Source organism: Lynx rufus, unplaced genomic scaffold, assembly GCF_022079265.1.
Source record: "Lynx rufus isolate CCGP_SWC_20201006 ecotype Redwood Valley unplaced genomic scaffold, mLynRuf1.p SCAF_8, whole genome shotgun sequence".
NCBI lineage: Eukaryota > Metazoa > Chordata > Mammalia > Carnivora > Felidae > Lynx > Lynx rufus.
In genome coordinates, this window is record NW_025814896.1 from 91,856,982 (window position 1) to 91,929,070 (window position 72,089).

General features: G+C 43.1%; 1 protein-coding gene across 1 annotated transcript; it reads right to left on the minus strand.

The window, feature by feature from the left end:
* Positions 1-25,327: 25,327 nt before the first annotated feature.
* Positions 25,328-41,667, minus strand: EVA1A (eva-1 homolog A, regulator of programmed cell death). Its single transcript, XM_047069194.1, has 2 exons — positions 41,445-41,667; positions 25,328-25,867 (listed from the first exon to the last, which is right to left on the minus strand). Exons 1-2 carry the CDS (start codon positions 41,665-41,667, stop codon positions 25,494-25,496), a joined length of 597 nt encoding a protein of 198 aa, XP_046925150.1. The 3' UTR covers positions 25,328-25,493.
* Between the last annotated feature and the right edge of the window lie 30,422 nt (positions 41,668-72,089).

The following is a 72,089-nucleotide window of genomic DNA, read 5'->3' on the forward strand; positions in this document are numbered from 1 at the left end:
AGAAAAAGCACACCCAGAGCAGCAGAGATGTCGCTGCTTCCCCAAAGATGGGCAGGGCTTGTCTACATCATGAGGAGCTATAGAGACAGTGCTTGAGGCCTAATGGATTTTCAAGTGCTTATTGAAGTTGGGGGTATAGCTCAGGGGTAGAGCATTTGGCTGCAAGAGCTTATTTATTTTTTGTTAAGTGCTTGAAAATAAACTTAAAGTGGCATAGGCTATGAAATATGAAAGGAGGGATGCCAGGGTGGCTCAGTCGGTTAAGCGACCAGCTCTTGATTTCTGCTCAGGTCATGACCCCAGTTCAGGAGTTCCAGCCCCACATCGGACTCCTTGATGACAGTGCAGTGCAGAGCCTACTTAGGATTCTCTCTCTCCCTCTCGCTCTCCCTCTGTCTCTGTCCTCTCTCTCTCTCAAAAATAAATAAACCTTAAAAATATGAAGAGAAAACTACAAAATAAAATAGTAATCTCAGCAAACACCTGCCTGGTACTTGTTATGCTCCCGGCTCTGTTCTGGGCACTTGTCTCACACTAACTCATGTGCTGTTCAGCATCCCTCTGGTACTACTTCCATTTCCATGCTACAGCTGAAGGTCCTGAGGCCCATAGTAATCACTCTGCTAGTAGGTGGTAGGGTCAGGATTTGAACCCAAGAATTTGGTTCCTGTTTCCTCAATTCTGGATCTCTAAGTCAGGACACCTCTCTAAATATTACATCTTTAATTTTAATATCTACAAAATGTAACACCATGTCAACTAGAAAACTGCATTCCATCTTAATTTTTATAATTGTACATAAATTACATTTATTGAGAGATGTACAGTTGACTCTTGAACAACATAGGTTTGAATTGCACAGGTCCACTTATATGTAGATTTTATACAATACAGTACTATAAATGTATTTTCTCTTCTCTATGATTTTCTTAATAACATTTCCTTTCCTCTAGCTTACTTTATTGTAAGAATACAGGATATAATGTATATAACATACAAAATATGTGTTAATTGACTATATCATCCGTAAGGCTTCTGGTCAACAGTAAGATATTAGTAGTTACATTTTGAGGGAGTCAAAAGTTGTATATGGATTTTATACTGTGTTGAGGAGTCAGAATCCATAATCCCTGCATTGGTCAAGGGTCAACTGAAGTACATTTTAATAAAGTTTGATGTAGTAGAGAAGAAGGGGCTAGAGCCTTCAGAGTTTTCAAGTGTCTCTGACCCCAGGCCATCATAACCCCAGCAGCCTCAGTGGAGCACCGGAGAAGAAGGTGACAGAAATTCACAGGAGAGAACTCACTGTTCACACTCAGGGACCCTGAACAAGTACCATCCTTTGCTCCGTGGCCCAATAACATCCTTGCCGATCAACCTACACTAAAAATTTGCAAACTATTTCAGATAGTAAATATTCCAGGCTCTAACAAGAATGGCAGAGACAACTTTGAAGAAGAAAAAACAGGATATTTACCTACAAGATCTCAAACCTGATTGTCAAGCTATATTAATTAAGATTGTGGTAATGGTGTGTGGGGTAGACAAATAGATCAATGGGATAAAAGAGTAAAAGACATTCCTGATAAGTAACACAGATGGCCTTACAGAGCAGGGGGAGAAAGAATGGACCAGTTAATAAATGATACTAGGACAATCGGTTATCCCTGGGGGGAAAAATGAAGTTAGATTTCTAACTCATCTCAGCAATAAAAAATCAATTCTAACATGAGGAAAGCATGAATAAAGAATATTCATAAAGAATAAAAGTTTTAAGCTTTTTAAAAATTTTTTTAAATGTTTTATTTATTTATTGAGAGACAGAGCATGAGCGGGGAAGGGGCAGAGAGAGAGGGAGACACAATACAAAGCAGGCTCCAGGCTCCAAGCTGTCAGCACAGAGCTGGATGTGGGGCTGGAACTCGTCAACCGCCAGATCATGACCCGAGCCAAAGTCAGACGCTTAACCCACTGAGCCACCCAGGCACCCCGAAAGTTTTCAACTTTTAAAAGAAAATACAAGAGAGTATCTTTTTTGCTCTCGAGGTAGAGGACGAATCTTAAATAAGACATGAAGAAAGCACAAATCATAAGAGGAAAGACAGATAAAAAGCTGACTCCAGTAAAATAAAACTTTATGTTCAACAAGAGATAACAACAGCAAAATTAAAATTCTACCTACAGACTAGGAGATCTACAAAGCATATAACCAACAAAGGATTCTATCCAGAATTTATAAAGAGCTACCACAAATCAGCAAGAGTAAAAAAAGCAAAGAATATGAATGGACATTTCATAAAAGAGGAACCCTGAATAGCTAGTAAATATGTGAAAAGATGTTCAACATCACTAATAATCAGGGAAATGCAATTTGAAATAAGAAAGTGCTATTTCATATACCAGAACAATAAAATTAACACAGCTGATAATACCATGTGTTGGCAAGGATGGGGCAGAAGGGGAGCTTTTCTGTGCAGATTATGAGAATATAAACTGGCACAATCATTTTAGAGAAAAATTTAACAATATCTGCTACAGTTGAAGAGGCACAAACCTATGACCCCAAATTCAACTTCTAGGAATACATCTTAGAAAAACTTGCATACATGTTCCAAAAGAATATATATAGAAGAATTTTTATAGCAGCATTGTTTGTAACAGCAAAAAATTACATATACATAAATGTACATGAATAGGAGAATGGATACCCGAATTGTGGCCTATTAGAAAACACTTCAACACAGTGTTTAAAGTGAATGGTAGAGTGACAGATCTCTAAAAACATAGTGTTGGTGAGAACAGGCAGACTGTGGAATAACACATACAGTTTTAAAACAGGGAGAACAATGCAGACATTACTTGTGGATTCATGCCTACGTGGTAAAGTGTAAACCATGCAAGTGAATAATAAATTCAGGAATATGTTGTAATAAAGAGAATTTAAAAGAAGACTAGGGTTAGATGTAAGACCACAAACCTTCAATCAAACACTGGAATGTCAAAAGCTTTTGTAGTGGGTGGGGGAGAAAGAAGTTTCAGAGAGACTTTGTCACTAATCAACAAATTCAAGGAATAGGGGTTTGTGGTGGTAGAGGCTTAGTGAGAATTAACAGAATGGATATACAAAAGGGTTTGCCTCAGTCAGTCCCAGTTTATGCCTACTATTTGGAGTGATTATTAATAGTGCCCCCTTTCAATTTCAAAGGATCAGTGATATGGTCACCTAATAATAAAGCACCTTTACTTTCTCTGCCTGGCAGATGATGGGTACCAGGTACAGACCTTGTCCATGAAGGCCAGGGGAGCTCATTAGATGAATGAAGAGCTGGGCATCAGAGAAATTCGAAAGGACAATAATAGTAGCCAGTCTTCAGTCGATTTTTTATCTGAAAACTGAAGACCCCAAGGTTCTCACCTTTTCTTTACAATCATGTCAGATTAGAGGCACCTGTGTGGCTCCGTTGGTTAAGCATCCAACTTCAGGTAATGATCTTATGATTTGTGAGTTCAAGCCTTCTGCTGTCAGCATGGAGCCTGCTTCAGATCCTCTGTTCTCTCTTTTCTCTCTGCCCCTCCCTTGTCCCCTCATGCTCTCTGTCTCTCTCTCAAAAACAAAAAATAAACATGTAGAATCATGTCAGATTAGAACATAGGTCTACAGTCTTCTAATCTTCTTGGAGACATGGCTGATGGAGTAAAAAAGGCCTACAGAGTTAGCTTACAGACCAGACATGAGCAAAAATTACCTGAAGAGTTTTGAAAAATAGAGATTCCTAGGTTCCAACACTAGATTATTGGTTTGAGATCTATCGAGTTATAGTTACAGAATCCATATTTTTTCCACTCTCTGGGTAACTCTGGTACATGGATCCATGGAATCTTGTCATGAATACCAGAGCTCTAACAGTTGTGCTACTGTAAATAACAACTTATTACTGATAGCTCGTCTTATATATTCAATTTAAATCTTCAGGTATCTGTCATAAACCATCCTCATCTCTTGCCTTAATGTAATAATTTTCCAGTCTCGTTATATACAGCTTGCAATCAGTCCCTTCCTGTGGATGGGTCTCCACTACTCAGATTTAAAAAGGGCTGGGACTTGCTGGCCGAGTTCTCTCCTAGCCTTGATGAGGAGGCATACAGGAATGCACTGAGAACAATGGCAGGTAAAGGAACACTTCCTTATTACCTGAGTCCAAACCCTCCTGTCAGAAACTTCAGCCCTGGTCATTTGGTAGAGGTATCCTGCTAACTGGATGAGGCAGGCCAAAGTGGACTCCTTTCCCAAAGCTTCATGCTAGTTCCTACTGGGTTTCTAGGAGAGTGAGCTGAAAATTACAGACAGAAAATTCATCCAAGCTGCAGCAAAACTTACTGAAAACTACTAAAGAATACTTCTTTGCTTTTTTTGCTCTTAATTTTTTTTTGTTTGGTTTGGTTTCATTTGTTCTTTTTTTAAAATGTTTTTTAAATTTATTTTTCTTTTTGAAAAGCATCCTTAGATTTTTGCCAAGGGTTTCCAGATTTTCTTTTGCATGTATTGAGGGATATCTTAATATAAGGAGAATGTAGTCGGTAGCTGGGGATGGCGCAGTCAGCAATGGAAGGTACACACCATTGAGGCATCAGCTGAGCCTGAGTGGTGGCCTTTTCAGTTTGAATTTTTAATTCATTGGCATTGGATTCTTGAGGAACCAGATGTTATGGTGTAAGATACATGAGTTCCTAGAAATTGTTCTCATCTAATTTTGGGGGGATTTTAAGAGCAGTATCAGGTATATCCCTATGATGAATTTAGTTATTCAATTTTGTTGGATATTCTCTTTTCCCTGTTTGGCACTTTTTGCTTGTTTGAGGACTGGGAGAGTGCTAAACCACAATTACCTGTATTTCTTTTTTTTTAAATGTTTACTTATTTTTGAGAGAAAGCAAGTAGGGGAGGGGCAGAGAGAAATGGGGACAAAAGATCTGAAGCAGGCTCTTCACTGACAGCAGAGAGCCCCATGTGAAGTTTGAAATCATGAACCATGAGATCATGACCTGAGCCCAAGTCAAACACACAACCGACTTAGCCACCCAGATGCCCAAGTACCTGTATTTCTGAATGGCCTCTGAGAAACTGGGTCAGGCTAGACATCTATTAGAGGACACATCATGTCCTAAGAGAAACCTTTTTTTCACCGGCCTGATCAAAACTAACTGATCGTATCTTAGAGGTGTGATCTTCAAACTTCATTGAGCATCAGAACCACCTTGTAGAACTTTTGAACCACATTGATGCCCAACCGCCCCATGCCAATTAAAAGACACTGTCTGGAGAGAGGTGTTCAACATCAGTGTTTTTAATAAAGTTCTTGGGTACAGTAGGGTGAGTATGTGTCCCAATATACCTGAAATTGAGGAGATTCAGTACGAAGTCCAAGATAGTCCTGGGCAAACCCTGCTAAAGGCCACCTTGATGAAGACCAAATTGCCATTATGACCATAGATTCTAAGTATCTGTCCTGTAGGACAGATACAGACCTTTCACATCTTTCTCATTAATGGGATTCAGAACTCCTGGGGATGGGGATAAGGACCTGGAAACTTCTAATGCTGTTAACTGTAACCTAACAAAAAAATGTGAACCAGATGTTGGAAGGTGCAATAAACCTGGCCTAAGGAGATGGAAAAAATGGGTCTACATTGCCTGTGACAAGAGGGAGAACAATGGCAAATTATTTGAGATGACAAGAAAAGAAGGATTTTGCAAATAACACTTTTTCCTTATTCTTGTTTTTTCTTATTGCTTTTTATTAAGAGATTAGGGACTCCCTTTGCAGATCTGATATTTTGGCTGTTCTTCACCTTGGGAGAGCCAGGTTTGTTTTGTTTCAGGTGTTCTGTCCTGGTGTGCTCTGTGTGAGTCAGCCAGTGGGAACATGAGTTTGTGCATGTGGTAGAGCTGGCACCATCCCCACATCTGGGCTCCATGATCTATGCCTAACTGTGGTTCACTTTAGTCTCCCCTGAGGCCAGGTTGGAGTGTTTGGAATTTATTGCACTTCAATGTCAAGGGCATCTGGGCATAATAGAAGAGGAAGCCTGAGTCTTTTAATATGAAAACAAACTAAATGTTAGGTAGATTTATAGAAAATGCAAATGTACTTGGGGTGGAGGTGATCTAGATTAGGTATCTGCACCGAGGGCCGAAGCTTCTGCAGCTGATGGCTCATGCCTGCCTAGGACTGCATCCCTCCACCATTTAGAATAGAGCCTTTGTGATGGTTTGTTCACCACACACCATGTTCTCCTCTTGTGACGCAGATATATTTTTCTAATATTGGTATTTCCCAGACACTGTGGAAAAAATCTCCTAGAATCCTCTGGACCCACCACATGGATTTCTTGGTGCTCATAAGCAGATTTTCTATGCCACAAAATGCCAAAATTATACCCCTAAGGGCAAACAATTCTGAATCAGGGCAAAGATTGCATTTTTATTTTTTATTTTTTAAGCTTATTTATATATTTTTGAAAGAGAGAGAGAATCATGTGTGTAAGCAGGGGAGAGGCAGAGAGAGAGGGAGAGAGAGAATACCAAGCAGGCTCCATGCTCAGTGAGGAGCCTGACTTTGGGCTCTATCTCACGGCTGAGTTGGACACTTAACTGACTGAGCCCCTCAGGCGCCCCAAAGATTGCATTTTTAGACACAACTGCTGCTTTTCCTTAAGGTACCTCTTCCATTTATTAAGGGATATGAGTTGTTAACTATACTGGAATTAAAATTAAAAACTTAATATAAATTAGGGGCACCTGGGTGGTTCACTCGGTTGAGCATCCACCTTTGGCTCAGGTCATGATCTTGTGGTTCGTGAATTCAAGCCCCATATCAGGCTCACTGCTGTCAGCCTGTCAGCTCAGAGCCTGCTTCAGATTCTCTGTCCCCCTCTCTCTGCCTCTCCCCTGTTTGCAGTCTCCCCAAAAATAAATATAAAAAAACTTAATAAAATTAAAAAAACTTTTTAGAAAAGGGATACGAGTTGTTAGTGATAAGCAAAGACCAAACTGGGAAGGATTGTGCAATGGGTGGGGAGGTTATAAGCTACATGCACTTCTGTGAAAATTTCCTTTGACCTGGACTTGAGACCTCACAATGCCTGTTCCCATGATACGTGCAGACATCAGTAAAGCTTCCTAGTCTTATGCGAATATGACCCATCTCTGCCCTCCACCTTGAAGGTTCTATATCTAGAAGCCCACAGTCTTAGTGAAAGAAAGAGTCCTGGAAATACAAAAGGAGACAATAAGCAATATTTCTTAGGTTTGTATCATATTCTGGACTCTATTCTTATCTTCCTTTGCATTAACTCCTTTGACCATCATAATAGCCCTACAAAGTAAATGTTATCACCCTCGTTTTACAGAAGGATACTGAAGCAAAGAGAAACAAACAAACAAGCAAACAAAATTTGCCCAGAGTTACATAGCCAAGAAGCAGAGAGCCCCGGGTTCAGAGCCCAGCAGCTCCTACTTCTGATCTCTGCTGGCTGTTGCTACACTCCAGGGCCCTACCTCACAGTACAGCATAAACTCAACTGCTGAGAGTGAAGGGAGGCAGGTTGACCAGTCTTGTAAATGTTTGAAATGCTGAAATTGGAGAAATAAAGGAGAGAGACAGAGAGAGAGAGAGAGAGAGAGAGAGAGAGAGAGAGAGAGAGAAAGCGAGAGAGAGACAGGGAGGGAGACAACTAGTGTGGATCTCAGAGACTGTGGGGCAGCACTAGGGAACAATGCTTTGTAGAAGCACCATTTTGCACATTCAGGTGATTTTTGTTTTTCATCAGGGGATTATATATTAGAACAAAAAGATAAACATTTGGGTTTCTCCAGACTGGTACACAGCCAATGGCATATACCTCAAAGATGATGGGACTTCTTCTTGCCTGTCTTGCATTTCATGGGACTTAGGAGAACAAGAAGCCTCCAACCCAGGGGGCCGCAGGGAGAAGTGACACATAGATTGAAGTCTGGTTTCCATTAAAACAAGATGTGGAGAAAACCCTCAGGAAAGTGGTGGATAATATAGGACAATCATTTTATTTTTACCTTATAATGAGGCTTCCACAAGGCAGAGTAGAAAGGTTTGGAAGTGAGAGAAAGAAAGCAAGGTGCATGTAGGATCAAGAGGCCAGGAGAGGGTAGCCCACCAGAGGGCTTGCGTTATGGGCATTAGAGGCATTTGGTGGCGCCCCCCAGCTTCTCTGGAGCCCAGGGGGCCCAGTGTTATCCTGGCTAGTTCAGGCGGAGGTCCCAGGTGCTGGCATCAGGCCCACACATGCTGAGGTAGGGTCTGAGTGGGGCCACGGGGAGATGGTTCTATCCCTCATTTCCAACATGTGTTCTTTCTAAGAAGGATTGAGGGTGAGACAGGGAAATTGTGTGAGGTAGAGAAAGCCCAGGAGAAAATGGTGCCTTTGGGCTGCCTACCTACATGCCTCAATTCCAAAGAATGTGAAGAGCATGAAAATACATTTGCCATCTACTCACTGTCATATATGTAGGTAAAAAGCAGATGCTTTGAGCCAGAAGCCAGTAGATACACCCTGGCTTCTCAGTAAAAAATATGGCACAAGCCTCTTTCCTTTTCCTCCCAGAGACTTCTCTGATACCTGGTTATTTATGCCAACAGAGGATTAATGCCTCAGGGCAGGACATCCTTTGTTGATTTAAGGCAGAAGTCAGCCAGTCTCTCACCTGGGATAAAAGACAGTTTCACCTGCTTTTATTATTTTTTTTAAAACTGTTTCACAACTCGCTGCTGTGCCGAGAATGTCACTTTGACCCAACCCACCATGCTCCTGACCCCATTCATCAAAATTCTACTCTCAAGTTTCTGACACTAGGAGACCGGACAAGATGGCTCCAAGTGTGGTCTGAGGACCACCCACAGGAGAGAGCCCCTGCCCCATACCAGCCTCACACTCCCTGGAGCTGGGCTGAGAGTCCACATGTTTATCAATGCGCTCTGAGGCACATTCCAGTTTGAGAACCACTGTTGGACTGTCCTGACCCCTTTCATTGCTCTTTAATTAACTCCTCCTTGTTGCCTCCATGACCATTAGTTATTCACTTACCGAAATCCGGGAGAATGTAGGATCTACAAGGAAAAGCAATTTGTCCATTTGTTTCCTCGGGTATCTCAGATGCTTAGAAGAGTGCCACTCCTGTAATAGTTGCTTAATCAATCTTTGTTAAATAAATGAAATGGTTTTTGAATGCTCATTTTGTGTCAGGCATTGGCTAAGTGCCGGAGATGCCACAGCAAACCAGACAGGCACAGGCTAGCCCTTTCTGTTCGTAGCTTCTGGTATTTGGGGGGGCGGGGGGGGGGGGGCGGGGGGCGCTGGCAAGCTGCAGACAGGTTGACTAAACAAGCAATTACAATGAAGTGTAAAGAGTATTATGATAAGGGGTGGTGAGAATAATATCAGGGTTTGTGGATGGAATTCACGAAGCCACTGAAGAGAGGGAAAGATCCTATGCCCCTTCTTTATCCTTCAGGTAAAGATGGTCTACCAACACAGACATGTGAGAGCTCACGTGGCTAGTCAGACCCGATGGGACTCAGAGGTCAGGGAAGGTGGGAGGCAGGCTGGGTGCCCATCCCTGTGGTGAAAATGAAAGAGGGATACAATAGGGTGTGTAAGAGCTCTACCCCATCCACTAAAGGCATCGGTGAGGACAGAAGTCTGTTTCAATGTCAGCAGGAGACAGGAAAACTTTTCTAGTCTCTGTGGTATCTGAAGTCTCACCCAAAGTAATACTCAGTAAAAGCCAGAAGGTTAAAGGGTGTGGGTTTGTTCAGAGCATAGCAAAAAGGCGGTGAAAGGCTTACATCCATTCTCTGGTGCCTCAAGCAGCCATATGGGTGGAAAGAAGATGGACAGAGGGTGAGAATCTTATGGCCAGAAGTCACGAGGGTGTGGAGCCAGCATGAGAGGGAGAATGGGACCCAAACAGCAAGCAGCATCCTCAGTTTCTCTCTCTGCTTTTCACTGGGTATACTCCATCTCTTGCCACAGGCAGGTTCTGTTCTCTTTATTCTGAATAAAAGAGAAAACTGGAATTTAATCCTACTTTCTTTTGATTGCCAGTTATGAAAAATTTCCTCTTCTTTTCCTTGGCTACGAGATTCAGAGCTAAAGTCAATGTCCAATTAACATAGCCAGATTTTTCCTAAGCGTTTAGTAAATTTGTTTCCTGTTACTTCTCCTTTTTAAAAAATATTTCTCTATTCTGTTTTAACAGCTGCACTGCAATTGTTTCTATTCTTGAAAGCCGCCTTAAATTTTTTGGAAGTGTTATGCAAACATAAATTATGAATAAATAGAGCACATGTGTCCATTTTCTCCCACATAGCAATCCCTTAACATTCGCTCTGACTGCCATGCAGTCATTGCCTCTTCTTTGGCCTTTCCCCAGTCCTCATAATAATCCTTTGTTACTACTCACCACAGGCACCAACATGCGCCTGGAATCTCTCATTCCCTTCATCCTTGCCTTAATTCCCACTTGCTGGCCTTGCTTCTGGCCCCCACCTCTGCCCTGACCCCTAAGTTTGGCAGTCATTGCTTCCCCTGGCTCCGAGGCCTCACTCTGCCTCTCGGATCCTGACCACCATGACACCCATTCCACCAGGGTGGGATCAGAGCTACCTTTCCCTTCAAAAAAGGTTCCCCCAGGGAAATCAAGCACTCAGTTGGGGGACCTAAGTGGGACTTGGTTCAGGGATTCCTACACTCTGGCCCCAAACCCCAAGCAATGAAATAACTTTAAAGCAAGGTGTCCCTTTGTGTATTTCCATCCTGCTGTTGGTAAAAGCGTGCTCACTCATTCATAACTAAGGCTTTCAAACCCAGCCACGCTTATCCTGCTGTTTGACAGTTGTGTTTCCCAAACCCTTTGAATCTTAAATTAGTGTCACTACAATGTTATGATTCATTGCTCTAACTCTCGCTCAAGATTGTGATTGTTTCTTTTAAGCAGCTCTTCCATTAAAGTGGAAGAGCCAGCATAGAACACACACATGCGGGCCCAGATCCCCAGCTCTGTGGGTGGTCCCAGCCTTGCATTCCAAATACAGCCTCTGAGAAAGGGAGGAAGGGGGAAGTTGTGCTTGTTTATCTTTTCTGAAAACCAAGTTTCAGTGGATATCTGTGCTTGTATACACGGGTTATAGGGATTCTACTCTCCTTTCCTTTCACTAAGAGACAGTAAAAATCCGAAAGGGGTGCAACTGCTCATATGCAATACTGTCTCCGAGTTCTCCAGTCCCAAAGATGATCTTTATCACAGTCCAGTATGACTAACACAGAGCATGAAAACCATTCATTCATTCATTCATTCAGTTAAGTGTTTGCTGAGGACACTGTTTTAGGAGCAGTGAAATCCTTGTGCATCTTATAATCCAGTGAAGAGAAGATAGACAATATAACATGTAAAAATGATGTAATATTGGATTGTGCAAAGTGTTGTAAAGAAAAATAAGAAGATAACCTTAAATAGAATGATCAAGGAAGGCCCCTCTGAAGTGTTATTTGAGCAGAGATCTGAATGAAATAGAGATTTACCCCCTTCCCTTGCCCATGCCAGACAGCAATAATCCATCAGAGCCATCGACTCTTTTCCATGGAGCCATAAAATCCTCTTAGCAATCCAAACTATCACTGCCATTTGGTTGGTGTTAAAATTCATGATTAGGCTTATTTTCCATCCTATTCCAAAATGCCTTCCTTTTCTAAAGCCAGGAGGAAAATGTAAAGAATGAAAAATAAAGAATGAATCTAGGGACCAGGTTTTGCTGATCATTTAGAGCCTAATGATAGAAGATGGATTATCTTCTTCGATTTTCTTGTCATAAATACAAGGTGCTTCCATCCTTTTACAATGTTTGCTTTGCATGTTTGAGTTCATAACTCAAGTCTCCTGTGTTTTATGACTCATTCACAGTCACAGGGCTCTGCAGCTACCTAGGCTGATTTATCCTACGTGCCAGCCTTAAATTGTGGATGTTGTTATGCTAGAGGCACATTCTCAGATTTCAACTTGAAGCACATTGTAAATAACATGTTTTCCCTGACAAAACCCATTTCCTAAATAAAAACACCTATACATACATCTGCCAATTTTCTTTTTATTCATTCATTTATTGAGTACCCACTGGATGTCAGGCAGAGTGGTAAAGATGGATAATATACATTATGTCTTACTAAAATCTATAAATGCCAATGGAGGATAAAGTAAAGTACTATATAAGGGGAAATCCATATCTTATCCTCTAGTAATCATTTTTAAGACCCATGACCTTACAAATCACTACCTAAATGGTGGCTGGTGACTTCCAATTGCTAGCCCAGTGACAAACTTCATTCTATTTAACTTCTACTTAACCCTGAAGACCATTTCTTTTTTTCTCTTTTTGTCTCTCAGTTCCTATGACTAAGCATTGTTCTGCCCTCTGTTCCCTCCCACCTTTCTCTGAATTCTTGCTCTTGAGGAACTCAGTCACTTCCAAAGATTTAACATCCCTTTCAAGCAGGTGAGTTTCAAATATATATCCCTGGTTATAGCTTCTCTTCAGAGTTACAGTCCACCAAGATATCATTCTGGAACCTGAGATTCTATATGTTTGAAGCCAAACACATCATCACTGCATTCACCAGGGTCTTTTGCACTGCATATGACAGAAATCCAACTTAAAGTAGCTGAAATGGGGAAAAGAGGAATATATTTCCCTACGTAATTGTAAGAATCCTGAACTGGATCCAGGAACTCAGTATTGTTAGGAATTGAATCTCAACATCTTCCCTCAGCTTCCTTCAGCTCCCCTCCCCTCCCCTTCCTTTCTCTTCCCTTTCCCTCCCTCCTCTCTCTTTTTCTTTCTCTTTCTCAGTTGTGTGTGTGTATGTGTTCACTTCCTTCTTTCTAAGTCAGGGTCTCCCTATTAGAATACATTCATATTATAGGTGTCATAAGTACCAGGCCTACTTTCACTGCCTTAGTAAACCTAGAGAAAGAAAGAACTTCTTTTTTCCTATATTCCATCAATAATTCTACAATTGATTTCATTGGGCTAACTTGGGACACTGACCATCCTGTAACCAATCACATGACTGAAATGTGGAAATATGCTAATTATTGATCCAGGTCCTTGGAAGCTATCAATTGACTTCAATGACATGAACTGTAGTCTTTTATAGAAAAATTGAGAAAAAGGAGAAAGTATGCTGGATAGGCAAAAGCAACAGATGTCAACTAGTCTACTCCTCCCAAAACCAATTTTCTCCACTGACTCACTTTTTCTGTTGTAAAGAGTTAATATATGTAAAAATATTATGTAAACTAAACTGTGTTTCTTTTTTTTTTTTTAATTTTTTTTCAATGTTTATTTATTTTTGGGACAGAGAGAGACAGAGCATGAACAGGGGAGGGGCAGAGAGAGAGAGAGACACAGAATCGGAAACAGGCTCCAGGCTCCGAGCCATCAGCCCAGAGCCTGACGCGGGGCTCGAACTCACGGACCGCGAGATCGTGACCTGGCTGAAGTCGGACGCTTAACCGACTGCGCCACCCAGGCGCCCCTAAACTGTGTTTCTTAAATGTTATTAATCTTACTATTATATTTTAATGATGTCACAAGATTAAATAATTCAGATTCCAACCCTCAGATCCCTCTTGGACTTCTTCTTTTTCTCCTCTGTCTCCTATCAACATTTAATCAGTTGTTAGATCTTCTTGATTCTGTAACCAAACTATTGCAAAGTCTTCTGCCTAAACTGCTTTCTACAAGACTCTACCTTCTCCAATCCAGATTATTATTTTTTTTTTGAAGCATGTGTTGATCATATAACCCTCTGGTTCATACATCTTCCCTTGCTTTCCATTGCTTAAATACAAGTGGCCAGTATTATTAGTCAGTTCTCAAAGTCCAACTCTCCAGAAACTAGAATCTAATCTACCTTTTAGGATTTAATCCCCACCTCTTCCCTAAGATGTCTCATGCCTCTAGCTAAATGGAACTACCCACTGCCCCTGATTCCACCTCTGAAACTTTTTCTGACTATTGCCTACAACCAGGATGCTGTCCTTCCTCTCCTTTGTCATTGTCCTCACCACTTTTAGACCCAACTCCAAGACCTCTGTGGATATTCAGAAAGGAATTGTTATGTAGACGTTAAAAATTTTTTTTACTGTTCATTTATTTTTGAGAGAGAGAGGGACAGAGCATGAGCTGGGAAGGGGCAGAAAAAGAGGGAGACACAGAATCCAAAGCAGGCTCCAGGCCCTATGCTTTCAGCACAGAGTCTGATGCAGGGCTCAATCTTGTGGATCACGAGATCATGACCTGAGCCGAAGTTGGTCGCTTAATCAACTGAGCAATCCAGGTACCCCTATGTAGTAATTTAAAATTATTTTTAATAGACAGAAGGCCTAGATTAGATGGGCAGTTTCTGATAATCTTGGATGATAGATTTCTGTCTTATAAGTTTCTGTTATATATAAGAATACTTATCTACGAAAGGCTTTGGTAAAGAAGAAATAACCCAGTATGCTGGTGCATGAAGCACGAACAAGATGTGGGGGTAAACATTACTGGTAACTAGAATGTACTGATAAGGCTGCCCTTCCTGTAGAAAAAGGCCAATACTGTGTGTATATGCTATTCCTCAACCAACTAGGAGGCATTCTGCTTCAAGAAAAGATGGCTAATGGATGTGTACCTACTTTGAATGTGTATTCAATTGGCCTTCTTGTGTCAGAGAGACTTCATTCTTCCTAAGGCTGAATGCTTCAGAGAAACAGAGGCAGCTCTATGCCTATTTTCCCCAGCCGCTGGAAAGTTCTAGCACTTTGTGTCTTTCAGTCTTATGTTTATCATATTATACTTTGCAAAGAGGCCATCGTGTACTTTCTTACCTCCTCTGCAAACTGAGGTAAAGGACACAATTCTCTTGGTGTCTTAAACATAATAAGTACACAGTTAACACTTCCGGAAATGATACCAGTGGAAACTCTAGAACTTATGCCAAGGAATCTCAGGGGTAAAAAAAAAAAAAAAAAAGTGCTTTATAAACATTCTACTCTTTCTTTTTCTTTGTTTTTTTTTTAAAGTTTATTTTTGACAGAGAGAGAGAGAGAGAGTACGAGTGTGAGCTAGGGAGGGGAAGAGAGAGAGGGAGACACAGAATCTGAAGCAGCTCCATGCTCCGAGCTGTCAGCACAGAGCCCTGTGCGGGGCTCGAACCCAAGAGCCGTGAGATCATGACCTGGGCCAAAATCGGAAGCTTAACTGACTGAGCCACCCAGGCACCCCAACATTCTACTCTTTCATAGGTTTTCCTCATATTAATAAAATCTCCAGATATAATCAGAGGTTATTTTATTTATTTGTTCATTTTTACCAAAAGAACAAATTTCTCCCTATTGGCAGCTCAAATAGCCTGGCAGAAAATAACAACAACACAATTAGTATTGCCACCTTGTATAGCAATAGCAACAATGCCAAAATTGCCTCTGAATTTCAAAAGAGCTTTGGGATGCTACAAACTTAACATTCAGCTATCCATTCAATGTATGTTTACTGAGCACACACTAAGGCATGACATTGTGCTAGAAATACTGAAAAGACAGGTTTATTGACCTCATAAAACTCAGAATCTAGTGGAGGAGACAGACAATTAAACAAGAAATTACCTGCCGAATACCCTTTTAGCACTGAGTATGTAAGAGGAGTTAAACTCAATTAACAAATCGCCTGCCTCTTTATTTGCAGTATGTCAAGGTTGATCCTTGTGGCTCTGTTTCAAATCCAACAAAGGAACCTCAGCATTCTTTTTTTTTTAATTTTTTTTAATGTTTATTTATTTTGAGAGAGAGAGAGAAAGCACGAGCAGAGGAGGGACAGAGAGAGAGGGAGACACAGAATTCGAAGCAGACTTCAGGCTCTGAGCTGTCATCACAGAGCTGGATGTGAGGCTCAAACTCACGAACCTGGAGGTCATGACCTGAGTCTAAGTCAAGACACTCAACCGACTGAGACACCCAGGTGCCTGGGAACCTCAGCATTCTTAAAAGTTTTTCACACTTTTAGGTTAGGCAAAAGGGTAGAGTTGGGCATCCTGCATGTCAAGGGGGCCTTTAGTAGCACCGTGCTGCTCCCTAGAGAAATCCTGGCTGATGGTGTCCTTCACCTGGAAGGAACTGGTTATTGTGGGCTGCAGACATCTTGGGAAAGGGGACATTGTGCATCATTGTGCTCACATGCAAGTTGGTTCAGAAAAGTTTAAAAACTACTCAGATATTTGGGGAGACCCTCCAAAAGTAGCTTTGGATTTTCATGCTTTTATACTCATATGGTTCATAAATAATTTTGAATTGTAGGGTCTATTTCAGTATGGACCCAAATTTCTGAGAAAACCTCAGGAATTGTATGTACGGGTAGCTCCTCGAAGGCCTGGAACACACGCAGGAACTCACTCCAAATTTCAGTTTTAACCTGTGTTTTACATTCAGTTTTACTGATTTAAGGAAGTGCTTCCAAAAGTGTCTATGGGTCTACGGACCCCTAGTTCCAAGGAGTGGTAACTGGTGAGGTGTAGAACATAATTTTGAGAAACGTTATCTTAACAGATATTGGTGTGTTTGGTGAATAGTTTTTTGTTTGGTGAATAGTTTTTGAAATAAGGACCTGATTTTGAGCTCTAAGGGCTGTATCTGTGACAAATGACTGGTTGCCAAGGATACCACCATGTGCAAATTACAGAAAACAAAATGGGCAGGTGGATTCTTGGAGACAGGGGAATTGATCTGAACATAAGAAGCAGGTAGAGATAAATATTCTGATTGGAAAAGAAGTCACAGAGTTTATATGACTGACAAAAACACACCCTTGTCATTTTAAGGGCCTCTGTCCTTTCTCTTCTTCTGCCAATGGAGACATCATTAGATGTCAGATAGATACCTGGTGGAGGTCATTTGAAACCTGAGGCTAGCTAATGCAACTATGTCTCATCTCCCAGGTCTGCCAATCATCTACCTCCCCCTGACTTTCAGCCACATTCCTCTTGGCAGTTCCTCCTTCCCTAACTGATTACAATTGAGCTCTTCCTTGGGTGCCTTTTCCAAATGCTCTCTAAAACCATCAATCTGCAATCAGCTACATGTTCTACACTCTAAACTTCTTCTTCAGTTGCACCTCTTCCTCTTACCCAGCTTGTCTATAGGCATGCTGTATATTGTCTGAGACTCTATAGTGAAGCCTATAATTCTTCTACAACCCAAGGAGCACAGGCTGATAGACATATCAATTTCCTATTGCTGCTGTAACAAACTACCACAGACTTAGTGGCTTAAAACAACACAAGTTTATGATCTGATATTTCTGGAGTTCAGAAGTCCAAAGTGAGCCTTATGTAAAATCAAGGGGTTGACAAGGCTGGTTCCATCTGGAGATTCCAGGGGGGAATCTGTTCTTTTTCCAGTTTCTAGAGGCTGCTCATATTCCTTGGTTCATGGCCACATCCCTGAAAACTCTGCTTCTTCATCACATATCCTCTCTGACTTAGACCCAGCTGCCTCCCTCTTATAAGGACCCTGTGACTACATTGGGCCTACCCCAAAAATACAGAATAATCTCTTATATCAATTATCCCCTTAACTTAATCCTATCTGTAAAGTCTCTTTTGTCATGTAAGGTAACATAACCACAGGTTCCAAGAATCTGGACATGGATATCTTTAGGGAATCATTATTCAGCCTGCCACAGTTGGGGAGGGAATAGAAGTCTGCATTTATCCTATTCTTTGTTGATATTTCCAGATGATTATGCTAAAGCAGGTATCAGCAAACTTTTTCCATAAATAACCAAATAATAAATTTACCAAATAGTAAATTTTAGGCTTTGTGGGTCAAGCAAAATTGAGGATTTTTTTTAAATTTTTTTTTAATGTTTATTTATTTCCGAAGGAGAGAGAGACAGAGCGTGAGTGGAGGAGGGGCAGAGAAAGAGGGACAGCGTGAGCAGGGAAGGGGCAGAGAGAGAGAGACACAGAATCTGAAGCAGGCTCCAGGCTCTGAGCTGTCAGCACAGAACCCGACGCGGGGCTCGAACTCACAGACTGCGAGATCATGACCTGAGCTGAAGTCTGACACTCAACCGGCTGAGCCACCCAGGTGCCCCAAGCAAAATTGAGGATATTATGTAGGTGCATGCATAACCATTTAAAATGTAATTACTTTAGGGGTGCCTGCGTGGCTCAGTCGGTTGGGTGTCTGACTTCAGCTCAGGTCATGATCTCACAGTCTGAGTTCCAGCCCTGCGTCGGGCTCTGTGCTGACAGCTCAGAGCCTGGACCCTGCTTCAGATTCTGTGTCTCCCTCTCTCTCTGCCCCTCCCCTGCTCATGCTCTGTCTCTCTTTGTCTCAAAAATAAATCAAAACATTAAACAAAAATAAAAATAAATAAATTGTAAAAATAAATGAAATAAAATAAAATATAATTATTTTAAGATATAAAAACTATTCTTAGCTTGTAAGTGGTACAAAAACAGGTAGTATGCTGAATTTGGGCCAGAAGCTGCAGTTTGTAGAATTCTGCTTTACAATCTCTTACAAAGCACTTCCTTAGAAGCTCATGTGATTCAGCTAAATCACTTCTACTTTATTTTGCCTCTGTCACTTACAGATACCCTTCAATACACACTAATAAATTGGCTGCCTGGAGACGTATTCAAAAAGGTAGGAATAGCCCCTTGAGTCCTGGATACTCAAAAGTCTAATTCTGCAAAATAACAGTAATATCATAAGGAGAAAATGTCTTTTTGTTTATGTATCTCTCCTTTCTATCAGAAGTTCTTGGTTCAGAAATGCATTCTTTCCATTCAAGGAATTCACTAGGGAATATCCAGATAGTACACTGAGTAATAACAATATTTCCATTCCAAAGACATATATGAGACTTGGTGTTGTAACACAGTCTAAGGCATCAAATACTCTCCATGAAAAGACTGGAGACTATGGATAAAAACACAAATTTTCGGGAGTAGAAGGGATGGATTTTAGTTCATCTCCTGGTCTTTTTGACTATGTGGAGTTGATTGCACAATTCTGAGCAGACTCCCAAATATGGGGCCTGGCCTTGGGCCCAGAGAAATCTTTCTTCTTAGAGCCTCAGAAGTTCCTGTGTTCTTCAGATGGGAGCTGGAAGGGCTTCCATTAATTAAGATCGATGAATTTCATCGATACCACTTTTAGGCCCTGATCTCTGTCCACTGATGAAAGAAAGAAACCAAGAAACAGCAGAGAGCTAGGAAAAGAGACTTTCTTACAGCAGTTCCCTCTCTCAGGGACCAAATGATGTTTTTTCCTATAGAAAGGAGATTTTTAAATGCAACTGAAGGTCAAGTGCCTCAGATCAAGTGAGGCCAAGATGATCTTGAAAGTAGGAATAATAAAGGATAGATGAGGTGACTATTTGGGAGACACAAGAGACACACTCCCAGTGGTTAAGCCTGATTTAAAAGTTTCCCTTTATTTGTTTCAAGCCCAGGGAACTGGAAAACTAGTTATCAATGAGGTTAAGAATAGCTGTTGCAATTTCAAGAAGGTATGCCCATTCCTTATAAACCCGTAAGAATTTTGTAAGACTCTCAGTGCTGGATTAAACTTGCAAAGTGCCTGGAAAGCCCCACCACCTGGTCACAGCTGAGTTAATGTAAAGAAGACGGGAGAGATCTGACAGTTGAAAGAGACAAGAAAATGGTTAACAGAAGAGGAAAGAGTAAATGAAAGGAGATAAGGCAGAACTTCATAAACTTAAGAAAATCATCTTCACTGCAAACAGTTAAGGCTTTGAAACTCTGTAGAACAGCACATTGCAGTTAGCCCTGTTTCCCATTCTCTGAGGTTTTGTGTTATTTCATTAACTCAAAACTGATGAGAAGCTACTGTGTTACAGGTCCTGCATGCACACCGAGAATACAGAGGTGAGTAAGGTATGATACAGCTACCAGGGGCTTAAAAGCTAGGGCACAAAGGCAGATGCACAAAAATCACATAGAGTGTGAGTATGAAAGGAACAGTGGGGACACAAAGGAATATTTGACTCTATCTGGAAAATATAAGGAAGATATTCTTATCCCAGGGTGAAAGAGCAATTCATATATTTAAAACGTAAAGAAAAATTCATGAATCTCCAAATCTACAATTAATGATAAAGTGAGGTCATTATGCAGATTTTCAAGTAGACCTGAGGAGACTCTTAACCCTGAAGCCTGACACTTAGTGGTTCTATGTTTGTTAAATATTAAATCCAATATTTAGGGCAAAGAAATAAAGTATCCTGACCTATACAGACTGATTTGGGCTGGTAGGCAATTAGCAGATTGACACCTCTTTCTGCCCACAATTTTTTTTTTATTACAATTTTTAAGAGGGGTCCATTTTTCAATTTGTGCTATCTCAATACAGGCTGAGGCTATGAGGAAAGACATAATAAATGAGGCTAATTTTGTTCTGCCCAAAGCTGATTAGAAGAGTAAGCTTAGCTGCCTTTATCAGAACAGCCACTCTGATAAGAAAGATGCTCAAACTGTTGTGAAAAGCTACGGCGATAGGCAGGAAGCACTGCCATTTTGCTTCAACACAGTGAATGCTAGCAATGTATACATGTAAATAAAATATCAGAATGAAAGGGAAGAAGTACCATGAGAAACATAAATAGATGTGAAAAAAATTCGCATAACAAGAGGAGAGGCAGGAATAAGTTAACTTTGAATCTAACATGAATTATTGCAAAGGGAGATGGATGGATATCCTCAATGAATATAAAGTAACTCCAATTAAAACATAAGAATTTAAAGATATCCTTTCATGGGGCACTGGGTGGCTCAGTTGGTTAAGCCTCTGACTCTTGATTTAAGCTCAGGTCATGATCTCACAGTTCCGGTTCAAGAGATCAAGTCCCCCATCGTCCCTCAGCCTGCTTGGTTCTTTCTCTCTCCCTCTCTCTCTCTGCTCTTCCCCAGCTTGTGCTCTGTCTCTCTCTCTCTCTCTCAAAATAAATATATAAACCTAAAAAAAAAAAAAAGATATCCTTTCATGATAAAAACTCTCAATAAATACTTTAAAAAAGCCTTATATGACAAGTCCAAAGCTAATATCATACTCAACAGTGAAAAGTTAAAAACTTTTCTTCTAATGGGGCACCTGGGTGGCTCAGTCAGTTAAGCGGCTGACTCTTGATTTCAGCTCAGCTTATGATCTCACTGTTTGTGAGTTTGAGCCCCAAGTAGGGTTCCCCAATGACAGCACAGAGCCTGCTTGGGAATCTCTCTCTCCCTCTCTCTCTGCCCCTCCCCTGTGCTCTCTCTCTCTCTGTCTCAAAATAAACAAATAAACTTAAAAATAAACTTTTCCTCTAAGATCAGGAATAAGATAAGGGTGCCCACTTCCAGCTCTCCTATTCAACAAAGTACTAGAAGTCCTAGCCAGAGAAATTAGGAAATAAAAAGGAAAAAAAAAAGACATCCAAATAAGAACAGAAGAGGTATAATTGTTTCTGTTTGCAGGTCACATATTGAAAACCTAGAAGACTTCACCAAAAAACTCTTAGAACTAATAAACAAATTCAGTAAAGTTGCAAGATATAATATCAAAGTACAAAAATCCCAGTTGTGTTTCTCTACACTAACAATGAACCATCTGAAAAAGAAATAAAGGAAATAATGCCATTTACAATAGCATCAAACACATTAAAAACTTCGGAATAAATTTAACTAAGTAGTGAGAGATTTGTACCTGGAAAACTGTAAGAGTTTAATGAAAGAGATTAAAGAAGACACAAATAAATGGAATGATATCCCATGTTCGTGGATTGGAAAAATTAATATTATTAAAATGTCTATACTACCCAAAGCCATGTATAGATTCAATGCATCCAATCAAAATTCCAGAGGCACTTTTTACAGAAATAGAAAAAAAATCCTAAAATTCATATGGAACCACCAAAGACCCCAAATAGCTAAATCAAGCTTGAGCAAGAAATGCAAGCAGGAAGTGTCACACTTCCTGGTTTCGAATCATATTACAAATCTAGATAGTATGATACAGGCACAAAAACAGACACATAGACCAATGGAACAGAATCAAGAGTCTAAAAATAAGCCCACACATAGGTAGCTAAGTAATATTTGTCAAGGGAGCCAAGAATACTCAATAGGAAAAAGATAGCTTCTTCAATAAATTATGCTGGGAAAATTGGATATTTACATGCAAAAGAATGAAATTGGGCCCTATTATATACCACTCACAAAAATTAACTCAAAATGGATTAAAGACTTAAGTGTGTTTTTTAATTATTATATTTATTTTTTTATTTTGAGAGAGAGTGCGAGCTTACATAAGGGGGGGAAGGGCAGAGGGAGAGAGAGAATCTTAAGCAGACTCCATGATCAGCTCAGAACCTGATGTGGGGCTCAATCTCACGACCATGAGAGAATCACTTTTTTTTTTTTTTAAGAGAGAGAGTGTGTGTGAAAATCAGAAAGAGGGGCAGAAAGAGAAAGAAACAAAGAGAATCCTAAGAAGGCTCCACACTCAGTGCGGAGACTGACATGGGGCTTGATCCCACGACCCTGGAATCACAACCTGGGCCAAAATCAAGAGTCAGACACTCAATTGACTGAGCCACCCAGGCATCCCTAACGACTTAAATATAGTACCTGTAATGGTAAAACTCCTAGAATGGCATATTACACAAGCCAGGCCAAGTAGTCCTTCCCTGTGATTTTAATCTTGAACCTTGAAGCAAGATGTTTCTCTCCTCTTGTGTCCTTATATTGGGATGATGTTAAATCCAAAAGCGCCTAGAGTGTACTCCCTGCCATTAGTGAAGGTTCCGCTGAGGGGGCTGAGATGTGCCATGAGTTGATAGTGACTACCTGTGCCTCACAGTGTAGGAAGAGACTCTTAAAGGAAGTTGGTGGGAGTTTCCTAGGGTGACTATGCTTCCTAATATGTCAGATGTTTAACTGTCAGCCGGTGTTTCTCTGAGGAAACATGGAAGACCAGGGAAGCTGCATCAGAAGCATCCTTGCCATGCTGTCTCCTGAGCTTAGTAAACTGTGAAACTGCCTACACACACACACACACACACACACACACACACACACATACACCCCACTTGTGGCTGTATGGATGCTTGGTCAGTAGCAATTAATCCAATACACTACATTGATCTACATATGTCACAGTTTCTTCTGAAGGAGAAGAAAATGAGACCAGCAATAGAGAGAAACAGAGGTGAGAGCTGAGAAAGAACAAACTTTTGATCACATTTCAGCAGCTGGACCCCATCATCCATGAAGCCGGATCCAACCTCACCTTTCCCAGTTGTATGAACCAATAAATGCTCTTAAGTTGGGTATCATTCTATTGCAAATGAATGTGGCCTCCTGCAGAAACTGGAGCCAGGAGTGACAGACCTAAATGTAGAACTGCTTGGGTCAAGATAAGGAATGTAAGGTCTCCCTATCTTTGACTGAAAGCTGGAATCCTGGGTATATGAAAGTGAAGCAGTGGGTTAAACTGTTATCTAGTATTTTGTGCCTTAGGCAAAGCCCCCACCGCCCTCAAAATGGGAACTTGTATGGACTTGCCAGAAAGGCATCAGGATATTCGACTAAGAAAACCAGATGACCCAGAACCTTCCCAAACACCTTTACCACTGCCCCCTTAGCCCCTGCCTAATGAGGGTCATATCTTTCCCTGTTGTCAGCTTTGGATGAATCCTGGGGATGAAGACACCTCAAAGTTTCACTTTTCTAAAAGACAGAGACGGAGATGGATGAGGTTAACCTAAAGCCCAGGCAATTATTGCCTAGGTACTGAAAGCACAAGGGTGGGAACCCAGACTCAAAGACATTGATTTAACAAGATTTTTGGCAGTTGTTACTAGCCAATGAGGCAACCCAAAATGGTATAATCAGACCAGCCACCAAGGTTTCAAGCTAACTATATTGTCCCCTGGGCAAACAGAGCTTTGTGATCATTCACTTCTTAAGACAGCCCACCAAGTCCCTATCATAGACCCCAGCAGAGGAAGTCTCAGGACCATTCTTTCAGACATACTGATGACACCAATGGATGCCAATGGAGATACTCTCAGTAGGAAGGGCCAGAAGACAGACTAAAGAACACACTGCATGTCAAGAGAAGGGAGCCAACAGACCTATAACTCACAGTGCAGAGGTGCTTGGGAATCTCTCTCTCTCTCTCTCTCTCTCTCTCTCTGTCTCTGCCCCACCCCTGCTTGTGCATATGCGTTCTCTCTCTCAAAATAAATAAATAAACTTTAAAAAATGTTAAAAAAAAAGTCCCTAGTCACACAAAGGCCATTTCTTTATTCTCCAGTTTCTCCATTCCTCCTAATTCCCCAATTACTAAAAGAGCCTGGCAAAAGAGCATAGCCACCTATGAAATGACTGTCATTTAAGGTAAATATAACCACAGAGATGGACATGAAACAAAAAAGATTTTATGTAGTATTTATTTATTTTTTTTATCTCATCCAATTTTGGCTTTATTCCTCATCTCCCATTCCCATTCTTTTCTTGGAAATTCAAACTTGTTTTTTTTAGCAAAATGTTTAAAATCATGAGTATCTAGATTTATAACAAAATTTCTTTCCTCCAAAGGGGTGGGAGGCAAGGGGAGACACATCTTTTATTCTTATGCAGCATCTTCAAATATGCATGTTAATATATATTTTATAAACTATTTAAAATAAAACCCTTCATCCTTTGAGGTTATTTGTATTTTCTAGTTCACTGACACATCTCCCATAATACGTTAATTCTATCCATCTTCATGAATGAGGTGGGAACTATACTAAAAAATAGGATTTTAATCCCTGAGGTGCCAGTTAAAATGGACAAGGTTGCCATTGCAACACAAGATTTTTAAAAATCAGCCTTAAATAATAAGCATAAATCATGCTATCTGGATGAGAATCACCTCCATAGCATGGGGTCATTTAGAAAATTGCATTTACTGGGTTAAGTTCACCCTGCTATTCCTAGCCTTCATGCCATGAAAATCTTCCTTTTGTAAAGGAATAACACAAAGCAATGAAGTCTGCAGAAACTTCTGAGATCCTCAGAAATCAAGAGAAACCACAGTCCCGTTTCTCTAATCTCCACCCACATTGTTGGAGAGGGTTTTCAGCACCGTTCCAAGACCTGGAAAGGTTGATGAACTGACTTGGGTTTTCTACTTCTCCATGAATTTAATCGAAAAGGAAAGATGAGTCCTCCTGTCTGGAAATGGGCGTGTCCTGCTTATCTCTGCCCCCAGGGCTTAAGCAGAACTGCATTCAGCCCTGTGCCCACCCTGCCGGCGGACCCTGGCCCTCCCCGGCGGCTTCCTGAGACGCGGGCATCCGTTCCCGCCCCTAGTAGTAGCGGTTCAGGCTCCTGGTCCCGGGCACCTCCGGCTGGCCGTTCATCCAGATCTCCCTGATGATGCGTTCCCGCTCCTCCAGTCGCTGGGCGCGCTCCAGCTCCTCGGCCGAGGTGAACACGTTCTTGTTCAAAGTCCTCTCGAAGCGGCGGTGTCTCCTGACGGAGATGTCAGACGCCGTGTCCGAGCTGCCGTCGTCGCTGTCGCTGCTGTCGCTGCTGCTGTCTCGGTCCTGCAGGAACTTCTTCCGGGGACGCTGCCGGCAGTCTGTGTGGCAAGAGATCCTCATCACCAAGGCGGCCAGAGTGAGCACCAGCCCGATGCACACGCCGGAGACAAAGTACAGAGCTGCGCGCTCGGGGTTTTCTGCGGGAGGAAACAGAGGCATTAGTGATGTCGACTCCAGATGCGCAGAGGAAACAGAGCTCCCGCCCACCTTGCACACGTCTCAGCACACCTCAAAGTTCCGATGGTTACACATATTGCCTTCCTATGTGACAGACTGCATACTGTATTCAGAACATAATTATCAACAAGTACTGAATCTGGGTATAGGGTGTATGGGATTTTTTTCCTATATCCTTGCAACTTTAAATTTGAAATAATTTTGAAAAAAAAGATAAAAGAAAGAAAAGTATTATTTAGCACCTATTATAAGCACAAGTGTACTTAGATGTCATTTGTTTAAGAGATGTATGTGTCTAAGGGCACCTGGGTGGCTCAGTCAGTTAAGCCCATCTGACTCTTGATTTTCAGCTCAGGTCATGGTCTTACAGTCCTGATATCCAGCAGGCTCTGTGCTAGGCATAGAGCCTGCTTAAGATTCTCTCTCTCTCTCTCTCTCTCTCTCTCTCTCTCTCTCCCTCTGACCCTCTCCCCCACTCGTGTGCATGCTCAATTTCTCTGTTTCTTCTCTCTCTCTCTCATAGATGTATTGTGCTTAAAGCCCATTTTTGCCTATATGGGAAAATTCTTGGCTTCTGAATATGCTCCTGCAACCCCTGAATAACCTTTTAATCACAGCTGTAAGCAGCAGTTGCTCCTGCTTCTTCCTCTTCTTCTTCTTGACAACAAATTTATAAATAAAACCAAGGATAGCTGCCTCCCTTATTCTAACTATACCGTTACAGGTCTAGTCAACAAATGTAGTTAGCTTCCAAGATGCTCCCCGCCCCCCCCCCCCCACCTCTTAGTATTCAGACTCTTGCACAAGCCCTTCCCTTTGAGGGCTGGACCTAATGGGCTGGACCCAGTCAAGGATTTCTAACAAATAGAATATGGCAAAAGTGATGGATGAGTCTAAGATTAGGTTATATAAGACTGACTTCCAATTTGCTTATGCTCTCTCTCTCTCTCTCTCTCTCTCTGGCTTTTCTCACTGACTTGTTCTGATGGAGCCAGCTGCCATGTTGTGAGCTGCTCTATAGAGCGGCCCACATGGCAAGGAACTAAGTGTAGCCTCTGGCTAACTGCCTGGAAGGAACTGAATCATGCCGACGGCCATGCGAGTGAACGTGGAAGTGAACCATGCCCTCCTGGTGCAGCCCTGGCCTTGCAGCTAAGCCAGTCTCAGATTCCTGACCCACAGAAATGACAAGATAATAAATGTGTGTTGTTTTAAGTTTTAAGGTTTGAGGTATTTTGCTTTGCAGCAATAGATAGCTTATACAATCACAGACTGAAAGGCCAGAGTAGGTAGTTTATAATAACCTCATCAGGTAATTTGTGGGGGAGAAATTTGAACTTTTCCTTGGTGAGAAAAGAAAATAATCATTCTGTTGATGTGCAATATGCTTAGTGAGCCCAATGATGATCCCTGTATGATGTGCTCAACAGGATGAGAGACTTGGGGTGAATAACCTTCCCTTTCTAGGCAAGTATGAGAACATAGGGGCATGCCTGGCCTTGAGTCACAGGGCATAATCAATGTGATATGACCCAAGATTGCCATCAACAAATTCGTTTTCCATAATCTGTATTCACTTGTAAGTATGAATCAAAATACACATTGTTTTGTGGATTTTTAAAGAATATAAGTGGTATCATATATATATTTTTTAATTTAAGAATATTTTTTAGAGAACTTTCCAGATATGTCAACAGAATTCTTTCTGACTGCTGCACCGTGTTCTGTAGCGTGGACATATCAAAGTTTATTTAACCATTTCGTTAATACTATCAATATAAGTGGTTTACAATTTTTTTACTATTTTGAGCAATGCTAGAGTCAACATGCTTGTGTTCTTGTACACATCTCTTTATACACATGCAGAATTATTTCTACAGGTTAGTTACCTAGAAATAGAATAACTGCATCAAAGGGCATAGGCATTTTGAAGTTTTATGCATCCTAAATTGTACCCCAAAAAAAGGCTCTATCAGTCTAAACACAGCATATTGAACACATGTGTTTATGATACCTCCTTCTCTCCAAAACTCCTGCCAAAAAGACAGTTATGTGAATAAAACAGATATAAATTAGAGGTATGAAGAGGAGTGAAGAAAACAGAGGACACTAATAGTAGATGCAAGAGTAGTCAACAACGTAAATGTGGTGAAAAGGAAGTGACATCAATATCATAGCAGTGCACGATCTCGCGGTCCGTGAGTTCGAGCCCCGCCTCAGGCTCTGGGCTGATGGCTTGGAGCCTGGAGCCTGTTTCCGATTCTGTGTCTCCCTCTCTCTCTGCCCCTCCCCCGTTCATGCTCTGTCTCTCTCTGTCCCAAAAATAAATAAAAAACGTTTAAAAAAAAATTAAAAAAAAAATATCATAGCAGTGTAACATATCCCTACTTTTTGTGTCTCTTGTTTTTAACAGCTAATTAAGCATCCATCCACAAACAAAAGTGTCTCTGTGGGAGTCTTGTGATCCAACAACATAGCTCAAGAAACCCGGGAGGAGTCTCGCCCACCTGATCATCCCATAATAGACCACAGACAGACTTCAGTTTGGGCTGTGGAACTAGCAACCCCAACACCAATCCTTCCCAGGTGTGTTTGGGGAAAATTTTGAAAAGTGCTGACTTGGATGAAACAATTCCAGCACATCGCTTAAGGAAACAAACAAACAAACAAACAAACAAACAAACAATAAAGGGGTTTGAAGGAACTTTTCCGGCATTGCCCCTCCCCTCCAAGTTGACAGCACAGAATTGAACTATCTGGTGGCACCACTCTGTGGGGGGAAGTGAGAGCTGTGTGTGAGTGTCTGGTTAACCCAACTATGCTGGATGCAGCAGGGAAAAACCCATTTCCCTCCAGGAACATCCAGAGTCTAAAGTGGGACCCCCATGACTGAGGGGAGGGAAGAAATTGGGAAAGAGACAGATAAGACTATCAAAGGGCATTAAAGAGACATGGTTCATGCTGACTGCACTCAGGATGTCTGGAGAAAGTCCACCCACAATCCACTGGGAGAACCTCAGCCAAGGATCTCTCCACCAGCTGACAGACACTCCTCATGCCCCAAGTGCTAAACCTACACTTTCCCTTGCTCTAAGGTGGCTCCTTACTCAGGCTCCAAGACTGGCAGCAAAAGAAAGCTGGGTAAACTAGAGTGCTATCAGAAAAATAGACTAGGATCTGTGGGCAAGAGAGAAACCACAAACTTGAGCTGTAGCACCACCTTCTGGAAAACAAAAGGGAAGTTTCTAGTAGCCAGCCAGGTGAGCTGTAAGAAGATCCAGAAAAGACATAAAAGCTTTAAAAATTTTGCCACAAGAGGGAGTAAGAAGTGTGAAGCAGGTGTATAAATGCAAGTCCAGATAAAACAGGATCAATGAACAATATACTCCATCTGAAGGCAACTAGTGAAGATTTGAGGAAGTGTCTTTTACTTTAAAGACAAAGCAGCAACACAAAGCTATAAGGAACATGAAGAATCAAGAAACTTATCACCACCAAAAGATAATAATCCTTCAATAAAGATTTCAAAGACATGAAATCTTATGATCTAGCAGGTAAAGAATTCAAAATAACAACGAGCTATAAAGAAACACAGATGACAATTCGATGAAATCAGGGAAAAAATACATGAACAAAATGAAAAATTTAGCAATGAGATAGAAACCTTAAAAAAGAACCAAACAAAATTCTGGAGCTGAAGAATTCAATGATTGAAATGAAAAATGCAATAGAGAGAATCTGCAGCAGAGTAGATCAAATGGAAGACAAAAATAAGTGACCTAGAAGCCAGTTGTTTTCAAGTAACCCAATCAAAGGCAAACAGAGGAAAAAAAAATGACAGAGTGAAGAAAGCTTATGTGACCTGACCATTCAGTCAGATGTACAAATATTAGCATAATCAGAGTTCCAGAAGGAGAAGAGAGGAGGAAGAGGCCAGAAAGATTATTTTTAAAATAATAGCTGAGGGCTGCCTGGGTGGCTCAGTCGGTTGGGTGTCCAATTCAAGTTTGGCTCACCTCATGATCCCAGGGTCATGGGATCAAGCCCCACATTAGGCTCCATGCCGAGCATGCGGTCTGCTTGGTAGTTCCTCTCTCTTCCCCCCCCCTCTGTCCCTCCCCCCTGCTCATGTGTGCTCTCTCTCTCTCTCTGTGTAAATTAAAAAAAAAAAAAATAGCTGAGAACTTCCAAAAACCGAGAAGAGGCTTTGGCATCCAAGTTCATGAAGCTATTAGATCACCCTATTATCTTAAAGCAAAAACAACTCCAAGACACATTATAATGAAATTAAGAAAAAGAATCTTAAGCACATCTAGAGTAAAAAAGAGTGTAACTTATAAAGGAACACCCATTAGGCTATCAGTGGATTTCTCAGCAGAAACTCCACAGGCCAGGGGAGAGTAGAATGACATACTTAAAGTGTTGAAAGAAAAAATTGCCAGCCAAGAATACTCTATATGGCAAAGTTATCCTTCAGATATGAAGGAGAAATAAAGACTTTCTTATAGAAACTAAAGCTGAGGCTATCCTACCTTACAAGAAATGCTGAAAGGAGTTCATCAAGTTGAAGTGAAAAAATGCTAATTAGTGACATGAGAACATTTGAAAGTATACCACACACTGGTAAAGGTAAATATGCAGTCTGATTTTAAAAACTCTAATTCTGTAACAGAATCACGTATTAGCCACTAAATGATAGTATAAGGTTAAAGGAAAATAGTATTAAAAATAACTATAACTATTACAATCTATTAATGGACACACAATGTAAAAAGAGGTAAATGATGACATCAAAACTATAAAGAATAAAATGGTGGATCTTTTGTATGCAGTTGAGAAGCTTTCAGTATTTTACTAGTGACCATGATGTTAGCTTTGGGCTTGTCATATATGGCCTTTATCATATTTAATTATGTTCCTTTTATACCCAATTTGTTGAGGATTTTATCATGAAAGAATGTTGTATTTTGCCAATGCATTTTCTACATCGATTGAAATGAACAGGGAAACAGAAGGAAGTGAAATCACTATCTTTAAGAGATGTCTGCATTCCCATGTTTGCAGCAGCATTATTCATAATAACCAAGACATGGAAACAATCTAAGTGTCCATCAACAGATGAATGGATAAAGAAAATGTGTTGTGACCATAAGTACATTATTGCTAATTGAGATAAGTCAGACAAAGTAAGACAAATACTGTATGTTATCACTAATATATGGAATCTAAAGAGGCCCTCCTCACAGAAACAGAGGGTATAGTGATGGAACAAGGGCTAGAGAATGAGAGAATCGTAGCTGTGTTGTTTAAGGCTATAAATTTGTAACCACTAGACGAATAAGTCCTGGGGATTTAATGTACAGCATAGTGAATTACAGAAAACAATATTGTATTACAGGCTTCAAAGTTGCTAAGAGAACTTAATTGTTCTCACCACAAAAAAAAAAAAAAGATAATAATTAAGGGACGTGAGACACATGGTAGCTAATGTTATGATGGTAATCACACTGCAATATATGAATATGCCAAGTCAACACCTTGTCACCTTAAATCTATACAATGTTATGTCAGTTATATCTAATAAGAATTAATTGCTTGATATAAATAAGTACATGTTCAGTGAAGGGGGATGAAACTGAACTCTGTCTGGTTGATATCCAGCAGAAACTGAGTGAACTGAGGCAGCTCTTGCCTTAAGGAGCAGACCAGCAGGGAAGCAGACCCAATCATTCCAGGACCAAAGGGAAGAGCTATTACGAAGCATAAAGAGGGATCTCTGGAAACATAAAGGTAAGTGGAAAGCTAAAGTTCAGATATGGGGCTCTGAGGAGGCTTTCTAGAAAAGATACCCAAATCCATGCTTTTACCAAGATGGAAAACGATTGGGCAGAACTGCATCAGTTTGAAGCCTCATCTAAGCCATTTCTTAAACACCACTTACCTACCCCACTGAATTGTAGTAAGGGTTAAAGGTATTACAGATGACCAGCATTATCCATGATCTTGACAAAGATAGGCATTCAATAAATAATAACTCACTCTATTTATTTTCTTCCTCCCTCTCTCCCTCTCTTCCTTCCTTCTGAGTTCTCTCCCTCTCTCCCATCCATCCCTCCATCCATCTAATCTATCTGTTTTCCTCCCTCTTTCCCTTTCTCCCTTACCTTCCTTCCTTTTCTCATCCCACCCTTTCTTCCCTGTGAATGTATTTCTCCATGTTTTTCACACCCTGCCCTCACAGCCTCCCATTACATAGGTTAACTTGGAAGATGGTTATTGAACTTTATCTTGGGAACCACTATTCTCCCCTCTCCCCAGCTTAACTAGTCCATCCTGTCCTGCTACTCCAACCAGAAAACATACTTTTTTGCCTAGAGCAGTCTCAGACAAGGATTCCTAGAGAAGCCCAGCAAAAGCAATGAGAGAGAGCGAGGGAGTTTACTGGGCCTCACTGGATCCTGAGGAGGTGACTCAGAGTTGATTTTCACAGCTGATATAATTTGTTTTGGTTTTCTTCATCATGCTTCTGCAAAAATCGAAACTGTAGCTCTATCGTGGTTGTTTTTTCTCATCTCTGCTCCAGGTCACTTCCTCTTGGCCAATGATCCACCCTGGTCTTGGCCAGATCCAGACAGCTGTTAATTGCCCAGGAAGTAGAGTGGGGAGGGCTACTGCCGGTTGTTTTCCCTCAGTAAATAAAAATAAATGTATTGCTGTATCTTGCTTCCTGCAGGGTCATTGTTTTCATGAGCAGGAAAAGGCTCTATGTGGAGGTCCTGGGACTAATTTCATTTGCACCTTCAGAGGTCAGACCATGCCCAGCAAACTCTGCAAAAGAGCAGAAGCAGCCCAGGCCAGATCAGCTGGTCTCCGTGCAAGTGTAATTGGTTCTCCTGCCTAGACTTTTCTTGTTGGCCTCAAAGCTTGCAATCCCTTGACTGGAAAGAAAAAAAGTTTTACAAATAGGTTTTAAAGAGAGTAACAGGGCTTTTGTAGTATCAGGGAGTATTTAGCATCATTTTTTCTCTGAACTCTTCAGGCATTGCAAGGATTCCTCTTTATGAGATTCTGTCCCTCACCATAAAGAAGCGAAGACTCCTACTAACACTTCTGCCCTTTCTGAAATGCTGGAGAAAGCTTCCCTCCTTCTTCCATCCCTGACTTGTTCTTCCTCAGGAAGAGGGAATATTGGAGAATCCCTGCTCCACTAGGCTGGCTCTGGAGTATACTCCCTTGCTTTCACCTCTTTTGAGGCCATCCTCACCTTTTTGAGGCCATCCAGGCCATAAGCACTCCCCGAAAGAGGCCTTCTGTTCCCTTACCCATCATCCTAATCCACCCTGCTCACCTTTCTTCACCTGCAGCAGGAAAGACCTGCCATCGTATCACCCCAGGACTAAGGGGAGCTAGGTAGAAGGCCCAGAACATTCTCTGTTGTGGCTTAACCACTGCTATAGTCAGTACCCTATTCTGATGCGTTTCTGGCTTCTTGAGTCTGGAAGGAAGAGTGTGATTAATTAGCCCCTCCAATCTAGGCAGCACTTTATGTAGTTGTATTACAATTAGTTATATAACTACTATTTTTCCCATATAACAGAGCAAATTGAGGGCAGAATCCACATGATTCACTTTGAATTTCTAGAGCATCTAGCATATTGCCTTGCTCATTATGTGTATCTCACAAATATTGAATTAAATCATGAATACACAGTTTCTAAAAGTCCAGTTAATAAATTTATTGTATGTTGATTAACATGTATATAGATGTATGTAGGTGTATATATGTGTGCATACATATAAATGTACATGTATGTGTGTATATAGCATTAAAAGAGTAGGGAATGACAAAAATTTGTAAAACAACCATAAGCTCACAACCTGAATATAACTACATACTGTGTAGTGTAGTGAATGTTCTTCTGTTCTTTTTTCCTGTCATAAGAATATGTACATATTTATTTATATTTACTTCATTATATTTATATAGTTTATATATTTTTATCTGCATGGGTTTTTTGTTTGTTTGTTTGCTTTTAAGACTTTTTACAGCAGTTTTAGGTTCACAACAAAATTAAGAAGAAAAGACAGAGATTTCCCACATACTCCCCACCCCCACACACCCATAGCCTCTCCCATTATTTTTTTTTTTTCAACATTTTTATTTATTTTTGGGACAGAGAGAGACAGAGCATGAACGGGGGAGGGGCAGAGAGAGAGGGAGACACAGAATGGGAAACAGGCTCCAGGCTCTGAGCCATCAGCCCAGAGCCCGACGCGGGGCTCGAACCCACAGACCGTGAGATCGTGACCTGGCCGAAGTCGGACGCTCAACCGACTGCGCCACCCAGGCGCCCCAGAGCCTCTCCCATTATTAACATCCCCTACCAGAGCGGTACCTTTGTTACAGTTGATGAACCAACACTGACACATCATAATCACACAAGGTCCATAGTTTACATTCGGGCTCCAGGTGTTGTACATTCTGTGAGTTTGGACAAATGTATAGTCAGAGTACTTCTGTGTGTAACACTACTTCCTTTTCTGCTTGTTTGTTTCATGTGTTGCCTTAGAATGCATTCTCAGAAAAGGAATCATTCTTTTTAAAGTACGCTTTTTTTTTTTTATGTTTATTTACTTTTGAGAGAGAGAGAGAGACAGAGTATGAGCGAGGGAGGGACATAGAGAGAGGGAGACACAGATTCTGAAGTGGCTCCAGGCTCTGAGCTGTCAGCACGGAGCCCAATGCAGGGCTTGAACTCACGAACCCCAAGACCATGACCTGAGCCAAAGTCAGATGCTTAACCGACTGAGCCACCTAGGCGCCCCCTCAGAAAAGAAATCTTTGTGTTAGAAGGGATACATATTTTTATACCTCTTGATACATATCACCAAGTGGCTTTTCAAAAGTAGTACATTAAATTTTCTTGCCATTGGCTGTGAATGAAAGTACTACTTTTACCAAGCCCTCTCCAGGAGAGTATATTCCAGTTGTTAAAATTTGTTCAAATATTATAGGTCAAGAAAAGGTTACTTTATTCCACAAAAATGTACTGTTAATTTACAGTGCCTTCTGGGCTAAAGACACAAAGGTTCTCAACTCCCACAGGATTTCCAGAAGAGGGATTACACAGAACAGAAACTATGGTACTTTCTCCAAGCTCCAAATTTGTGACTATTAATTGAGTTATGGTGGGTTAGGTCCCCTCACTGTTAAGAGACAATCTTTCTCAAGCCAGTCTCATAGGAAAAATGATTCAAATTCTAGCGAACTACACATAGTCCACACCACTGTACTTATAATTACATATTCAAAGAATATTAGTTAAATGAAAAAATGATCCCCAAAACTTCTGCATTGAAAAAAATTATTGTAAACAAAGTTAAAAGACAAATGCCAAAATTATGAAAAATGTTTGAAATATGTAACAGAGACAAAGAGCTAGTGCATAAAGAGCATTCTAGGAAGAGCATTAAGAAAAAAGACCAACCAATAAAGAAAATGGACAAAAGATACGAACAGTTCACAGAAAAAGAAATACAAATGGCCCTTCAATATATGAAAGGATGCTCACCTAGAGCAGGAATTGGCACACTATGGCTCATAAGCCAAACCTGACCACCATCTGTTTTATTATTGGCACACAGCCAGCCGCTTCATCTATGTTTTATCTATGTCTGCTTTCATATTATCAACACAGGAGTTGAACAGTTAGAACAGAGAGACTGTTCTCTGTTTATATGACCTTTTACAGAAAAGGTTTCCTGACCTATGACCGAGAGAAACAGAAATTAAATGATATTTATGTATATTTTTCATTTATCAGATTGTCAAAAACCCTACAGTTGGGAAATACTGTTGCAGGACCTTCTTATGCATCTTAAAAAGAGTAAATTGGTAAAATTCCTTCTTAAGTGGCGCTTTGATAATATTTAACTTAATTACTAATTTATACATACTTTGATCCAACAATTCCACTTTGGGGAACTTATTCTACAAATACACTTGAACATGTGTATATGCCATGGTTTGTTTTATTTATTGCAACTCTGTTGCCCATTTGAAAAGATTTGAATCACTCTCACCGGCCATCAGCAGGGGACTGGTTAAATTATGGTTCATCTGTACATAAGAACAGGATATAGTTGTCTAAAAGAATAAGGAAGCTCTCTATACACTGCTATAACACATCTTTATGATATGCTGGTTGCTCGCTGAAAAAGGCAAAGTACAAAACAGTATGTATGAAATGCTACCTGTGTATAAAAGGGGAGAGAATGAGACTGTATGTTCATATTTCCTTACCTGTGCACAAAGGACCCTGGAAGGATGCAGAGAAGCCTGATGATAGGTCAAACTTGGGGACTGGATGGAGGGGCAGTTAAAACTTCTCACTATGTATCTTTTTATATTGTTTGATCATGGAGCCATGTTGATTCACTGATTTGTTGAGCATCTAATAGGTGCCAGACACTATTCTAGAGGCTGAGGAAAGAAACAAAAACCCCAGTGTTCCTGGGAGCTTGTAGTCTATTCAGAGAGATATTAAATAAAATAAACAAATAAAATAGTTGTATGTTAGATGGTAATAAGGTGATAAGGAGAAGAAAACAGTAAAAATAGGAAGGAGGGTAGGAAGTGTCAGATGTGTGCTGGAGGGGAGCAGGCAGGTGGAGTGACCAGAGGGAATTTAACTGAGAAGGTGACTTTAAGGAAGAAACTAAAGGAAATGGAAGAGTGAGCAGGAGAATGTATTATCAATTCAAAACATTAAATTAAAGAGCAATCATTCCATTTAATCTTTCTAACCCTATTAGAAGTTATTCATGAGGCTATTACTATTAATGAGATTATTATCCTCATCATAAATTATTATATTATGATCCCAAGGGGTTGGCTGCACAGAGTTGAAACAAGAAATGTTAACTCCTCCAATCCAAGTGCTGAGATCAAGGGAAACAAAACATGTGTGAGGAGCACACGAATGAGCACCTAAGCCAGGGTGGGGGAGCAAAGAGAGTAAATAGCAGACCCTGAAGACTGCGAGGGAGCTAGCCAGTCGAGGACTGAAGGGAAGAATTCTTGGGAAAGGAAATGACTGCCAAAGGCAAAGAGGTCAGAAAAGGCCTAGCAAGTGGTTTAGAATAATTGGAGTGAGGTGTTGGTCAGGGAGGTCTACAACTAAATGACAGCACAGAGAAGTCAAGTTCAGGCACTAAAAGCCCTGGTAAGCCACATAAGAAACTGCAGGTTGGAGAACTTACACTATCCCCAAATCCCTTCTCCCTTACTTGCCTCTGGAGCATGTCTTCTCAACCTCAGCACTATTGACCTCTTGGACCAGTTAATTCTTTGTTGTGGGGTTTGTCTTGTGCATCATAGGACGTTTCTCCACTGATAGATGCTAATAGTAGCCCCACCCCACCCCATTTGTGACAACCAAAAGTGTTTCCAGACATTTCCTGAAATCCCCTGTAGGGCAAAATCACACCTGGTTATGAGTCACTGGTCTAAAAGTTGAAAAAGCTTTGTCATTTTTTTCAGCTAAATGGTCATGTAACAAAGTTTTGGCCAATGAAATATGAGAAGAGATCTACTGGAACATCCTTCCTTTTCTTAACCATCTTGAATGAGGGCAAGAGTGACAGCAGCCACTGTGCAGCCATAATAGAAAGAACATGAAAATCACAGAGATGCTGGTCCCTACATCTTTGAGCCAATGGACCACCTACCTCCAAACTTCTTATGAAGGTAAGATAACTCTTATATGTTTAGGCCACCAAGTTGAGATTTTCTATTATTTGCAGCTTAAAACAATCCTAATTATTAAAACATACAAAAGTGCTTGAACTTCATCCCAGAGATAATAAGTATTCTAAAGTATTCTAAAAAATAAAAAGAATTACATCATCATCACAGCTACAGTTCAGAAAGATCATTTTGCTATAAAACACAGTCTATGAAGCAAGACTGAAGGCAGGCAGACAATGGAAAATATCATTATGATAAGATAAGCAAAAACTCAGTGGGGCTTGGATCAATTCAATGATGGTGGGAATGAAAAGGAGGGGACCCATATGAGAAACATTGAGAGGCAAAATAGATCAACCCTAACCAATTGTATATGGGCAGTGAATAAGGTATACCAAAGACTAGAAATCGTATTTCTGGTAAAACTGATGCCCTAGATGGTGCACCAAAGAAAGAACAATTTAAAAAGAAGGACAATATTCCATTGCAGGCCAGGTTGAATTTGAAATGCTTATGGCACACCCAAGTGGTAATGTTCAGGGCATTTAGATACTTAGGTCTAGAAGTCAGAAAAGAATAAGGGAGTAGTAATTTTTAAAATATATGTATGATATAATTCTAAATCTTAAATTCCAATAAAATAACATTATTTATTACAAAAGTGATATCAATGAAGTATAGAATACTTAAGCATACAGCTAAGCAAAAGAAAATTAAAAATGCACAAATGCACTCATAAAATCCCAACATCCAGATATAATTTGCAATAAAATGTGGTTACATATACATGTGAATATACAAATATAAATGGGATTATATTGTGTATACTATATAGTAACAGGCTTTATTCACTCAACAGCACATCTTTCTGCTTCAATTAATATTCACCCATTTTTCTGATTTTTTACTATTATGAACAGTTCTGAGATCGATTGTTCTCATAGTAAAATGTTTGCCCATGTCCCTAGTTAGGTCCTTAGGATAAATTCCTAGATGTGGAACTGCTGGCTAAATGACACACAAGTTTCTAAGGCTTTTGACAGATGTTCCCAAATCATTCTCTAGAGAGGTTGTAGCAATTTACAATTCCATAACACTGTGAGTACTCACTTCCCCACACTGTCTCCAAAATTGAAATTATATACATAATCACTCAAATCTTTGAGAATTTTATAAAATAAAAATATGAACTCATTGCTTTTATTTTGCATTTGTTCAATTGCTAGAACTCAAGCTGTGTGTGTCTTATCAGCAATTTACATTGTTTCTTTGGCAAACTGCTGATTCTTGTTCTTTGCTACTATTCTTTGAGACACCGATCTTTTATGGATTTGTAAAAACTCTTTATATATTATAAACTTTAGCCCTTCTTCATTAATGCTGCATTTTTTCTCTCTGTTTGCATTTGCCATTTAATCGTAGGTTACATTTTGATAAATAGGTATTTAAATTACTAGAACTTCCAGGGTTTGAAATGGCTTTGTGATGCATGGGAACAAGATAGTGCTTCAGTCCCAGCTGAGGTTTGATACCATGGATTTCCAATGGCTTCCATCTGCAAAGTTGTAGCAGATTTGGTTACTTCAGCGCAGAGGGAGAAAGGGGAGAAAGTAGGGTTTGCTTAGAGTTAGTGTTTTGCCTGTTGTTTTAATCAGAAGCTGGACAAAGAATAAGGGAGTTGTGTGCATCAGCAAATATGTTGCTGAAATGATGGACCACATGGACAAAATAAGAGTCAAGTGATGCTCTGGAAGAAATTAGAAGGGATCAGGGGCCCCTGTGTAGTTGAAGACCAGACTCAGCTGAATGAGAACATGAGACAGCTACAAGATTAGGACATGTTTTACAATTTTCTTCTAACATACTTTTCATTATTGCCTGCTATCCATTTGTTCTGTTTTCTTCTTTTAAAACAATTATTTTTGTATCTGTTATATTCACCTTCATATTTTAAATTTTCTTAATTCATTTTCTTTACAAGGATTGTTCCCCCATCACACTCAGAATTAATTTTCAGCCATCAAGTCTATTTACTAGATCGAACACATTTTATTTTGGCCACTTTACTTTCCATTTCCTTGCATTCTCTTTTTATTTCAGCCCATATTTACTTAAAAGAAGCATTATCTTCCTGTCTCTCAATCAATATTTAATTCCAGAATATGCGGTTGGAAGGAGGAAGGTTGGAGGGGAGAGAAAAACAGGGCCATGTACTCCTTCGGCTCTAGCAAGATCACAAGACCCACAGTAAACACCAGACCATTCAATGAGTTACCACATTCAATGGTCACAACTCAGGGTCATGCTGGCTGAAATGGAAAACTGCCAGGAACCTCCTGTGCCAAGCACAACTCCGAAGTCCAGTAGCCTGTATGTTCTCACCCGAGATACTTTCTTACAACAGCTGAAGTGCAAGTGCCTTCGAGGCCTTGCAACCTCCAGGCCCTCCCTGCCACCACCCACTTCATTTTGGGTTTGTCTTCACTACAGAGTTGAGAGGATCATCATTCAATTGCTTATGAAATATGATACCAGAGTTTCAAATATCTCTTTTCCAACTCCAGTGCCCTTGCTCCCCAGTACAGCCTTGAAGAAAGAGCAAAGCTGAGATTCCTCTGGGGTTTGGTGCCTGGGGAAGGAGGCCGCAGGCACCAGACTTCCTTAGGGAGGTGAGGGACTGACTGATGACCCAGGCCTTTACTGACCCAGGACGGGAGAACCCTGGCTTTGAGGCATGTGCAGGCCATGTGCTGCATCTTGCCACCCTGAGAAGTCCTCCTTTCTAAAATTAGGTTGCATATCATCCAAGATCCTCTCTCAAAGAGAAGCCATGAGCTTCCTCTATCCTCAACCCTGGCTCAGATTTGCCACTGTAAATAGAAATGTCAGGTTTTACCTCTGAACTCTGAGGTCACCACACATCAACCCTGGCTAGAGAAGCAGAAAGCAAAATTGGCCCTCTGATTAGAGGAATTCGAATCAGGGCCTCAGCCCCTTCCTTTTTATACAACATCCTGAGACAAGAGGCAAAACAAAACAAAGCCAAAGCAAACTATCAAAAAATAAAATTCACTCAAGCAGCAGAAAATTCGTCTGGTTACTCAAACCATTGAGCATTTTTATGTATTTTTTTTAAATTTCAGCTTGATTGAGGTATATTTTCATGTATTTTTAAATGGCTTCTCTTATATGAACAGCATATTCTCTATTCTTAAGCATCTTGAGGAGACAGTGAGCTATATTCTTAAGAGTACAACTCTGAATCAAGGAAGGGGCAAGTAACAGACTGTCTCAGACTTACATGCTTCATGTCTTCACGTCTCCCAGGAGATTATCAGATACCTCATACAGTCCCACAAACACATGCCCCCCACACAAACACACTCACACACACACACACTCACACACACACACACCTGGGTGGGGCTGAGAACCACAGCACAGAAATAAGCAGGCTGAGGATACTCCATGAGCCTCTCTCACCTGGAGTCAAGTGCACAATGACAAGTAATAATAGCCTCAGGCTACTTTATTCACTCACTTGAGCCCCAAGGAAACCAAATATTTTTAGCAAGATAAAACTTTGAGAGCCCACCCCCCAAATCATCTGCTGAATTAGAGAATACCAAGCTTAACTGTCAAACCAGAAGATCTTTCATCTCAAAATTCAGCACAGCAGGATCCCTCCACTTTGTGTAGCATTTCTCTTCGGAGTATAAGGCCATTGATAGCCACTCAGGAGATACCCTCAGCCCTCAACCCTGGCCCAGCCGAGACTGGACAACTACCTGAGACAAAGGAATAGGCCGCCAGGATGTTGCTGAGCAAAGCCATGTCCACACACTCGGCAATCACCAGCTCTGTGCCACGGCAGGGCAGCCTCGACGTGGCATCCAGAGAGAAGCTTCCTGGAAATGCTTCAGCTGGATCAAGGTGGCACCTCCCTCGCTTCTCTTCTGTTTGGAAACACAAAGTAAGTGATGAGAACACATTCTGCTCTTCTGAGGCCATGTTCCAGGTAGCCTGGGCTCAACAACAAAGACCCAGTCCCCTAAATGCCAACCAGCCTTCCCAGCCAGGGATCTGAGGTCTTGTCCTCCTTTGCTCTGCAAGCTTCATGGCTTTCAAGGAAGCAGCAGCTCTGTACATTTCTGTTTTTCCTGGACTTTCCCCTCTCTCTTCCCCATCTCCTCCCCAGTTCCCTTTTTAACACTTCTCCTTCACCTTCCCTGCAACTTTCTATTGCATTCTGTCTGACTCGCCTTGGAAGCACAGCCCATCATTACTTCAATCGCTCATTGTAACCCCAAGCAGCAGCCCACTCCTTGCCTGGCTCTGCTTTCTCCTGCACTGACAGTCCTTGTGTACTTTGATCCGTTTGCCTCATCCTACAGGTCACCAAATGTGTGTCTTTGGCAATGGGTCAGAGCTGACTATCCCAGAACTGCCAGAGTGGTTCCCGTTCTAAAATGCCACAAGAACTTGGGAGCTTCAGCCCACTCCCTGCCCGCAGTTCCATGACTCCACCTGTGACCAGGAATGGGCCAACCAAACACACATGCTGCCAACCAGCAGAATGGTCCCACCAGGGTTCAGAACAAGGACTTGGGATCTCCGTGTTAAGTGGCTCAGCCTCCGACTGCTGGAGCACATCGTCTCTGCAGCTGCTGCTGCTGCAGCTCAGACCTGGCATTCTTATCACCCAGTTCACTCAGCAAAACCCTCGCTGAGATAAAGGGAGAAAGAAATAGCAAAGACCCTGACAACTCCTATTCAATGCTGCTCTAGGCTGAGGGTGGGGAACTGAGTCACAATGCGTGGAGGGATGTCAGGTTGGGGAAAGCTAAAGAAGCAGAGGACTCCAGTCCTTGGAGAAGAAGCAGGTTCTCAGGTGGGTCATGGCCTCAGTAACATGGACCATACAAGGGGGCCTGGGGAGCTGCAGTTCCACAGGCGGATGGAATGGGTCACAACAAGAAGACAACTCACGTTCTGGTGGATTCCAGTGGGCTCAGGGAAAACCAAAGCAAGGAAAGAAAGACCAGTGCACAGGTAAGACAGAAATAACCACAAGGTCGTTGGAGCAGCCAGAGGCCCAGGAGTGGCAGGATGAGGAGTTGGAGCTTCAGGGGCTGTGAGAGGGGCCGGCTACTGCTGAGGGACCCTGCACCTCTGAGCCAGAGCCCTGGGCCGTAGTCAACAGCCACTGGAGTTCTTAAAAGGTCACAACTATATGATACAAGTGAATAGTTGGAACCACCGCTCTGAGTTCAGAGACTGTTCTGCAGATCTGAGGACTTCAGGACCCAGGAAGAGAGTGAAGTCACTGGGAAATGTCTGAGCATGTAGTGGTGCAAAACTATTTCAGATCCATTCCCTCCTATCTTTCCCCACTAATTCTACCATAGCACAAGTCTCGCCAGTTCGTTTCTGGGAGTTTTGCTTCACCTAATCCTTCTGCTAACAAATTCTTCCTGCCCAATCTAGTGCACACTCTCACCAACTGGGCCATCTTGATAAAGTACAAACATAATCACTTCACTCCACAGCCCAGCCCTTCAACTAATCCCCATTAAACTTCTTCGCACAATACACAGACACTTCCACAATATCTGACTCCTACCTTAGCTCCTAATTCATCTCCTCGAGTCTACACCCACACGCATATACACAGAAATGTCAACATGCCTAATGCTCCAACATTACCAGCTTACTTTTAGTTCCCCAAACATATCAAGCTCTTTTATCTTTTCATGCATTTGATCATGCTTTTCCTGTTGTCTAAAATGCCCCCTGCTCCCCTTATCTGTCTGGCAAATGTTTCCTTTAAAAGAGAATTCAAAAGTCCTGTGGCAGTCTCAGAATCCCCATGACTTTCTTTTCCAGAAATAGAAAAATCCATACTAAAGTTCATATGGAATCTCAAGGAATCTCAAGTAGCCAAAAGAATCTGGAAAAAGAACTGCGTTGGAAGTCTCATACTTTCTGATTTCAAAATTTATTACAAAGCTACAATAATCAAAACAATGTAGTACTGAAATAAAGACAGACATATGGACCAATTGGAATAGAACAGAGAGCTCAGAAATAAACCTTTACATATATGGTCAGATGATTTTCAACAGCAATGCCAAGACCATTCAATGAGGAAAAACAGTCCTTTCAACAAATGGTGTTGAGAAAACTGAGTATCAACCTGCAGAAGAATGAGGTTCAACCCTTACCTTATACCATATTAAAAATTTAACTAGAAATGGGTCAAAGACTTAAATGGAAGAACTAAAATTATACAATTTTTAAGAGAATGCATATGAGAAAAGTTTTATGACACTGGATTTGACAACAATTTCTTAGATGCTGAAAGCACAGGAAACAAAAGTTAAAATAGATAAACTGGGCTACATCAAAACTTAAAACTTCTGTGCATCAAAGGGCGCAATCAGCAAAGTGCAAAGGCAACCCGCAAAATGGAAGAAAATATTTGCAAGTAATATATCTGATTGGGGGATAATATGCAGATAATATAAAGAACTCCTAGAAAATCAACAACAAAAAAATCAAACAACCTGATTAAAAAATAGGCAAATGACCTGAATAGATATTTCTCCAAAGAAGATACACAAATGATCAATAAACTAATGAAAAGATCCCCAACATCACTAATCACTAGGGAAATGCAAATCAAAACTACAATGAGATACCACCTCACACCCATTAGGATGGCTAGTATAGAAGGAAGGAAGGAAGGAAGGAAGGAAGGAAGGAAGGGAGGGAGGAAGGGAGGGAGGAAGGAAGATGAATAGATAAACAAAATATGGTATATACATACAATGGAATATTACAGACTTAAAAGGAAGAAAATTCTTTTTTTTAAGGTCTTTATTTATTTATTTATTTAATATGAAATTTATTGTCAAATGGCTTCCATACAACACCCAGTGCTCATTCCAACAGGTGCCCTCCTCAATGCCCATCACCCACTTTCCCCTCCCTCCCACCCACCATCAACCCTCAGTTTATTCTCAGTTTTTAAGAGTCTCTTATGGTTTGCCTCCTTTCCTCTCTGTAACTTTTTCCCCCTTATTCTGACACGTACTACAACATGGATGAACCCCGAGGACATTCTGATAAGTGAAATAAATCAGTCACAAAAGAACCGTAATGAACCAAAATACTATAGGATTCAACATTTATGAAGTAACTAGAGTAGTCATATTCACAGAGACAGAAAGTAGAATGGTGGCTGCCAGTGGTTAGGGTAAGGGAAGAATTGGAAGTTACTGTTTAGTGGGTACAAGGTACAAAGTTTCAGTTTTGCAAGATGAAAAGTATTCTGGAAATGGATGCTTGCACAACAGTGTAAATGCACTTAATGCCATTGAACTGTAAGTTTAAAATGGTTAAGATGGTAAATTTTGTTTTATATATATTTTACGACAATTTCAAAATAATAGTAATAATGTGTTAATGAGGTACAACGGTGAATTTTGAAGGTTAACCCATTTAAAAAATCCTGCAATCAAATTTTGGTTTCAAGTTAACAGGAATGGTAGCAGAATTATTTTATGCTGATATTAAAATTGAAGTCAATTAAATTCTAATTTATACCACATTATGAATATAGTTTAATTACAAGTAAAAGATGTAATTTCACTTATTAAAAAATTGGATAGTAAATAATCTATCACATTAAGAGATTCAGAGGAAAACTATATCACATCATTACAGGCAAAAATATGTTTGTGTAAAATTCAATAAATATTCATGATTGAGGGGGCAAAAAAACAAGGTCCACTTCAGTAGCTCCAAATCACTCAAACCCCTTTTTTTCGGCTATCAAAGTCTCCAAGTATTCTTCTAATATTGCATCTTTGATAGTGTAATTGGAGTGATCAGTTTACAGGTTTTCTTCTAGACTGAAAAGGCATCTGATGTATCCTTGTTACCTAAGCATCTAACACGGTGCCTGATGAAAGGAGACTCACAGTAAATGCTGGCTAGCCGAAAACCAAAAAGAGCATTTAGGCATGAGTTTTGTATGCATAAGTCTCTGAGGGTGTTTCTAAGCCACCTAGAACACCAAATGATACCAGGGCTGTGACTGGCTCTGAGTGGGCTGACTTATCACTAAAATTCTTCTGTATCTCCTACTCTGATGGTTAATTTTATGAGTCAACCTGACTGGCTATGGAGTGCCCAGATTAATCATTATTTCTGGGTGTGTGTGTGAGGGTTTTTCCAGATGAGGTTAACATTTGAACCTGTGGACTCACAAAAGTAGACCTCTGTCCCCAACATGGGTAGGCATTATTCAGTCTGTTTAGGACCTAATGGAATGAAAGGCGGAGGGAGGACAAATCTGACCCTTTTTTCCTGTCTTACGGTTTGGGTGGAGACATCTCATTTCATCTTCTCCAGCTTCAGATTGGATTTTCACCATTGGTTCTCAGGCCTCCATACTTTAACTGAATGATACCACAGGCTCTCTTGGGTCTCCAACTAGCAGATGGCAGATCCTGGGACTTCTCAGTCTCCATAATCACATATATATATCCTATGAATAGGATATATATACCCTACTGGTTCTGTTTCTCTGGGGAACCCTGATCGATAACACCTACCAATATGAAGGTAAGGGGCATGAAGCATTCATCCACCCCCAAGTACAATTTGTGGTCTGTTCCTCAAGGAAGTCCCTTACCACTGGTTAGCTCCTAGAATCAATGATTCTCAACTTTGGGTAGTTTGCCCCCCAGGACAAATGCAATATGTGGAAATTTGGCAATATGTGGAAACATTTTTGGTTGTCACAATTGCAGTGGGAGGTTGATACTGGCATCTGGTAGGTAGGAGGGAAGGATATGCTAAACATCCTACAATGCACAGGATAGTTCCCCACAACAAAGAACTAAATGGCTCAAAATGGGAATGTATCAAGTTTGAGAAACCCTGTTCTGAAATAAACATCATTCCTTCATTGACCAGTCTAAGTGACTCTCAGTGTTTGTGAACCTCGTGCTCATCACCAGTACCGTCAGGAAGGTGTCAGAGAGAGGGGTTGCTTGGCAGGCCTTGATCAGGACATGAGTGCAAGGTCTGGGCCAACAACTCAATATTCATAGTGACCAGCAGTGAATGGGTTCTTGAAGAATAGCTCACATTAACCAAGCCCTCAAGGGAACACATCAACCAATAGCAGTTTATTAATTTGTAACTGGAGAGTCAACTGGCACAAGAGCTAAATCAGATCCTCTTCTAGACAAGTAGATCCTGGTGATTATCATGGCAAGGGCAAAACTGCAACCAAGGAGCTGCATATTTTCAAAGACAAGGCTTTCTCCTGGTGATAACCCATCAGATTAATCCCACACTATTCTGGGGAAAATCATGTGTAGAGAGGACACTCCAGGACCAGTCAACCAGAATCACAGCACCTTCTCTTTGGGCAGAACCCACCAGTTCTTACAATTCTTACTCTCTGATAGCTTTGTTTCATCTCTGACCCAAAGCTCCTTCTCCTGATTACCGACTAACTGCAACACAATTGAGAAACCACAGCTTCTGCCCATCACTTACATCTCATAATTTTGTCTCCCTAAACACATGCTAATCTCTTGATGAAGATGACAGCCTGTCTATGAGCACCATCTCGTAGACTGAATGGCTAATTATATGTATCATATGCTATTTTCACTGGCTTCCATTCTAGAGGCAACCTCATTTCCAGTGGTACAAAATCATATTTTCTGGAACCTTGAGTCCACTCATTTATATTGAGTGTAATCACTGAATGTATAAAATGGAATGTGCCAGGTGATGATACGTTTCATCTTATACTTTAGTAGCAGCAATGAGTAGGCTCTGGTGTGTTAGCCCCCATGCAGGTTACTATCTTATTACATAGTGTGCAGAGGGTAGTAAAAACTCGTTATCCCCTTAGCTACCTGGGGAGAGATGTGCTGTCAGGAACAGAGGATTATCTGGCAAAAACAGTTCATCCCTGCTGACGCTGGTGTGAGGCAGTAAAGGTTCTGAAACTTGGTTGGCCTCAGTTGGCTTCTCAAGTTCTGAAAGAAAAGAGAAATGGCACAGAAAACATCAGAAAGCCATCACATGCTCAGGAGACCACATCATGCCTTAGACCTAGTGTCGTCACGCACCTCACAGAGAAGCCCAGATGATGTTTACCTGGACCTCTGAAAAGATGGAATAGCATCTCTGGAGAGGATAAAGCCCACTGCCAGACTTTAATGTGGAATTTGAACCAGACAGCCAAAGAAGCTAAACTCCCAAGTTCATAGAAAGGGAAGCAAGGGGTAAAAGATCAGAGATGCTTGCTTCCTCTTTCCTCCAGTCAGCCAAAGCCCACAAAACAGCCAGAATGGGATGTGTCCACGTGCCCCCTCACCACTGAAATTTTCAGGCCAGCATCTCCCTGGAACAGGAAGGGAGGAAATTCGGTTCCCAGATAGCAGTGCCCAGATGGGCCATGAAATGAAGCCTCATGCAGCTCTATGTAGGCACAAAAAACCTGGAAATGCTGATGTGTGACTTCACACAGCCAGAAGTCTCAAGGCCTCAAGCTATGTTCAGCCCAGCTAGGGAGGCCAGCGGGAGTCCCTGAAACAACTGAATCCCACACAGCTTCTTTATGTTGCCAGCTTCACTGAAAAGTGTGCAGAAGGACTGGAGTCCATCCCGGAGTCCCTCTGCTCCACGCCTACACACCGTACCCACCCATTCGGTTGTCCGCACCACTTCCTGCCGACTCCTGCCGCATGTGACTTCTGCTGGTTTATTTATGTCTCATAGATACTTATCCCAGCTGCCTCAGCCTCACAGAGAATTTGTGGCACCTTCCTATCTCCATTTGCCTCGTGAAGAAATTAAGGGCAAGAACAAAAAGGAAACTTGAAGCACAGAACTGATAGCTCTTTAGAGACTCAGGCACCAAAGGGTGGAAGCAGGTCTTTGATGCCCACTCACCCTCCCCTCTACACTAGTGAAAACCACGCAAGAGCTGATGCCAACTTGGCCACATGGAGTCTGAGATGCAAAGGCTTGAATGGAAAAAGAGCTCCTACACCACAGGATGGGAAGAGGATACACATGGTCCCAGAGAAATTATTGCACAGAGAGAAACCTGCTTTTCTCTGCAGGACTGATAAACACCGTGACACATCCAACATGCTAGCCTACCAGCCACTTGGCTTCCTTTGCTCCATCAAACTTCCCCTCCAACCCACTGCAGCAAACCATTTCCAGGGACACATCTGGAAAGGCGCCACCTCTGAAATCTGGGCTGCGAGCTCCTTAAGAGCAGGGACCATGTCTTCATTCTGCTCTTTGTTCCTAGGCCCTCCCATAGTGACTATGGGTGACTGACTCACACTCAGAAATCCCCCTCTCCAACCAGAACCAGAACCTTATATCTTCCTACTTCTTTCACCACTGGAATCAAGGATGAGGCAGAGAATTCTTAGGCTTGACACCAAAATTACATTCCAAAACAGGGAAAATTGATAACTTGGACACCATCAAAATTAAACACATTTCCTCTGTGTTAAAGAGGATGAAAAGACAAACTATAGGGTTGGGGGTGGGGGGGGATTTGCAAATTATTTATCTGCCAAAAGGAATAGTATGTAGAATATATAAAGAATCTTCAAAAATAGTGACAACATCAAATGTTGATAAGGATGTAGAAAAATGGATCACTCATACATTGTTCATGGAAATGTAAAATGAAACAGCCACTATGGAAAACAATTTGGCAGTTTCTTAAAAAAACATTCAAACATACAACCAGCAACTGCATTGCTCCTTGGCATTTATCTCAGAGACATGAAGACTTAGGTTCACACAAAATCCACATAGGTATTTATAGCAGCTGTATTTGTAATAGCTCCAAACTGGAAACAACCCAAATTTCCTACAATGAGTGAATATTTAAACAAAATGAGGTACATCCATGACATAGGATACTACTCAGAAAAACAAAACAAAACAAAACAAAATCTTAACTCATGCAACAACCTGGATGAATCTTTAAAAAATTATGCTGAGTGAAAAAATTCAATTTCAGAAGGTTGCATATTGTATGGTTTCACTTATATAAGATTCTTGTAGTGTCAGATTATAGAAATGGGGAACGAATTAGTGGTTTCAGGGGCTAAGGAGGGGGTGGGGTCAGAAGGGTGGTGAGCACAGCTATAAGAGAGAAACAGGGGGAGGCTTGTGATGATGGGAATGTTCTGCATCTTGACTGTATCAGTGACAACATCCTGGCTGTGGTCATTGTACTACAGTCTTGCAAATTTTTATCATTAGGGAAACTGGTTCAATGGAACATAGGCTCCCTGTATTATTTCTTACAATTGCATGTAAATCTGAAACCATCTCCAGAGTCATCCTGAATCATAATTTTCACATTAAAGTTTAAAAAGCATGAATCCAAAAGACTCAACCAAGATATCAGGGGAAATTAAAAATTCTTTCTTATAAGCAACAGTTGAAAGGAAGAGAATTTCATCTGGGGAAATCTTGGAGAATGAGGTGGTGAGAGTTTCCTTCTAGAATATGAAGGGATTATGCAGAAGAAATTAGACTTGGTTCATGCAGCACCAATGAACAGAACACAGGCTAATGTAGGGAAAACCTCATAAGCTTCAGGATCAGGCCTGAATTTAAACCTCAGCTCCACAATCCCCTATCTTTAAGACTGAGACAAGTTAGTTGACCTTATCATTAAAATGAGGCTGATTCCTATCTCAACCCATCAGTCAGCATGGAAGCAGAGAAACAGAAACTGTTTCAAGTATTTTCAACAGAAAGAATTTAATGCAGGGAACTGATTACAATGATAAAGATAGAAATGCAGGTGGAAGGTGAAAGAGAGGCAGAAATGTGAAGCCTCACATAAGAAATGACAAATTCGAGGGTTAAAGTACTTCTGAAATTGACATGACTTTTAAAGCTTATTTATTTTGAGACAGAGAGCAGTGGAAGGGCAGAGAGAGAAGAGAGAGAATCCTAAGCAGGCTCCTCACTATCAGCAAGGAGCCCGATGTGGGGCTTGAACTCATGAACTGTGAGATCATGACCTAAGCTGAAATCAAGAGTTGGACACTTAATCAACTAAGCCACCCAGGCACCCCTCAAATTGACATGAGTTTTAAAAAATGAAATTAGTTGGAGTAAGGTTGTATGGGGTGGGACCATGAGGCAATCGAGAGAGCAGCAAAATTGGACAGCAGACAGTTGAAGGGACAAAGGGAGGACGCAGTGTTGCCCAAGAGCCGGGTCACCAGGTAGAATCTGGAATCACAGAGATGTGGCCACTACTAGAGGAGATGCTTGAGGAAGAGACAGAGGGAGAAAACACTGGCTTCCTCCTTTCCTCTACCCTCTAACGTCCCAGTGGTGCCTCCATGGGCCAAACCCAGCAGGAAACCAGAGCACCCTTGAGGCTGAGCAAGGCAGCCTGCAGGTTGGCTCCTGCTGTCCAAGATAGAACAGGGATCAGAAGGCAAATGGGCCCAGTCTGGTGTGCTTCTGGGTGTTTGTGAGGATACAGAGTATGTAAATGCCTGGCACATAATAGGTGCTCAATAAATAGTAATTCCAACTTTTATGCGCCGGTGTTATATGATAAGCATTTAGAAGCACATTTTCTCATCACTTTATATCTAAGTATATAGTAACACAAGCTGGGATATCTGGCTCATGCCACATGGACTCTGCCAAGAGTGCTTTTTTTTTTTTTTTTCCAAATGGGCTACATATCTGAGAAATGTGAAAAGCAGCCCTGTCCTAGAGTTTCATTGTATAAAGCAAATGTTGAATTTCCACAGCTGCTGGCTTCTGCCTACCCAGAGGAATAGTTTCAGTGAAATATTAATCTCGTAGAAAGCCACACTGGGGTAAGACTGCACAGTAATTCAAGCAGCATGTGCAAAATTTATTTAGTGTTGGCCAGGGATGGTTTTAATTATGTGAAGTCTTCAGAATGAGAAGAAAGTGACTGAAGATGCTTGACTAAATCAGTCACAGAGGCTCTGGATGCTCCCAGCACCCTCCCCAGTTTCGGTTTATTTCTGCAGGCCCCAAACCGCAAACACAAAGGAAGCTTCCATGGAACAGGATTACAGCACTGCCAGCACCCAGGTGCAACCAGCAGCAGAAATGGCCAAGACAGGAAACACCAGCACCAGCAGCGCAGAGACCTCCATGTAGCATGAAGGTCAGGTGTCCAGGTGTGGGAGGATAACCAGGGCGGGACAGAGGGAGGCAGGATGCAAGATGCTTTCATCAAAGGTCCCAGGTGGATGCAGGGTGCAGAGTGTGCTTTGCTGTGCACCTGCTGGACACCTCTCATTTCCTGGAAGTCACTTGGGGAGGTATGGTGTTGCACTTGAAGTAGCACGTGGGAGCCGAGAGAGGGCCTGTACCCATCCCTAAGGACCATATGTGCCCTGAGGACTGGACTTTGCAGAGAGCAAAGTGGAGCCAGTCCTGTGGGCCTTAAAAATAGGCACCGGCCAGAAGCCACAAGGTGTCCCCTAAGCTGGTGGGAAAAAAAAAAAACCCAGGAAGGCAGCCTCCCCTGCCACCAGCCTGGAGACAGGGGCTTCCGGCCCAGGAAGGCCTAGATGAGTGAGAAATAAGAAAGAGAACACAAATTTGCAAAGGAGATGGATGAGCAAAGGCTGGTCCTGTGAGGGTTTGGAGATGAACAACAAGGTTCTCATCATCAGCCCTAGGTCAGCCCATCAGGGGGTCAGTATTTAGTGCCTCAAGTCAGATAAGGTGCCAAAGCCAGGCTGGTCGTAGCTGAGAGGAGTGACCTGACAGAGGAGTCCAAAACACTGAGGTTGGACAAGGGGGAATGGGAGTCTCCACTTGGATTTGCCAGATATCTCTCCAGCCCATTGTGTCCTGAATTCATTCCTTGCCCACCCGTTTCCTCTTTTCTGTGCAGTGTTCATAATATCCTGAACCTCCCAATCACTCGGGTTCAAACTTGGGGGTTATCATGAGTCCTTCCTCTCCCTTGCCCTGAAAATTCTACCTCCTATCCTTTCTGACTCTCCGTGCTCTCGGCCACTTGCCTAACTCAAAAAAGCCTCCCACCCAACACTCCCCCCCCCCCCCACCAGCATCATACACAGGAGCCAGGCTGAGCACTAGGAAACTTCTAATAATGCCACTCCTCTGTCCTAAAATCATCTCCTACACAGTAAAAGTCTTTCCAATAACAGCCCAATGTCAAGCAAATAGAATCACTCTCTTCTTTGTATACTTCCCAACCAGTTCCACCTCTGGGTTTTACTCTGCTAAATGTACTTCTCTACATTATTGCATTTCTGAGTCCTACCCATCCTTCAGGATCCACATCACATCACCTTCTGCAAGAACATTCTTTGATCTTCCCCTGCATACAGAATTGTTCTCCCTTTTGGATAGATTTCTATAACCCTGTGTGCCAATCTTCTGCATATAGTAAGAGCGTGTGCTTTTTAAAAAATATTTTGCACTAGGCTATAAGCTGTTTGAAAAGAGGGGCCTTCCATCATATTCTCCTTCATGGAGGAAGTATAGGAAAACCCTGGAACATAAAGTCTGTCCAGTTTGTAATAAATGTAAAGAAGTGTGGGGGAATACCACTGGAAAGGAAGAAAGCAAGACTGGAGTCATGCTGTGATCCTGGAGTGATAACTGCAGGTACTTGGGAGTCATCAGTTGGTATGTGCCCTGACGAAGCATACCAAATGTAGAGGAAAAGGTCCATGGCTGGACTCTAGAGGGAACCAGCCTGCCAGTGTCAGTTGCAGAAAGAAGAAACTGTCATGTGGACTGGCAGGGAGTGGTCAGACAGAATCACAACATTCCTACCACACTGGGCCTGAAAAGAATTCCAGCCCCGTTAGTCAGCCATACCGACATGTCTTGAATCTCTGACCGAATCCTGTGTGGCTTTCTCTTTAGAACTGCAAGTAAGGGGCACCTGGGTGGCACAGCTGGTTAAGCCTCTGACTTCAGCTCCGGTCACGATCTCACAGTTCATGAGTTTGAGCCCCGTGTCAGGCTCTGTGCTGACAGCTCAGAGCCTGGAGTCTGCTTCAGATTCTGTGACTCCCTCTTCAGACAGGCAGACAAACAGACAGACAGTGTGAGTGGGGGAGGGACATCTCTGTCCCTCCCCCACTCACACTGTCTGTCTGTTTGTCTGCCTGTCTGTCTCTCTCTCTCCAAAATAAGTAAACATTAAAAAAAAAAAAAAAAGAATTGCAGTAGGGCTGGACATGTGGGCAGACTTGTGGGTCCTTAATCAAGACCATCATTAAAAAAGGCGATCCACTTGCCATGTTATTCCTAACCAGTATTCCTCACACAGAGGCTTTGGTCCACCACCAGAGGCACTTCCCCCAAGTCCAGGCTATCTGAGGCATCTGCAAATGTGGGGAACTCAGAAATAACGCCCCACCGAGGAACATGCAAATGGGAACAAGGCACGTTCCTAGTCATCTGATTCTTTTTTGTGTGGGCCTCCTGGTCCCAAGGTGACTTCTCCGTTCACTACAGTTAACATCAGAGGATAGATCAGAAGGGTGGAGCAAAATACCTGAGTTCAGGGAGTCTGCAAGGCCAGTTTAGTCCCTCGGGGAGATGAAGGAATGAGAAAGTCTAGGTAGGGGGTGTGCCAGCCTTCCTTGGCAGGAACCACGTCAGTCCTTGGAGGCAGGCAGCTTCCACCTGAGCCCTTCCTGATGGCTATTTGCCAGGGGCAGCTAGTCCCACAGCCACACAGGACCTGCTCTGTGCCACTACAGTTCAAGTCAACACAAGGCTTGAGCATCTGGAAGGTGAACATTCCCGAGCGGGGCAGACGGCTCTCTGATTCCAACAGGGAGGCCCTCCCAAGCCAGCTCCGGCAGCTTCCCTGAAACCACAGCTGTCTTACACCTTACTCTGATACACTGGAGCCCAACCTACATGTTTCGAAGGTTCTACAAATGTTTGAATCAAATTACATTTTTAAAAATGTTTTTCAAACCAGAAGCAGATACAGTCACATGTGTGATAGGCCAAGCGTGAACAATCGCAGACCCCATGAGCTACAGGTCAACACACTCATGCTCACTTCGGAATAAAGGTTCTCCTGCCAAAACCGTGCATATGTTTGAACACATGTAATTAATTAGGAAAGCTGCAGTTCCAAAAAATGTCTTTTAACAATTCAGACCGCAGCAAGTCTCCTCATGCTGCAAAATCGGATGTGTAGATACTGCCACCCTGGCTCACGTGGGCCATGCTCAGTTAAATGCCAGGCAACCCTCAGGGGAACCATGGAGTGCTTGCTCATATAAAGATCTAAGAGTGAACGGTACAGCAAGGAGTGACCACACAACATGCTGCACCATGTATCACTGGCAGCTTTAGTGCTTGTTTTAGCCTCAGAGTGCTCGGCAAGCTTTTGGGGGGGCACCTGGGTGGCTCAGTCAGTGGAGCATCCGACTTCGGCTCAACTGATGATCTCGCGGTTCATGAGTTCGAGCCCCACGTCGGGCTCTGTGCTGACAGCTCAGAGCCTGGGGCCTGCTTCGGATTCTGTGTCTCCCTCTCTCTCTGCCCCTCCCCTGCTTGCACTCTGTCTCTCTCTCTCTCTCAAAACAAAACAAAACAAAACAAAAAAACAAAAAACAAATACACATTTAAAAAATTATTTTTAGAGTTCTCGGCAGGCTCTTAAAATACCAACTCAGCAATGCAGGGCCATGCTGTTACCATCCCCTCCTATAACTGATGAAGTGAAAATGACAACTGAAGTTTGGACTCCACCTGCCAAATTAAATTAACTTTTCCCTTCCCTTCCCTCCCCTCCCCTTCCCTCCCCTCCCCTCCCCTCCTCTCCCCCCCTTCCTTCCTTCCTTCCTTCCTTCCTTCCTTCCTTCCTTCCTTCCTTTTGCTGTGTTAAAGGTTTTAAGTGATTACTAGAGAGAAACAGGCATTGGAGTTTCTGAAAATAATTTTAATAACGTAATTAACGTTTCATAATGATACACTATGTTTTGAGCAAGTGTTTTCTGCCAAACAAAAATATAAATAGTTTGAAGAACCTGTTCATCTATTCCTTTCAATCAGATCCTTAGTAATTAAGGAATGCAAACAGTTTTCACATAGGGTTAGTGAGTCAACATTATAAGCAATTTTTCCTGTATTCCTCTTTCAAAGTTCTGGCTTGTTTTAATGAGAATAACCTGAATCTACAAGGGATCCTGCTTAAAAGTGTTATCACTACCAATGGCTGGCAGTCATAATTTTCACAAGGCCATGGTGCTAATATAAAACATCAGGGACACATTAATAGTGAGGGTGTCTGGAGGCTGTACCCGTCATTCCAGACCCTCCATTTCAAATTTTCATGTTCTTCATGACAATGTCATTGTTTCCATTATTCACTGTATGTTATAAGCTAGAGTTATCACAGAAAATAACATGCAGCAAAATATTGGGCTTTTTTTTTTCCATTTTACTCATTGATACGCCATATAAGATTTAACTTAAAGAGTTTATTTTAATTTTTATTTATTTTGAGAGCGAGAGCATGTCAATGTGGAGCCTGTCAGCGTGGAGCCTGACTCGGGGCTTGATCCCGCGAACTGTGAGATCATGACCTAAGCCAAAATCAGGCTGACTCAGCCAGGCAGGCACCCATCCCTTAAAGAGTTTTATTTTTTTTTTTTTTCAACGTTTATTTATTTTTGGGACAGAGAGAGACAGAGCATGAACGGGGGAGGGGCAGAGAGAGAGGGAGACACAGAATCGGAAACAGGCTCCAGGCTCTGAGCCATCAGCCCAGAGCCCGACGCGGGGCTCGAACTCACGGACCGTGAGATCGTGACCTGGCTGAAGTCGGACGCTTAACCGACTGCGCCACCCAGGCGCCCCAAAGAGTTTTAATGCTAAAAAATTTTTTGAATCACTAGATCATTCAATACATAGAAGAAACCCAATATATTTAGCAGGAAGGGATTAAAGAACAGATCTTCTTGATTAGAAGGGCAGAAATCAGATGACAGTTGATGTGCTTCAGCAGAGCCCTATGTACAAACTTGGGGCTCAAAAAGATAATTGTTGAATTATCAGTGTAGCAGAAATGGCAGTCTGTTGCTCCTAAAATTGGGAAAGGGAGAAGCTTTGGAAACAGAAACACAGAGAAGGCCACGGAGGCAGTTTTGCTTGTCCTAGAAGAACCAGGTTCCTACAGGCAAGGAAGCAGGCCTTTCTTCGTGTGAGGCAGGGCACCCCAGAGAGATGGCAGTGAATGGGTAGTCACATGTGGCCACTGACCACCAGGGCCAGCATAACAGTAGTGTCGGCGTAATAGAGAGAATATCAGGAGCCGTGAGGTCTCTGGGCTTGTGGTAGAAGAAAAGTAATGGTCAAATGATTTAGAGGGAAGAAGTCCAAAGGAAAGTGCAGCTTGAAGTGAGTAGGAGCAAAGCACAGACTAGGAATCATTCATGTATTCATTCACTCACTCATTTATTGACTAAGCACCTATTAACACAAGCAGGATACTAGAGGCTGGGGTTACAGAGATAAACAAGCTCCAGGCAGTGTCTCTCTGGAGGAGGCAGGTATTATTCCCAAAGGGGAGCACAGGGAGAAAGAGAGGATGGGGGGACAGAGAAGTGAGTCTCCAAAAAGAAATGGGAATTGCAATCAAGTGGGTAATAGCTGAGGATGGGGCAGGAGGAGCACATTCCAACAGAGACAGTACTCATGTAGAAAGACAAGATTTGATATGGAAATCTGTATAGTTGGGGAATAGCAGGTGGGTCAAAAGGAATGAAGCACAAAGTGAAAGGAAAGGAACAGCAAGAGATGATGCTGTTGAAGGGACCTGGCATACTCTGCTAGGGAGCTTGGACTCTCCCCTGTCGGCACTAGGGAGCCAAAGAGGACACTAAGCTGGGGACAACACAGTATTCATAAGCTGCATGCACACTTCCCTATGCAATTGTTTCACTCCATTTGCTTGTGTGGCCTCCCACGAAAACTCCCTGAGAGCAGGAACTGTCTTTGTCACCTTTTTCATCTTTACATCCTCAGAACTTAGTGTAGTGGCCGGAATGCAACAGGAACTCAACACTTACATTTTACAAACTGGTAAATGAGTGAGCAAAGTGCCAAGTAGGGAAGGACAGTTTAAGAGGACAAATGCACTCGAGCATGGCTTAGAGAGTACTGGCCAGGGCAGAGGCTGAGAAGTCAGGAAGGGAAACCATCTGAAATATGACAAATCAGGAGCCACTAGAGACAGAATCCACATGTCCCCAGCAGCACATCGAGGAAGTGAACAGAAAGATGACCATCGGTGGAGATACCTTACTTAGAGTAGATACCACTCAGTCACCTTGGCGTCGGGAAGCAGTCTGAACTCCTGGGCTGTGTTATGAGCTGAACTGCGTCCCTCAAACAAACAAGCAAACAAACAAACAAACAAACATATGGTGAAGTCTTAACCTCAGTACCTCAGAATATGACCTTATTAGGAAATAGGATCTTTGCAGGTTTGACCAAGTAAAGATGAGGCCATTAGCATGGACCCTCATCCACTGTGGCTGGTGTCCTCATAAAAAGGGGAAATTTGGGCACAGACACACACACAGGGAAGATGATGTAAAGACACAGGGAGAAGATAAAAATGCTACAGGAAGCTACCTGGCTACTAGAAGCCGGGGAGAAATCTGGATCGGATGCTTCTCTAGTGTCTTCAGAGGGAGCCTTGCCCTACTGATACTTTTTCTAGCATCCAGAACTGTGAGACAATAAATTTGTCTCACGAATTTATTATCTGTTGTTACCTGTAATTATCAGTTGTTCTAATCCATTCGGTTTGTAGTACTTGGTTATAGCAGTCCTAGCGAGCGAGAAGGCTGGTGGTCAGAAGCAGATCAACAGCTGTGGCAGACACCTGTGTTTATCTCCCCAAAAGGCATTTCCCCTTCCTGCTTGCTGCAGGAGCCCTTTTGTTGTGTCCATCTGCCAGGGGCCAAGGCGTGACGGGTCATGCGACTGATCCACGTCAATCATGGCGGTCTCTTTGCCATTCCATTTACCATGTGACCCAGTTCTGCTCACTAGGTCTCACTAAAAGGACTGCTGTATCCATGACATAATTCAGTTGTTCTTGGATATTTCTCAGTCTCTAAAGCCCTGTTTAAAATATTCAGTGCAGACTGTCTCTAGCTGAATCTGGACAGATACTAAATTAATGATCAGTGGGGTTTCTAGACAACCCAATGGAGATGGTAACTGAATTGATTTCCTTGACCACAACCTGGTCAGGTTTGTCCTTTCAGGGGCTAACCTTGGCCTCTAGAGTTTAAACCTACAAATTTTCCCTCATCTGATACCATTATCTCCATCTGACACTATTACCTCAATCTGACAAACATCTCCTGGGTATCTAAATCAGGCAGTGAATCAGACAATATTCTAATCTCAGCACTTGCATTCAGGGATTTCCTAATCTGTAACCTAATGCCACACTGTCTTCTCCATATTATAACATGCACAGATCACCAGGTTAGAACAGTAAGTCTGGGTCTGAGTTTTGCTGCACGTCCTCTGTCCAGCACAGAAGAGTAAGCTCACACCTGGTATTTTCCACAGTTAAAACACACGTCCAGTCCTTGCTGTGCTGGAGGCTAATTGATAACCTTAAAGGGTGGAATGGGTCTTCACAGGGACAGAAAGAAAGGAGAGGAGGGAGCTGGGAGACTTAGGGAGAGGGACTTCATGCCCTGCAAAGACGGGAGATTACATTTAGGAATGGCACAGGCTTTGACACTAGACCCAGGTTCAATGTCAGCTCCATGATGTACCAGCTATGTGATTGTGGGCCAATGACTTAGTATTTCTACAGTTCAGTTTGGAAATACAACTTGATATTCTTAAGAATTGTGCTTAACAATGGAGCAATCTAATGCACCCAGCATGGTGTCTTGTGACCAGCAGGTGACCTCCCAGGATATGTGTGTGGTTCTGAGTCACACATACAGAATGTCTGAACTTTTATATATTTTTTTCACTGGAAGAATTGGTCCACTGAGCATTGAAGACACAACAAGACATGTTCCCATCAAACTGGTCAGGTAGTCCTGTCACTTTCACCTCAGAGTGTGTCACAAACCATTTCTCCCTATGATCTTCCATTTAGTTCCCCTGAATTAAAGCGATGGCTCTTAACTGGCCTCCCTGCCTCCATTCTCTCCCAGTCCTCCAGTCGAACCTCCAGTGAGCCACCAGAATTGTTATTCCAGAGCAGGGACTGGTTAACTACAGTCACAAGCAAATCCAGCCCATTGCCTGCTTTGTACATAAAGTTTTATTGGAACAGAGCCATGCTCATTCATTTATGCCCTATGGCTGCTTTCCCACTGTAGTCGCAGAGCAGAGTAGTTGTAGCAGAGACTGTAAGACCTGCAAAGCTTAAAATATTTACTCTCTGGTCCTTCACAGAAAAATTTTTCTGGACTCTTGATAACTTGTCCTAGTAGTACACGCCCCCCAATAACTCACCAGTCCCTCCTTTGACTGGCCTCCAAGAGAAAGTCAGTGCTGTGTGAGTTGGCTCTTGCTTATTTCCTGGCTCACCTCTTGCTACTCCCCTACCTGCAACCTAATCTCCATCCTCACTGAATGAGTGTCCTCCAAGCACACCAGGCCCCCTTCCTCCGGAACACCTCTATTCCCTTTCCATATAGAATACTTCTATCTGTTCTTCACTATTCCTTCTTTTATGAAGCCTTCTAGAATTGCCCCCCTCAGCCCTATCCAAAGACACTCCTTCCTTAGAAGTGATATGCCACCAATAAATGGGACATCGTAGACCCTAGATATGGATCTTCATATCTCTCTTCCTTACTAGACACCCCACGTTAAACTGTCTTCTCTCTTTATCCCTCCTAGAGCACACTATTCTTTCCCAGCATAGCATTTACCAGAGTTTGTAATTATGCATTTCTTTGTGTTTTATCTCTTTAATGTCTGTCCCCTAACAACTGTGAGCTCTAAGAAGGCAGCAACCAGACTGTTAAGATACACCACCACATAACCATCGTGTAGCCTGGAGCCAGCCACACAGTAGTTGTTCAGTTTGTCGAATGAGCAAATGAGTGGATAGATGAAAAAAAAAAGATTTGACTAATAAATCAAATACAAATGAAAGAACCTAAGGCATCAAAACTGTTACTTCCTGAACATACCAGATATTGCCTCTCAGACCCTTCAGGTACTCCCATGGTCCAGAAGGTCAGAAGGGCATAGGCACCACTGATGGTTCTGTTGTAGATATTTGGAGCACGTATACAAACCCTCATTCTTGGAATCAGTGCGGAACGTATACATGGCCCCTTGCTGTATCAGTAAATTCAGACCCTGAAGAATTGGAATAAAGCCACATGTAGGATTATATCATTGAGTCCATGTCTGCACTGAACTATATAATTTCCTGACCATACCCTCCTGAAGAAGGACATCTTCTATTCCTTGTCTGTTGAGGAAGGATGGGCAAGGCTCCTGCAGTTTTTTTCCCCCGTCTCTAGGGAGAGTGTCCTGTCTGTCCATCACACCCATACCCAGCCAAAGGGTGAGAGACCTGGGTAGGACAGAATAGGGAGGGGTTTTAGGCTGAAATGATCCTTCCCTGGATCACTCCTACTCCAGTAGTACCTCCAATAGTACCAAGGGAACCTTCAAGTTTGAAATGTGACTCTTGAAAGACATACTGTTCACTTTTTCTGAAATCCAAGCTCAAGATCAAGCAAATAATTCAGCTGAGTTGCTGCTTCATGTGGGGAAAAAAAAATATCCCAAAGCCATTTCCTGTGTAACCTTTCTGATTCTGGACCATGTCTCTCTGGAAGCCCCATCCATAAAGGCTCTCTGTGAAGGTATGTGCATGTCTCTGAGATGTATCCAAGAAGAGCAAAGATGCCATTTCAACCAAGGCAAATTTATGAAGTTGGCAGCCAAACCCTAATTCTAGCCTTGAGCCTCCGGAATGTCAGCACCATGAACTAAGGCAAAGCTGAATTTGTTGTTTAAGTCAAGCTTTTAACCCTCTGTGGTATCTACCTCTGGTCTGAACAACAAAAGAAACCTATGTATTAAAACACAGAGATTGTCTTTGGCTCTAGATAAATGTATCTTCTCAGAGCCTGTTGGACCTGTGTCCTTTAAGCCTGGTAACAAAGCATTTATAAGGAAATGTCAATATTTTCCATTATTAAGAACTTCAATGGCAGAAGCCAAATCATCTAGGGTCATTCTAAGTGTAGGGTGACAATCGCTTTATCATGTGCCTTCCATTTCCTGTCAGATCCAAGCAACTCTTTGTCTCCTGCAAATTTACTTTCATCCCCAATCTCCTTTCCCTCCACTCAGATCATAGGTCTCATGTCCATTTCAAAGCCAGTGTCCCTCCCTGTCCCCACACTGTGCTGTGAGTCCTTTCCTCTCCAGGCTTGGTGCCATCCACCGTCCTTACCAACCTGGTGTCTCCAGAGCAGACACTAATTCCCCATATGTGATGTGGGGCCCTAGCACACTGTGCTATCTCAGAGAGTATTTCAAAGACAAATTCAGTAGATGACGTATTGTACGTGATCTGATATGATCTGGATTTAACCACACAGGATGCTTCACACCGGGCATTGTGAAAGAAATTTTCTCTACTCCACCTAACATGTGAAGCACCTATCAGGGGCTTCTTGAATGATTTCCAACCATCAACATGGAAGTCATCCAGAACATGGGGATAAATATTAAAAATACGTGTGAAAAAGAAAAATGAACATAGAGATACTTCTCCCAGTGTGCACAGTGCATTTGCGGCCCTTCTGTGGGGCCCACTCTGACTCCATCCCTCCCTTTATTTTACTAACAGGTCTTTCCAGCTCTGAGACACCCCTACCACCCAAAACCTCTCTCTTGTTACTTCCAAAGCCAAGCTTCTGGAAAGAATTGCCTATACTTGGTATCAACACCTTCTCATTTCACATTTGTTCTTTAACCCACCTCATCTTCCAAAGTCTCCTCATCAAGTCACCAATAGCTCCCTAATTCCCAAATCCATGGATATTACACTTCTTGTCTTAGTGGATTTCCACATCATTTGATGTTATTGATTCCTCCCTCCTGGATACTCTCCTCTTCCACATTCCAATCTCTCATCTCCTCCTGCCTCTCTACCCAGCCCCTTCCTGTCATCTTCACTAGGTTCCCCCCTTCCCCTCCCTCAGAGACCACCCACTCTCTGAGGCAGTCTGGTACAGACAGGTAGCACAGGCCTGGATCTGATTGCTTGGGCTAATATCCCAAGTCCATGACTTACTACTCTATGAACTCTGGCAAATGATTTGCTGCCCTTGTGCCTCCATTTATTCATTTATAAAATAGTTACAGTAATAGTTTTCCCTGGCAATGGTTATTGAGAGAATTAACACATAGAAAGTATTCAGAACATACAGCATACACTCAATAAGCATCATAATTCCTCTTCCCATGCTCTATCTCTCTTTGGGCACTGAGCCATACCATGGCTTCATTACCTCTTGTCAAAAGTTGGCCCTTGAGCCTTCCTTAAGACTTCTCTCCTAAATGTCAACCTACAAACCAGTTGTCCACTATACATGTCTTCGTGGCCATCCCTAAGATGCCTCAAGTTCAGTTTGTCTACAACTGAGCTCATCATCTTTTCCTGCAAGTTCCTGCAAGCCCCTCCTCCTCCACCTCCTCCCCCTCCTCCCCATTAAGTCTCCTAATGAATAATAGCCCCACTATCCTTCCTCCTGGTTGCCCAGGCCAAAATCCCAGAGTCATCCTAGGACTCCTGCCCTTCCCTTACTCCCCCACGAAATCAGTCACCAAAATGTGTCAACTTTATTACCAAAGTATTTCTTGAGCTTGTGTCCAGTTCCCTGCCCTTATGGCCAATGTCTCAGAGCCTCAGTATTTCTCACCTGATGACAATAAATAACAATAATACTAAAAATAATTTTCACCACTATCATCACATACTGATTACGGATCAATCACAGTAGTAGACACTTCACACACCTCATCATACATAATACTGAACACCATCCATTCAAGAGGGAGGAATCGGGAGTCCCTGTTTTCAGATGAGAAGACAGAGGCTTAGAGACATTTAATAAATAGCCTGTTACACAAAGGTGATATAGATAGAGGTCTCTCTGCCTCCAAACCCCAGGCTCGTTCCACTCTTTAAAGTACAACGGTGTCCCAACTGGTCTTCCTGCCACCTATATTATTCCTCTCCAATATCTACTTTACTGCCAGAGGGGTCTATTTTTACAATGAAACTCTGACCCAGTCTCTCCTCTGTGTGAAATCCTGCAGGAGCTCTCCAGTGCCTACAGAATAAAATCTAAGTTCTTCATCAAGACTCTCCCTGATGTGGTTCCTTTGCCCCTTTACAGATCTGCCTCCCTTGTCTCCATCCATGCCTAGTCCCTTCCTTCCCTGGAGCACACCATGCCTGCTGCCCTGGCCATGTGGTATTCTTCCTGCTTCCTCTGCCTCTGATGTTCTTCTCTTCTCAGCAGCCTGGATGCCTCCACCTCAGCCTCCTACAAGCACATCCTCTTTGACTCACCTGCTGTCCAAGCTGGGTGTAGGCGCCCCTCCTTTGTATGCCTACAACCCTCGGCGATAGCCTCTAGCACAGAATTTTAGAGTGGCGGCACAGTCACTGGTCGAGCACCTGCTATAAGCCACAGTTCACAGTAGCCTCCAGCAATCTATATCTTGCATTCAGAGAACTTACTTTATTTTTTTAAGTTTATTTACTTATTTATTTGGTGGGGGGGAGGGGGTAATGGGGAGAACACAAGAAAGGGAGGGGCAGAGAGAGAGAAGGAGAGAGAGAGAATCCCAGGCAGGCTCCATGCTGTCAGCACAGAGCCCAACACAGGGCTTGATCTCATAAACCATGAGATCATGGCCTGAATTGAAATAAGAGTGGGACACTTAACTGACTGAGCCAGGCGCCCCCAGAGAACTTACTTTAATGAGATGAACAGCAAAATGCTATAGGCTATCTCTGAGTGTCCAGTGTCCACACTGGATTGCTGAGGTTCTTGAGCAAGAGTATCTTGTCCTTCTCTGTGTTTCCAGGGCCTAGAACTGTGCCTGCCACAAAGGGTGTCAGTAAACACCGACAGTCTGAGCTGAGCAGACACACCAAAGCCACCAAGCTGTCTCTGTGAGCACACAAGCTTCCATCCCCAGGGACGCTCTTCACTTTCATGTGTGTCTTTTCCAGACTCTAAATGTCCAGGTCATTGCTTTCTGTATTTCCACAAAGCCCTCACAGTGCATCCTACTTCAATGTGCAGCGGAGTATAATGTTGGACTCCCCTTGCAGTGCTCATTCTGCCCACCCACAGTTTCCCAGTCACATCTCACCTTAGCAAGGAAGGTTGCTGCTGTCAGAGGGGGCTCACCCAAGTGGCACGAAGGATGGGAGCTTCAGGAAAATAACGCATGCGTCTTCCAGCAAGAGGCCCTTCCCACCCTCTCCCATGGGCTGCTGGGGCCTGTCTTGTCCCAATAAAGTGAGGGAGTAAAAGGACAAGTCAGCTGTGTTTGTGGAGGTGCCCAGAGGAAGACAGCTTTAGGCAGCCCTTTTGATCAGGGGTCCCCCTGCAGAAACAAGATCCCCTGACATCTGTTCCCTGCAGCTACTGACCATCTGAATGACACAGGCAGGAGGGCGTAGGGCAAAGGGGAGAGGCTTCAGTTACAGCAGGTGTTTTGTAAAAAGCCTGTTTTTCTTCTGAGTTTACGGCTGCTTCTCTGCTGAGCAGCACTTCCGCCTCATCTCACCTCGGAGGACAAAGTGCAAGCTGCCCGGGTGATCAAAGAGGAGGCGAGAGGAGGAGGACAGAGGTGCTGATCCCCAGAGCAGAGAGCTTCTGACTGCTTCAAACCCCTAAGAAGGCAAGGCCTCAGACATCAGGCAGGGGAGACAGAGAAGGGGGCAAAATGAAAACGAAATGGCCATTCCCACCCCCCAACTCACACCCCACAAAACCCACACGCCTTACTTTCCTTTTTGCAAATTAGATTTCCTAAGAGAATCTTCGATGATAATATGACCATCCTGAAACTGTCTGAGGCCATGGGGAAGGGCTCGGAGTCCGGTGGGTGGCCTGATCAGATCCCAGGTCTGCCTATTGGCTGTGGGCGGGATCCTGATTCCTCCTCCAGTACCAACCTCAGAAGGTGGTGGTGAGGAGAAATGCAATGAAAGCAAGCAAAGCCCTTCGCAGGGCTTCTCACACCTACCCCAGGGGCTACGATTATAATCGCCTACCAGCCACCACCCAGGGGGCCGCCTTCCCTGGAGGGATGACGTTCCTCAGAAGGGACCACCCTTCCCTCTGCCTCCGTTCCCTGACCATTCCCTGACCGTGGGATTGAGTCTTCCTCTGCACCCACAGTCTTCTCTGTCACTGCACTAAGCACAGTGTGCTGCATTGGCTGCTTTTCTTGTCTATGTCTCCATGCAGGCCTTGAGCATCCTGAGGGGATGGGATGTGACTTTCATGCTGCAGCATTCGTTCACTCATTTATCACTTACTAAGTGCCTCCTATGCGGCAGGGGGTCACTAAGTGGTAAACAAATGAGGGAAGTCTTGGGATGACCTCCAGAAACACCTATATCAATGGTCTGATCAGCAAGCACATGTACCCATCACCTGTGGTGAGCCGTACGCAAAAGAGGCTGACCTCGGGGTCAAACAGAGGGCTAGGAACGCAAACACAGTTCCCAGCCAAGGTGGCCACCCTGGCAGTAGATCTACCAGAGCCACGTGCTGGATTTCCTGTAAATCAGAGCTGATCAATCTCCCCTCACCACCCTTCTCCTTTCCTCCTTCCTCCCTCTCTACCTCCGTCTGGAGAAACCTAGCAATTGTGTAGCAATTCATACAGACTTTTGGATGCTCTAAAGGTAACGTTCAAAAGCCCAGACTCAGGAGGGGCCATCCACACAGTTCATCAGCCAGGGCTTTGGAAAGAAAACAAAACAATCCACAATCACCATTGCAGCTTTGTTTGTGACTGTGGTTTCTTGGCTCACTGGAGATAGTGTCCCTCCCACGGCCCCTGGGCTCTGGTCCCATTGCCCTGGAGGAAACAGGCCAGTAGAGACAGGAGGGAGAGCCATCATTCAAAGAGCTCAGTACACCTGAGCTTAAAATGTCACTCCATTGTCTCCCAAAAAACAGGAACAGGCTCCTGGAGCATTGAAAAGTTCATCACCACCCCTCCAGGCCCATCACCAGACCTCATCATCACATACCTTCGCATCTGTCAGGCCCTTTCTTGGCTTTGTACCATGTACATGCAGTTTCCTGTCTGCCACACCCATGCTCACCAATACCCCCCAGACCCAGCAAGCTACTTTTCCATTAAGACCCTCCCACATCCTCCTCTTTCGGAAACGTCTCCTGACTCCCTAGTGGCTGGTGCCTTTCAGCCCCCAGGTCTCTGCTCGTATCTCTAACTCCACTTAATACACTGTGATGACCTGTTCACGTGTCCTTCACACATCACAGACTATGACCGTGATGATAAAGACCGCGACCTCTTCATGTTCGTATCTCTGGCACCCAACACCAACTACTTATCCCATGTGTATTCCAAACCCACCCTGATACTTCAAGGTGCGATCTAGGTTAGTCTAAACCAAATGCCCCTTACAGCGTCAGATTTTCACAAAGAGGCAAACACCAGTGGTAGATTTCACAGGGAACACAGCCCAAGACTAAACAGGTGAGCCGTCTTTCCCTAGAACCAGACACACAAGTAGGAACCAGCTTCATTAAGAATCTGCCTGCTGGTCAGTTAAGAGGTAATACTCAAGGTGGCGGCCAAGGTGTGATGTCAGAGACCTGAAAACTTGGCACTGGACCGGACATTCCTGTTTTGGGCTAGTTTACCTACTGGACCAGACCTTAAAAGCCTCAGTAAAAATGCAGGTGATGCCCCCAAAGATCTTGGATCCAACCTTTACTCCAGTCATTAGCACCCAGGGGAATCTGTTTCTCAGATCAGCCAGCTAGTAACCCAGGCGAGGGGATAATGCCAGGAGGCAGTTAGAGTGTGGGGTGCAGGGGGACGGCGGTGCCCCAGGGGATCTGAGGGGTTTCGAGCTGAGGGACAAGGAGGTTCGCCCCCTGCTCCATCCTCAAAACCAACCTTACTGGAGTATTTCTGTGACCCCCAACAAAACACAAGGCCTTGCACATACCAGGTAGCCTCATCCCACTGAAGTTGGGGGGTTGACTTGCCAAAACAAGCAAACTCAGGGGGGCCACAGCTATGGAAGAAGCCAGAATACACAAATGTGCAGGTTATTTATGCAAGGCCATCTGGCCTACAGAGCAAGTGACCAAGGGAACAGCAAGGAAGGGGCTCTGCTTTCAAAGGCAGTGCTGCATTCAGGGAAGTAAAAGATTCCAAGTTGGTGAAGTGATCAGCTGTAAACCTCATATCTGACATCACACATAACTCAAATAGGAGGTCAGGGACTGGTTCCAAACCTGGTTCTCCAAAACCCCATAGGGGGCATTAAATTCTCTTTACAAGTTTACTTTTAATATATAAATGGTCCTTATAACACTTGGAGAGAAAGTGCACTCTGCATTGAATCAAGTGTAAGGTAGGAGACCCAGCTGGTGGCATTCACCCATCCATTGTACCTTCACTGATTGACTTCACCGATATTTATGTGCTAGGTGCACACTGCAAAGGGCACGTGCTTGAAAAGGACAAAGCTGGAGTCAGACGGTTCCTGACCCCAAATCTGCACCTCTCTCCCCAGGCAGGTGTACTGACTCCATATCCTCCTCCCCAAACAGGAAATGCTGTCTTGACCCTAACCTTAGGGCACACTTAAGGCTCCATTTAGCATCAAGTTCACTGGTGCTGACCCTGCACTGTGACAGAAGACTGACCCAGTGTCCTGTCTCTCTGAGGATGGGTTCCGGGCAAGGAGGAGAGGAAAAGAACAAGAGTTGCAAAAAATAATGGCACAATCTTAGCTCACAGGTGTGGTATGAGTAGAAAAGCCTGTGGACTTCTGCTTTTATTAATGCACACAACTAACCCAGCTCATGTTTACTGACTACTTATTGTGGAGGACCACATATAAGCCTCCTGCCTGCACAGTGCCAAGAGTCTAGTTGTCTATGTGAATCCTGGCCCTACCACCCATTACTGTGTGACTTGGGCAAACTACTTAGCCTCTCTCTGCTTCCATTTCTTTGTCTGGCAAACAGGGCAATACCAGTTCTAACTTTAAAGGGACGTTATGAGGATTGAATGAGTAAAAACATAAAATTCTAAATTTGAACCATGTCCCGGCATGGAGGTGGCCATCAGTATTAAGATGAACAATTATTATCTCATTAGTTAGTTGCACCAGTCTGCAGAGAAGATAAGACTATTTCTTCCTCTTTTACCAATAAGGCTTTGAGAGACTGAGTCAACTTGCTCAAGGTCACAGAGTTAATAAGTGGCAGAGTTGGGATTTGAACACAAGCAGCCTGACTCCCAAGCCCACAAGCTTAACCACCACCACGAGTACAGCACTGTGCTAGTTCTAGGTACACAGAGACCAGTGTGGGGGTGAACAAAGGATCCCTATATAGTAAACACGACAGGAAAGATATATTGAAAGAAAAAGGCAGAGAAGGGCCAGAGCTGGGGCAGCTGGGAGCAACAGAATTGCTGTAGGAACTGAAGAATGCTTCACACAGCAGAGGACTTGAGCTTTAGTCTCCGGGAATGATGAGGAGTTTGTCGAGGAGGAGGAAGGGCATTCCAAAAAGTCAGGACCTAGAATAGCAAAATAGTAAATTGGGTGGTAAGGCAGGTGCCTCAAGATGTGGAAAAAGGTGAGGCTGGGAAGGTAAGTTGAGGTCTTACTGTGAACAGCCATGTGAACCAGTGTTAGAGGTAAGATGTTACTCTGCAAGATAGTGATTCTCAAACATAATATGCACAGGATCTACCTTTGGTGCTTGTAAAACATGTGCAGATTCCCATCCCTTCTGTTAGCACTGGGGAGCCGACAAGGGTACTGAGACAGTGTAGTACCGTGGCCTGCTGTGGTTTTAACAATAGAATTCTGGCACTGGAACACAAGGAGATTTGGGGACAGAGGCCGGAACAGTCGGCCAAACTAGAGCAGATAAGAGGATGAGAGCTGGGAATAATAGCACTCTTCATGAACTGATACATTACACCAGGGTTTCTCAACCTCAGCACTATTGACATTTGGGACTGGGTAATTCTTTGCTATGGGGTGTCTGTGCATCACAGGCTATTTAACAGCATCCCTGGCCTCTGCCCACCAGATGAATAGCATCCTCTCCCACTTACCTGTTGACAGCCAAAAATGTTTCCAGACATTGCCAGATGTCACTGGAGAGGCAAAAATGGAAACCCCAGTTGAGAACAACTGCTTTAAACCCTCCCATCCCTATTTTACAGACAGGAGCTCCAGCTGTAGAAAGACACAGGAAGGCCCCAGCCAGGATCCAAACACTCCAGCCACTGATCTTATCTGCCTCTCGGGAAAGAGACTCAAGTCACCCTTCTGGGGCAGAATTATGTATTTCTGGAGAGACCGGATGATGATTAGAGTTTGAAGGAGTGAGGGTCAAAGATGAAACCTCAGGGCTTGGCACTGAACTTCGAGCATAGTAGGAACTAAATAAATCATTTGGGTTTGAAAAGCATCAAGTTGCATTTGCTCAAAAAAGAAAAAGTCTGATCCTCCATGGTGTGAGCCGTTGGGAGGTGATGAGTTCCTGCTCACTCCGGATAGAGGAACCATGTATAGGGTTGGATATGGGATATGTGGTATAAACCAACTGGTACCCAAATCCTGGCTGGGCCCCTTCCCAGCTGTGTGGCCCTGGACACATTACCTGACCTCTCTGCATCTCATTTTGCCCGTTTGCAAAATAAGGGTAGAGTCCCTACTCAGAGGCTTGATGTGACCACTCAGGCAGTTTAAAAGCAAAATGGCAAGCTAGCACGATGTGGTTGGCCCTCCTCTCCTTCAGAGAGATATCCTCATTACTTCCATGCCTCCTTGCGTCCGGGATCCCGTGCTCCCCTCACTCCTTACAATCGTGGGGAACCCGGACACAACACCAAGGAGCCGCCTGCGCCCTTTTCCACCAGCAGAGCCTCCCACTGAGGCTTTAGGGGGCGCCAAGAGCCTTTCCACTCCCCAGTAGGCTCTGATTCCGGCGTCCTGGGGGTCGCCAAAAGCGCACGGCGAACTGGGTGCCTCCGAAAGGGGTGAGATCAGTGAGTTCAACGTGCGCCACAGAGATTTGGGGCAGGTCCGCACCCGGCAGGCCCGGGGTCAAAGCCAGTCGCTGCCGCGGGCGGGCCAGGTCAGCCCGTGCTCCCGGAGGCGGAGGAGGACAGAAGCGCCGAGATCTGGGAAGGAAGGACCCGCTCTCCGAAGCCCGGCTGCAGAGTCAGAGAGCTAAGAGTTTGGGGGTTGAGAAAAAGAAGCTAGGGGCGGGGAAGCAACAGGAAAATTGGAAGAGGAAGCAAAAAAGAAAGCACTGGGAAGCAGAGTTCCCTCGGGGACCCAGCCTACAACACCTGGGCAGGGGGTCAGGAACAAAGGAGCGGCTTCAGGTCAGAAGTGCTCTGGGTGCTTCCGAAGAGGGGGCGCTCAGGGGACGCCCAGGCCCGCTGAGGATGCCTGGCGCCCCTGCTCCCGGGGCGCGCTCTCGGGCGCCGCTTACCTTCGCCGGGGCCGCCGGCGCGCACTTCCGGGGGCTGCGCTCGGGGCGCGCGGAGCCGAGCCGGGGGACCCGGAGCCGATCACCGAGGGGGGGAAGCGGCAAAGCGGTGCCTCGGACTTGGGCTGGCACTGACGCCTCGGAAAGAAATCCCAGTGGAGGAGACGCCAGGGCTGGCACGGGGCGCGGGGTCCTGGCCTCGGCGCTCACGGGCGGCCGCACCGAGCCCCGCAGACGCTGGAGCAACCCGAGTCAGTGGGAGGAAAAGGTTGTCTCATTTCCTTCGGTCTCCCCCCTCCTCCACCCCCTCGGCTCCGGACCTGCCCTCCCTCTCCCCCGCCCCCTTCCCCAAGCCAGCGGCCCGTGTGGGCGCTGGAAAGACGGGAAACCTGAACGGCTGCGGCGTGCGGCGCCTCCCTCCACGCCAAGTTAGTTCACGCTCCCCAACTCCTGCCTGCCTCCCCACGCTTCCGACCCACTCCAGGGCCGCGGAAGGTTCCCCATCCGCCGTCCCCACCCTGTCCCAGAACTCTAGCCTTTCCCCCTGCTGGGATG

Bases quoted from the DNA above. Each gene is read 5' to 3' on its own strand.
- EVA1A (XM_047069194.1), bottom strand. From the start codon at position 41,667: ATGGCCTCAGAAGAGCAGAATGTGTTCTCATCACTTACTTTGTGTTTC. The intron at 25,868-41,444 runs GTAGTTGTCCAG...TTCCTCCCGCAG, and splicing joins GGCCTATTCCTTTGTCTCAG to AAAACCCCGAGCGCGCAGCT.